General features: G+C 55.2%; 1 protein-coding gene across 1 annotated transcript; it reads left to right on the forward strand.

Annotated features, from left to right (window-relative positions):
- Positions 1 to 15737: 15737 nt before the first annotated feature.
- Positions 15738 to 58835, forward strand: LOC144298900 (uncharacterized). Its single transcript, XM_077874098.1, has 6 exons — positions 15738 to 15812; positions 16941 to 17156; positions 33864 to 33965; positions 34699 to 34769; positions 41121 to 41229; positions 58353 to 58835. The coding sequence occupies exons 1-6, from the start codon at positions 15738 to 15740 to the stop codon at positions 58458 to 58460; spliced, it is 681 nt and encodes a 226-aa protein (XP_077730224.1). The 3' UTR covers positions 58461 to 58835.
- The last annotated feature ends 10921 nt before the right edge of the window (positions 58836 to 69756 follow it).

Consider the following 69756-nt stretch of genomic DNA (forward strand, 5'->3'; position numbering starts at 1 on the left):
GGTCTTACAGGGTGGAAGCTGCTTCCCGCCGAGATTGCGGGGCTCTGGGCCAAGGCAGCTCCCGAGCTCTGGGTGAGATGGGCCCCAGGCAGTGAGTCAAGGAGCTGGGGCTCGAGGGGGAGGAGGGGGGGGAGGAGGGGGAGGGGGAGGCACTCCCGCCGAGGAGGGGCTGCGGGGGCCCGTGGGGCGGAGGCTGGCCTGACGCAGGGCGTGGGGAGGGCACTTGCTGGAGGGAGGGTCTGCAGGGGCGTCCGCAGGGTGTGCCTGGGGCCGGTGGCCTCGCGTGGCCTAGACCCAGAGCCCAGGGCCCACGACTAGAGATGTGCTGTGGGATCAAGGCACGAGGCCCAAGATCTTAAAGACAAAACCAAAAGAACCCCAAGAAATTAGCTGATCTGAGAGGCGGATGAGTAGTTCCCACCGGCTGTGCCTCGGCCGGCGTAACCTGGCCCGGAGCTAGACGCGTTTTAGGTGAAGCCGCAGACACAGGCCAAAGGACCCGGATCCCTGCAGAGCCTCACGGGCACTTGGGAGTGACTGAAACCTCAAGCGTGTCCGTGAAGTCGCATCACTGATCCGGTTGTTTCACACTGAGAACGCAGAGCCTCCGGGGTCCTGGGTGCGTCCCTGCAGCCACAGGGGACAGCGGCCCCAGGTGACCCCCCTGACCCACACCCCTGTGGCCAGACCCGGGCAGGATCCCAGGCACCCCGCCCCCCGAATCACACCCCTGCACCCAGACCCGGGCAGGATCCCGGGTGACCTGCCCCCTGAATCACACCCCTGCAGCCGCCCTTACACACTGGCTTGGCCCCCAGGACCCTCGGGCCCCGGGCGACTCGGGACAGGACCAGCCCAAAAGCCACCTGTGCCTGCAATGTTTCAGGCGACTCGTGATCCGTTCCGGGGAGTCCCTGCGAGCAGGCGCCCAGTCTAGTTGCACGGGATTATCGTGCGGTTTCGTGTTGAAGTCATGATACTGTGCCAGAGGCCTCCCGAGGAGAGTCGGAAGGCTCCAGGCGTGACACCCCGGAGCCTGCTGTCCTTGGGACTCCTTTGGAGCCGTGGGGGCACACGGGGGTCGCCCTAGGCCCTGGGTGCCCGCCGGGCGACAAAGCGGCCGTGGGCATGTGGTTCTCTGAACCCTTCCTCCTGAGGGCAAAGCCAGCCGTGTGCTCCCGGCCCTGTGGCTGCGAACTCGTGGATTCCAAGCTTGTCGGCGGCTGTGGCCCGGCAGAGGTGCCGGCCTTGTTCCCGCTTGGTCCAGGGGAAGCCCCTCCTCACGGACCCTGCAGGAGCCCCGGCCCGGGGGGCACGTGGGAGGCCATGGGAGGCCGTGGGCACAGCCTCGCACCACAGGCTCCGGAGGGGCGTCCTTAGACGCCCGTCAGCTCTCCTGGTGCCGGGGACACAGGGCCGCTGATCGCGGTCCTGCGAGAGCTGAGCTTCCCGTCCCCTGGGTCGTCCGCCAGCGGGGGACTCATCATGGGTGGGCACGGACGCCGGATTTTTGGGAATGTCTGCACAACGGTCTCAACGAAAACAGGGCGGGAGCTCAGAGGGAAAGGCCGTGGGCGCCTGCGGTTCGGGCTCAGAGTCTCAGGAAGCCTCAAATACACGCGTCCCTGGTTGTGGGCGCTTGGAGGTGCTCGCCCCCCCCCAGCCCTCCCCTACCCTCCACCGCCCACCTGGGGCTCCCGTCGGCCTGGGAAAGGAGGCGCCCCTACCCATTCCTGTCCCCAGTGCTTGGGTGGGTGTTTTCTTGTGGGTTTTGGTTTGGGGTTTGGTTTGGGGCTGTTTTGCACTCCAGAAACGCGGCCGCTCCTGCCGCTGGGGCAGCGTCCAGAAGGTGAGGCCGGGACCGGGGAGCGGGGAGGAGGGACCCTCTAATTAGCCAGCTTCAGCCTACCAGCCAGGTCCTTGGGACTAAAATAAACCGGCCACGGAAGACAAACAGAACGGGGCGGCCCTCCGGCCGACGGAGACGTTTGGGGGGGGTGGCGACCCTGCAGGCTGAGGGGGCCGCCTGCCGGGGAAGCTGCGAGAACAGCTTCGCGCTTGACCCTGAGGACAGGGTCCTCCCTCTGATCGCCGAATTTGTTTTTTAACAAGGACGTTGGGACACTATTTCCAAATTCTTCCGGACGGTGAAGACTCCACTTAGGGCCCCTGGAGGAAGCCTGGGCCCAGGCGGCGCCCCGGTGACCGCTGCCGACCCCGGGGACGCAGGGCTGGGGCGCGGGGATCCCAACCACTTCCTGTTACCCTCGAAATGCCCGCCCAGCCCACGAGCATGGCTGGCCTAGAGGGAGGACCCGAGTCGCAGCAGCCATCCTGCGTCCTCCCGCCCGGCCAATGTGCACCCTGCCCCCACACTGCTCCTTCCAGGAGAGCTGCCAAAGCCAAGAGGATTAATTCTGTTCGCAGGGTCCCGCATTCCAGAGGAGGCTCGGGTTACGGGGGCTGGGCTCAGGGCTGGGCTCCTCCATGGGGTGGGGCACTGGGCCCGGCCGGTGGCCTGTGCTGCGTGGGGGGAACCCCGGACCGGGCCGCCCACAGGGACAGGGCGACGGCAGCACGGGGTCCCCAGGGCTCCTCCACTGCCGAGCAGCCCCCTGAGCCACACCTCGTGGCCATTCACGTCTCTGCTAGTGTCCTTAGAGCCGCGTGGGGCTGCAGCACATCCCAGCCCTGCCCTTCCCCAGACCTCGCGGCATCGCAGCGTCCCTCGAGCACGCGGCCCATGTTCACGGGCGGCCCATCTCCGGGAGCCCACGCTCCGCAAGTCACAGGGAGGACGAGCTGCGGTCAGACGCAGGCCCCCCACATGCGGAGCCTGCGTGCAGCACCTCGCAGCCGGGTGGCTCCTCCGCGGCGCCCCCAGCGGCTGCCCCCGCTCAGCTCCCGCGGCCTAGCACAGGGCCCCTCGCAGCCCGGGGTCAGCCAGCCTCCCGGCCCTTGCTGCCCCTGCCAGAGGCTGCGGCACAGGCGCGGGCACCACCACAGCCACCCTCCTCCGTCCACGCCGGGCCTCCCGGCACCTTCAGACCTCCACCATCAGACACCCCGACCTCCCCCGTCCATACCCCGACCTCCTCCATCACGCACCCCGGCCTCCACCGTCAGACTCCCCGGCGGCCTGAAGCGTGCTTCTGCTGGATGGACGGGCTGCAGGGACCCAATGGCACCATCCTGGGGCTGAGGGAACCGAGCCGGATGGAAGCAACAGGCTGTTTTTTGCTTTAAAATACTTTGGCGGGGGATCCCTGGGTGGCGCAGCGGTTTAGCGCCTGCCTTTGGCCCAGGGCGCGATCCTGGAGACCCGGGATCAAATCCCACATCGGGCTCCTGGTGCATGGAGCCTGCTTCTCCCTCTGCCTGTGTCTCTGCCTCTCTCTCTCTCTCTCTCTCTCTCTGATGACTATCATAAATAAATAAATTAAAAAAAAAATAAATAAAATAAAATACTTTGGCCTCGGGCAGCCTGGGTGGTACAGCGGTTTAGCGCCGCCTTCAGCCCAGGGCGTGACCCTGGGGTCCCGGGTTCGAGTCCCCATCGGGCTCCCTGCATGGAGTCTGCTTCTCCCTCTGCCTGGGTGTCTGCCTCTCTCTCTGGGTCTCTCATTAATAAATATTAAAAAAAAAACCCACACACACAGCAGATCTTGGCTCTGACTCTCCATGTGAGCGAGAGGCACGTCCTGGAGGATCCCCTCTTGCAGGACAACGGGAGCCACGGCCAAGTCGAGCCTGCCAGGAGCTCACAGAAAGCCCGGGTGAGTGACCCGGCTCTGTCCCCACAAGCCCCGGGCGCTCGGCAAAGTCACACACGCAGCTGCCGCGCAGGGACCAGGGCCTCAAACAGGGGCCTGGGATTCCGCCATTCCTGAGGATCGAGCAGCTGGTTTCGATTTGAGGGCATTCCCACGCCCGGCTGTGACCACACGGAGCAGAGTTATTTTCGAAGGTGAAGCCGTGCTGCGTCCTTTCGAGCAGCTAAGCCACCGACTGTGGCCACAGGGCGCCCGCCCCACCTTCTGTGTCCTGCAGAAGCGCAGTCGGAGGGGCCATCAGCAGGCTTCTGTCCTCGGGCACCTGCAGACGCCCGCTCTGTCCTGCGGGTCCCGCCCCGTGTGCCCGCGACCACCGCCCTCCAGAAGAGGAGGCCCTGGGGTGCAGGGGACGCGCTGCCAACGCGCTGTCCCGGGAAAGCAGCCTGGCCCTAGGCAACGGTGCTCCTGGGGTGTGGTGTCCTGGCGAGTCTGCAGGTGAGGCCGGGGGGCGCACGGAGGCTCGTGCTAGAGCCGAACCCCGTGCAGGCGACGGACCCTGCCTCGCTCTGGTCCCTGAGGAGCAACCTCCTCCTGAGCCCGGGGCGTTTCCGACTACCCGTCACCCCTGGTGTCCCGCTCACCAGACGTGGGCGCCCCGTCCAGGGTCTGGCGATGGGAACGCGCTTCCCAAACACTCCCTGGCCCCTGACTTTGGGAGAAAGGAGGCGCCACAGCTGATTTTCATTCAGAGAGAAAGCTCAGCAAAAAAAAGCTAAAGAAATATTTCCAAATCTCCGAGTATTACGAGTTTTGGCAATATCATTAATCGGCCTTTTTTTTTTTTCTTTTTCCTCTTCCACCTATTGGTTTCCCGACTACTCACAAGCACTGAAGCCCTCCGACCGGGCGCCTGGCAAACGGGATCATGCAAGGGCCGGCTTGGTTTGTAGCCCGCTACAGACCTGAACAGGACGCGCAGCAGAGCAGCCCTGAGCTGGATGGGCGCAGCGTGCCGTGTAGACTGGTGACACTCTCATGCGGCTGCAGCGGACCTACCAGTTAGTGACTGCAGACCAAGGAGGAGCCGCAAGACTCGGGATTGACACTGGTCCCTGGAACGGGCTTCTGGACCCGCTCACCTGTCAGGGAGCTGTTTCGTGACCAATTCCGCAGTCGGGGGAGAGAAACGTTTGCCCCACCCCCCGCCCCAGGCCACACCAGCCTTTGCTCCCCGGATGTTATTGTTCTGAGGGTGATAGTCTTCGGACCAGGGTGAGGGCCGCACGGTACCTCAGGGAGTGAGCGGGCCGTCCCACGCAGGCCAGAGGTCAGGGAGCTGGAATCGAGCTCTCCGAGGAGCCCCAGCTGTAGGATTCTGGTTCGACCACGGGCGACACCCAACCCGAGGCTGCAGGGTCAGCAAACACGCCATGCGAGGCACGTTCCTTGAGGACATGGGTGCAGCAGGTTGCAAAGGAGCTCAGTGCGACCCCAAGACAAGCGCCCCTGATCCTCAGATGCTTAGGATTGCACACACGAAATCACACGTGTGGGTCTCCTAGCACCAGCCCACCGGCGGGGAAATCACTGCAGTAGGACTCAGGGTGCACAAAGCAAGGAAATTACCCCCCAAAAAGAAAAAGCTTCATGCTTATATCAATCAGCTCAGCCCAACATAACCGAGTGCACAGCCTGGGCGTCTGAAAACAAGAGATTTATTGTCTCTCGGTGCTAGAGGCCAGACGTCCGAGACCCAGGGGTGGGGGGGCTGGTCCACCCGGGGCCTCTCCTGGGCGTCCTCACGGGGTTGTCCCTCTGTACATGTGTGTGTCTCCTTCTAAGGACGCCGGTCATATTACAAAGCCCCCAGCGACATTTTACCTTAAGTATCCCTTTAATGGCTGAGTAATATTCCATTGTATACATAAACCACATCTTCTTTATCCATCATCTTTCGATGGACACCGAGGCTCCTTCCACAGTTTGGCTATTGAGGACACGACAAATACCCACCCTTTGCTTCAAGGTGGATGGAACTGGAGGGTATTATGCTGAGTGAAGTAAGTCAATTGGAAAAGGACAAACATTGTATGTTCTCATTCATTTGGGGAATATAAATAATAGTGAAAGGGAATAGAAGGGAAGGGAGAAGAAATGTGTGGGAAATATCAGAAAGGGAGACAGAACATAAAGACTCCTAACTCTGGGAAACGAACTAGGGGTGGTGGAAGGGGAGGAGGGCAGGGGGTGGGGGTGAATGGGTGATGGGCACTGAGGGGAGCACTTGACGGGATGAGCACTGGGTGTTATTCTGTATGTTGGTAAATTGAACACCAATAAAAAATAAATTTATTTTAAAAAAAAGCATCCCTTTAAAGGCCCTGTGTCCAAATATGGTCACATCCTGTGGTCCTGGTGGAGGTAGGGCCTCAAAATATGGATTTTGAGGGGACACAACTCAGCCCATAGCAATGTCCCAGGCTTCTTCCCTTTTTATTTTATTTTTATAAGATTTTATTTATTTATTTAAGAGAGAGAGAGTGAGAGCACAAGCAGAGAGAAGGGTAGAGGGAGAAGCAGACTTCCTGCTGAGCAGGGAGCCCAACACGGGGCTCGATCTCAGGACCCTGGAGTCAGGACCTGAGCCAAAAGCAGGCGGTTAGGGCAGCCCCGGTGGCTCAGCGGTTTAGCGCCGCCTGCAGCCCAGGGCGTGATCCTGGTGAGCCTGGATCAAGTCCCACATCGGGCTCCCTGCATGGAGCTTGCCTCTCCCTCTGCCTGAGTCTCTGTCTCTCTCTCTCTCTGCATCTCTATGAATAAATAAATAAAATCTTTAAAAAAAAAAAAAGCAGGCGGTTAACCAACTGAGCCCCCCAGGTGCCCCTTAGTCTTCTTAATAAAATACCATTTATAAGTATTTATAAGTGCAAAAGGTTAGTAAGCACATGGAAGGCAATAGGGATCTATAATAGGAACCCGAACACATCTGTCTACACCTTGACCAGAGAGAGACACGACATGGCCTTGGATGGTGAAGGTCATCACTGTGGTCACCCCCCCACCCTCACCCCATGGGTCAGGATCACCCTGATTCAGCAATAAGGCTGAAGTCCAGCAGAAAACGAGGCTCCCCGGCTGGTCACCGAGCTGCCCTGATGTGTCTCTTGCCGGCTTCTGGTCTCCCCCACCCCGCAGCCCATCCCTTTGGCAAGCCCACCCCCACCCCCCGGATCCCCTGCTGATACCCCAGGCTCCACTGGGCCGTGCCAGCCCCCTCTGCTCTCAGCAAATCAGCCAGCGAGTGGGCTGCGCCAGCAGGCCTCTGGTCTCCCCACTGTGGGATGCTGTTTCAGCCGAATGTTGGAGAGAGGAGGCTCCTTCTTCAAAGACTGACTCGTCACCAGGAATGCTCAGACTCTCGATCCAGCACAACGCCCACGGCCGATGATGGGGAGCCCCTCCACGGGCGCAGCCAGGGCTGGGTGCGCATCGACCCTTTGACTCCCACCCACACACGTGTGGCAACACAACCAGGGATGAGGATGACGTTCCCACCCAAGTGAACTTGATTCTGCTGTTTCGTCCCTTGCTGGGGAAATCCCCCTTATCTCAGCCACCCCACAGTGGGGGGCTCAAACTCCGAGCCCCTCACTGACACAGCCGGGAGGCACCGTGCCTGCGGCAGGGCTGCACAGGGCGGAGAGACTGAGCGGCGCATACAGGCAGGAAGATTCGCCCCAGAAAGGAATGTTGGCAAGTAAAATTATTTACTTAGAAGTGCACGTCTATGTTGGCCACTGGGGCCTTCCTAGGCTGTTTGGAAGAATGTTGGCATCCCAAGTATGTGGCAAGAGCTGGCCGGGGTGAAAAGGCTGCTTTGGGTCATTTTGTTTGGAGACGTGAAATCTGCTTTACTGGGAAACAGTATCCGCGCTGACAACACGCAGGGGTTGTGGGCGTGGGAAGTACAGAGTGGTCCCACTCTCTGTGTTGCACGGTCTCTGGAGCTACGGATGGGGCCGGCGTTACTAGGATACGTCATGTTATTTTATTTTATTATTTTATTTTATTTTATTTTATTTTATTTTATTTTATTTTATTTTATTTTAGATTTTAGATTTTGGTTATTTATTCACAAGAGACCCACAGAGAGAGAGGCAGAGACACAGGCAGAAGTAGAAGCAGGCTCCATGCGGGGAGCCCAACGTGGGACTCGATCCCGGGACCCTGGGGTCATACCCAAGGCCGAAAGCAGGTGCGAAACCGCTGAGCCCCCCAGGGATCCCCCCAGGATACATCATTTTCAAAAACTGCCCAATGTGGTTTTACTCCACATCATGAGAGCGATGCTAGCCCATGGCGGAAACTGGGAAACCGGAACGGTGCCAGCTGAGCTCATCAGCGAGCCCACACCGCACGGTGTCCGACTCCTGGTTTCAGCTCAGGTCGTGGGATCCGCGCTGAGTGGGGAGTCAGTCCCAGTTTCTCTCCCCGCCCCCCTTTCAAATCAATCAATCGATCTTTAAAAGGCTCGTACACACAGCACATGTGCGCATAGTGAGGTGCACAGACGCTCCCTGCCCACGGGGTGTCTGCAGGAAGCCTTCACCTGCTGCTGGGCTTCTCCAGGTTGTAAAGGGGATGGTGCGCACCCCCATACCTGAGGGGTGTCGCAGACCGCTTCCCGGGGGCCGTGTCCCACCGCAGGATGATCCACGTCCCTCAGAGGGTCCAAAGTGGGAAATGAGGTCCCTGTTTGGGGGGTCAAGGGAGACCACAGAGAGTGGCTTGATGCCAGGGGCCGGACCCGGGTTCCTGGAGGTCACCTGCTCTTGCGAGCGGCCCCTCGGGGCCACACTGGTTGCAGCGATCACTAAATCACTTGTCACACTTCAGTGAAATCCCCCTCATTTTTTGCCCTTGACTTTGAGGATAAAAACCAAAATCAAGAGGGCCGGCCTGGCTGGCTCAATGGGAAGTGTCCCTCCCTCGCTCGGGAGGTGCCTCAGAGTCGGACACTCGGGATTTGGGGGTCAGCTGCCCCCCCCCCCCAGCCCCAGGGTGTGAGCGGGACTGGGTAGGAAAGAGTGTGCTTCCAACCTTGAGAAAGAGACCCGCCGGCCGTGCCATCCTGTGACCCCAGCTTTCGCACCCATGGATCATGCTGCAGAACCTCGGAGCAGAGGTTGGCAGACGTTTTTTTCAAATTCAATTTATTTATTTGAGAAAGAGAGACAGAGAGCACAAGCAGGGGCAGCAGCAGGCAGGGGCGGAGGGAGAAGCAGGCTGCCCGCTGCGCAAGGAGCCCATGGGACTGGGCAAGATCCCAGGACCCCGACATCATGCCCTGAGCCAAAGGCTCAACCTACTCAACCTACTGAGCCCCCAGGTGCCTTGGCATACATTCTTTTTTTTTTTTTTTTTAAGATTTTATTTATTTACTCACGAGAGACACAGAGAGAGGCAGAGACACAGGCAGAGGGAGAAGCGGGATTCCTGCGGGGAGCCCGACGCAGGACTTCATCCCGGGACCCCGGGGTCAAGCCCCAGGCCGAAGGCGGCACTGAACCCCTGAGCCCCCGGGCGCCCTTAATGGAACCTGTTATTGAACCGAACTGATGCTACACAAAAAGCCCTGACGTTGGATGAAGCCATCACGTTGTGCACGGGTTTACAGGTTCCAGTGCAAGGCGTGTGCGTGTGCAGAGCCCGTGAGGCCACCCAGCACCTGGCTGAGCACACGAGGGGCTGGGGCCCCAGGAGACCCCCCCCCCGCGCCCCGGGTCTGCTGCTGACCGAGGCCCTGGGGGTGGCGGGCAGAGCGAGGGGCCTGGCTGTGTGCTCTGCTGCCCTCGGGGCGTCTGGCTGAGCCCCAGAGCCTGCGGGACACCACCTGCAGGTCTCTCCCCACAGTGTTGGGCTTCTCGGGGTGGCAGCCTAGACGGCCTCATGGGTCATAGCCTTGGCCTTTGCCCGCTCCCCTCTGCAAGGCCGGGCCTCGTCGTTCTATGTGGTGCTGGGCGCCTGTCAGGGACCCAATTTGGAAGAACTCGCTTGTGGCTCTTGACCCCGGATGGGGCGGAGAAGGGGGACCCGTGACCGCATGGACCCTGGGGAGTCCATGAGGTAGGAAAGCAGCAGCCTTCCCGCCACTCGTCATTTAGAGAGAAACGCAGATGTGGCTGCAAACCAGAGCGGCCCCAGGCCCTGGGCTCCCGCCCACCAGGAAGGGCCAGCAGTCAGCAGCTCCTACCCGGAGACACGCGGGGAGCCCCACAGCAATCTGTCACCTGACGGCCGCAGAGCAGGGACTGGGAGGGGACCCAAGGACCGTGAGGCTGTGCTTTCTCGTGGGAATAAAGATATCATTCACAAAATAGTTGGAAGCAATCCTGGGGGCTCAGGGGGCTCTTGGGGTGCAGCCCTGAAGGGAGTGCGGGTCCTGGGTTTTCATGGAGTGCAGCCTGGGGGGCCCAGAGTTTCTTAGGGTGCCGTCTGAGGGGGCTTGGGGTTTCTTGGGGTGCAAACGGACGGCCTCTGGGTCTCGGGATAGAATTCTGGAGGGCCTTCGAGTCTTGGGGTACAATGTGGGGACTGCAGCGCTCCTTGGGGTGCAGCCCCGGGGGCAGTCTCTGTGCAAGCCAGCCTCACTTGTCCCCATCGCAGGCTGGGGGGCCCTGCAGCAGAGACCCCCAGGGAGCAGCGGGAGGCATGGGGCAGTGGGAACCTTGGTGGGGGCAGCAGGGAAGGCCTGGAGGCCTGGGGGAGGGGACACAGGCTGCAGACACTCCTCTGCCCTTGTGGGGAGGTGGCCGCGCCCCAGGAGCTCCTGCACACCTCTCCCAGGAGAACCTTCCCACCCGGGTGCTCAGGTGCTCGCAGACCATCAGGAGCTTCCAAAGGTTTGCTTCCCAACCCCTTGGGGCCGATCCACCTGATCCCGTGGGGAGCCCGGATGGGATTGCAGGGTGGGCACCACCCCCTGGACCCAGGCGGGGGCAGGGGCGAGCTGCCAGGGACACACCCACCTGCATCTTGGTCTATCTAGCATCTCCAGGCCCCCCTCCCCCAGAAGACAGCACTTAGCAAAAGGAGGCCCCGGTTAAAGCGCTTCGGGATAACAGAGCTCTCCTCCCCGATGTACACGTACCCCCTTCTTAGGCAGTAAGGACGAAAACAAGGGATTTTTTTTTTTTTTTTGAAGCACATTCCTGGACCCAGCCCTGGAATTCGGGCTCAGGGGCTCAGGAATCCGCCTGCTTGTCCACCCCTCCCGGGGGGGGGGGGGGGGGGGGGGGGGGGGGGAGGATTTTGGCGCCCTGCTGGTTGGGAAGCCACACCCCAGGCGGGAGCTGCCCCTGGCTTGAGGGTAGAGGACCCGAGGCGACAGCGGGAGGCTCAGCTGGCGAGGGCTCTGCTACCCTCCCTGGGTGCCAGGCCTGCAGGCCGTCTGGGCGGCGGCCCGGGTGGCCGACATCTGCCCTGGGAGCCGGACACCCTCCAAACGGAGCTCAGAGCCTGCACCCCTGAGGGGCAGGTTCTGGTATCATCCCCGTGTCCCCCACGGAAGAGGACGCCGGGGCACAGAGAGGTCACTTGACCTTACAAGGTCATAGGGCAGATGGCCAGTCATGCAGTCATTGCAGATTCAGGCGTCCTGGATGTGCCCCCAGGGGCTCCCAGGTGGAGAGGACATGCCCCCCCCCGGCCCCTCCCCGAGCATGAACACGTGCCACCTGGAGGCACCGGCCCCCACCTCTGCAGACAGACACCGGAGCCACGGGGGCCCACATCAGGTGGCTTCTGTCCTACTCACGGTCGTGCTCACCTGTCCGGTATCCGGAGGCTGGCAAACTCCAGAACCCGCCTGAGGTCAGGGAGCCGCCCGGCGCCGCCGGCACCTCTACTCACTGCCGCTGTCCTGTGGCTGGGCCCGGCCCTGGCTGCAGCGACACAGGCCGTCGTCGGTGGCCGCACGTGGGTGGGGTCTCCTTAAGGTCTTATTTATTTATTTAGCATGAGCAGCGGGGAGGGGGAACCGGAGAGGGAGCCCGACGGACGCGGGACTCGATCCCAGGACCCTGAGGTCCTGACCTGAGCTGGAGGCGGGCGACCCTCCTGTGGGGTTTTTATAAATGAATCATATGTTGCATTTTCAAAGGGATACGTCTAGAAAAAGTATCCAACTCTCGGTTAACTAGTACCATGATGGCCCCCCCCCCCACCGGGCTGTGCGGGAGGTCCCAGCGGGGTCTGGAGATCTGTGGGATGCTGGCCTCACAGTGTCGCCTGCGGGCAGGTCTGCCAGCAGGGCTCCTTCTCAGTGGAGAGCCGCTGAGCCAAGGAAAAATAGCCCAGTAACTGCTTCAAAGCAAAACCACAAAGCACCAGGCCGTGGGCGCAGCTACTGTTACCTCTGTGTTTGCACCAGGAAGAGGAGCCGGTCGGGCCCGCTGCCCTGCGCCCTGTAGGAGCCCCCCTCCCGAGACGCTTGCCCGACCTGAGCCCCCTCCCCAGCTTCCCAGCACTCGGCTCCCCCTCCGGCCGCCCCCAGGCCCCACCACGGAGCTGGGTGGCCACTTGCACCTGCTGCTGGACTCACAGCCTGGCCCAGCGCGGAGGGCCAAGGGAGCCACGTGGGGTCCTTGTGGGCCCTGGCGCCGCATCTGTCGCGGCCTCGGGTCACCGACTGGAAACCGAGGCTTGCAGGGGTGCAGGGTGTGGGTCTGATTCTCCCCCAGAACTGACAGGGCCCAAGCTCTCTTCGGCCCAGGCAGGAACCCTCCAGCTGTCCCTCCCTGGGGGCCGCCTCCTCGGGTGCCCCCCAGTTGGCTGCCCCCTGCTTCCTGCTCTCCCTGCGGGGGCACCTGCCCTGCGCCCCCCGGGGTGGGGGGCGGCTTCCCGGTGAGGCCTTCCTACCAGCAGAGCTGCTGTGCCATGCAGGCCTCGGGAGAGGGGGCTGGTGTCCCCGAGACTGGGAGCTCCCCTTCACCGGGAGCGTTCAAGCGGAGGCTGGTGAGTGTGCAAGGACGGCGAAGGGGACACCCTGGCGTGGAAGGCGGACATCAGGGACTTTGCAGCTGGAGCATTCTGGAATCCTCAGATCTGCCTGACGGGGCCCACTGCCACCAGGCTGCCGCCCCCCCCGGAGTCCCGGCTCACGTTCAGTGCAGGTTCATAGAGCCCAGGGTGCAGTGACCTTGCGTGTGGCACGGATGCGCACCTCCAAAGGCCTGGGGATGGACGTCCAGCAAAGCATGCAGCAGCATCCGGCTGCCCCGTGCTGCCACAGCCGGGTGTCCAGCGGACCTTTGCTGCCGCGGGAAGGCAGGGGGCGTGAGCAGTGGAGCCCGCGTCCCCGATCCCGGGCTTGGGCTGTGAGCCCGCGGTAGGCGCCTCTGTCTCCTTCCACTCGGGCCCCCGAGACTGGGCTCCAAGGCCAGCAGCTGGAACAGCATCCGTCCTCCCCTGGCGCTGGAGGCCGGACGTCCGAGATCCAGGCAGGGCGGGGGTGGGGGTGCGGTCCCTCCCGAGGCCTCCCATGGGCGAGCGGACGGCCGTATCCTCCCTGGGTCCTCCCAGGGTCGTCCCTCGGTGCGGGTCTGCGTCCTGACGTCCTCTTCTGATGAGGACTCAGGTACACTGGAGCAGGGCCCACCCTAGTGACCTCGTTTACCTCGTCACCTCCTTAAAGACCCCTCTCCACGTACAGACCCATTCTGAGGTCCTGGGAGCCAGGACTCCAGCTCGTGAAACTGGAGGGGGGGTGGTTCCCAGTTGAAGGACCAGGTGGCTGGGGGTGCAGGGCTGCCCCTCGAGCTCCTTGCAGCTGAGCTTCTGCCTGCCTGCAGTCCCAGTCCTAGTCTTTTTAAAGACTATTTATTTATTAGACAGAGAGAGAGCGCGCAGGAGCAGAGGCTGAGGGAGAAGCAGGCCCCCTGAGCAGGGAGCCCAATGCAGGACTCGCTCCCAGGCCCCTGAGATCATGACCTGGGCCGAAGGCAGGCAGGCGGGCGCTCACCCGCCGAGCCCCCCAGGGCCCCCCTCCAGCGGTGTTTTAAATTAAAGACCGAGTCCATCCCACAGGGAGGTAGGCCAGAGCCGGTCCACCCGTGTGTGACCCCAGAGCGTCACGGGGCCAGCGGACCTCAGCTCTCTGGACTGGGGCCCGGGGCTGAGACACCTGTGCCCTCTCTCGCTTTGGGACCCTCTCCTGAGCATGGAGGTGGAATCCATACCTTCTCGAAGGCACAGCGAGCATGTTCCACCCTTTCTGGGCCTGGACTAAGTAAGTGTCCCTTAGCTCCCCTGGACTCTCGGGACCCATCAGAGTCGTTCATTCTTGCGGGACCACCCATGTACTCCCCGCACAGCCTCGCCGAAGAGCTGCCGAGGTCCGTGTGCGTGCACCCAGCTCAGCACCAGGGAGCCAGACAGAAGGCAGGATGCTGTCCAGGGTCCCCAGCCGACCAGATGCGTGAGCTCAGGACACAAGGGCCCTGCACCTGCCCGGCTGCTGCTCCAAGCAGAGGCCCAGTGGCTGTTCCACACCCGGCAGGAAGCTCCTCTTAGGGGGCAGGTACGTGCCTGGGCTCCGATACCTCGGGAACCGGCACCGGGGTTTGGTCAAGCCAATCCCGTTAGGAAGGCGTCTGGCCGGGCCATCGGGGCTCAGTGTCCGGCCCCAGGAGTCCTGGCCGGTCTGCCCTGGGTGTCCTTCCTTCCTCTCTGCCGCACTCTGTGCCCCGGGTCTCCCAGGCTCCTGCTCTACGTGCCACCAGGGGGTACGTCGGGCGGTAGAGCACAGCGGTCCTCATGGGGACGGGGCTCTGCCTCCGCCGCCTGCAGGATGGCGCACAGCTGGGTTTGAGCTGGGCGCTCGTAGGGCAGGGGCAGCTCCCCTTCCTTTCTACGCATGGCAGGACAACTGAGAGCCCGTGCAGACGATGCCCTCTGGAGAGGGTGGCAGCTCTGGGACAAAGCAGCCCAGTGGGACCTCGAGGTTCCTGCAGAGAACCGTGAAGATCCCTCAGTGAACGCGTGCGGCTGGGCGGCTGGGAGCTGGCCCTCGGCCTCCTCTGGGGTGGCCCGTGGCCAACACTGACCCCTGGGCCCCAGGGCGGCTCCCACAGCGCCGGCACCCACTGGGCCTGCCTCCCTCTCCCCACCTGCAGTGTGAGCCTACTCGGATCTATCTCAGAGCCCGCGTCCGCCGCTCCAGCAGTGGCCCAGACGGGCTCCCAGGGCTGTGGCCGCAGATGGCGTGTGCGTGCATTTTGGCAGAGAGGCGGCCGAGGTTTCACGGGTTTTCACGTAGCTGCATCTCCTGCCCTGTTTCCGCTGCCCCTTCCAGGGACCGGCTCTCTGGATTGCCAGTGCGAGGACGTCAGAAACCTGTCCAAGTCCTGGCCCATGGGCCGCGTCGACCGGGGACGCTGAGCTATCAGGCTTGGGCCGTGGCCAAGACCACGTTCACGGCGACGACAAGCTTTCAGAGCCGCGGTGGGCAGGAGCCAGAGGGGCTCTGGGCACTGGAGATGGGCCGCGCCCCCCACCCCGGGCCCGCCTCTGCCATCGGCAGTGCTGGGAAGGGAGTGGCTGCTCTCGGTGTCGGTGTCGGTGTAGGGCTGTTTGTCCTACCCCAGCTTGTCCTCAGCTACACTGGTTTGAGGCTTTTGTTTTCAGATTTGAGGTATTTTTGGGTGGGGAAGGATGGGAAAAGCATGTGGCCCTTTTCCAGATCGTTGTAGCCTGCCCCGCTCAAGTTCTCGGAGACTCAGAGCTGTGGGCTGTGACGTGGGAGGCCCTTCACCTGGGAGCCCCCGGGGCAGGTGTGGGTGTCTGCCCCTCGGGGGATCTGGGAGCCGGCTGCACAGGCGAGCGCATGGAGGAGGCACCAGGTCCAGAGCGCCTCCTCCCTCCCCGGGGCTCCCAGTGGGGATGCACGGGACAGACGCTGTGTGAATGGGCCCCAAGTTCCCGCAGCCCCAGAAGCAAGGTGGAGGCTGGGGCCGGCCAGCCGGCAAGTGGCAGCAGCCGGTGAGGCCGTCTGGCTCTGGGAGAGCAATGGGAGGGCAGAGGTTTTATGAGGCCGTGCAACCTTGGGCTTAGGGACCTTGAAGCTGCAAGTGGACGTTCTCACACCTCACGAAGCTCAAGTTTGCGTAGTCATTCATTTGGCCAGCGGGGACCTGGACCTTGGAACAGACTCCGAGAGGCAGAGTGGATAGATGTGGCCGGCTCTGGGGTGTTCCAGCAAAGAGACGGGTGGACGCACCCGCGGGGGGTGAATGGAGGCGTTGAGATCGCTGTTGGCCTGAAGGTTTTGGATCTTTATCATGTTCTGTTGCCGAACAGCTGGGTGACCTTGGGCGGTTGGTTACCTGGATCGTGATAATGCCAGCCTCGGCCCCACTCCGGGGTCAGCTGGCTGTGACCTCCGCCACTGCGGCGCCTCTCCTGGTGCCCCCTGCCCTGTCCTGCGGGCTGTGGGGCTGGGGTCTGGTAGAGGGCAGGCCTCGGGGAACGAATGCCCGCTCAGTCTGCAGATGAGAGTCATGGCTTGTGACCTCTTGAGAAATCGTGGTCCCTCTCCACCCTCCCCAGCCTCTCCAGCCTTTCCACCCTCTCCAGCAATGCAGGGGTTGCTCGTCTTTCAAAGAGGCATGGTGGAGTAGGGGTAGGGTGGGAGCAGGGGACTGAGGGAGGTCCCCTGGAGGTGGGACAGGCAGGGCCGGGCCCTGAGCACCCGGGGAGGTGCTGGTGTTGCATCCCCGATCCATGCATCGGGCATTTCCTGGTGCCGGCGCCTTAGGACGTGGGCAGCCCTCTCCAGGTGGGACTCTGATAGGAGATTTGCTCCTGGTGGCAGATATGACCCCCGCCCCCCCTTCTGTAGGATGTGGGGTGGATATGTTTGTGGGTGCACTTTCCTTGGATGAGGGGCTTCCCACGCACTCGTTGTCCCCAGGATAAGGTGCGGTTGGCGCCTTTCTTGCACGTGCCAGCGACGTTGCTTCTAATTCTGCAGACACCTGTGTGTTTGGGGGTGCTGCCCATTTCTCGGATTTCACTGATGGGAAAACAGAGGCAGAGATACCGACTGAGGGGGGATGTGGGTCCGGGGCGGGGTGGGGGATGCTGGACTCTCTCTGCCTGTCCCCCAAGCATCCCTCTGGCCCGAGGCTGGCTCTCCTGAAGGCTCCTGGCCGCCCAAACCCTGCTGATTGCTTCTGGCTCACTTTAGCAAGTCACGTGACTTCCCAAGTCTTCTGGGAGCCTCCCTCCTTCTCCTTTGGCCTGACCTTCCAGGGACTCCTGAAAAGTCTTGAACTTTGCCTGCCATGGCTGCGGGGCGCTCTGTGTGCACCACCCCGCCGGACTGTAAGCCGCGGGCGCGCGGGCGGGGAGCCCTGGGTCCGGGGGGCGGGCTGAGGTGGTGGAAACGAACCAACCAGTTTTGCAGGGATCCGGGCCTGAGCCGCCCTCCGCCCCCACCTGCGGCGCGTGGACCCTCGGAGCGGGGGATGGGGGTCCTGGGGGCGCGCGGGGGCAGGTCCCTGAGGCGCGCACGGGGATCCCGGGGGCGCGCGGGGCACGGTCCCGGGAGCGCACGGGGGCGGGTCCCGGGGGCGCGCACGGGGTGTCCCCGGGGCGTGCTGGGGAGGTCCCTGGGGCGCACGGGGAGGGGGTTGTGTCCCGGGGGCTCGCCGGAGGTCTCCCGGGTGTGCACGGGGATGCGCGGGGACGTCCCGGGAGCGCGCTGGGTGGGGGTCCCGAGGGCGCACGCGGGGGGGGTCCCGGGGGCGCATGGGGGCGCACGGGGGGGGTGTCCCGTGGGTGCCCAGGGAGGTCCCAGAGGCACGCGGGGGGGGTCCCAGGGGCGCACGGGGAGGTCCTGGGGACGCACGGGGGTGCGCGGGGGGGGTCTCGGGGGCTCACGGGGAGGTCCCGGGGGTGCACGGGGGCGCGCAGGGTGTCCCAGGGGTGCACGGGGGCGCGCGGAGAGGTGGGGGGTGCACGGGGGCTCGCGGGAGTCCCGGGAGCGCACGGGTAGGTCCCGGGGGTGCACGGGGGCGCGCGGGGAGGTCCCAGGGGTGCACGGGGCGGTCCCGACGGTGCACGGGGGCGCGCGGGGTGTCCCGGGGGCGCACGGGGAGGTCCCAGGGGTGCACGGGGCGGTCCCGGAGGTGCACGGGGGCGCGCGGGGGGAATCCCGGGGGCGCCCGAGAGGTCCCGGGGGTCCTGAGCGCGCACGGGGAGGTCCCGGGGGTGCACGGGGGTCCCGGGGGTGCACGGGGACGCGCGGGGGGGGTCCCGGGGGTGCACGGGGGCGCGCGGGGCCGGGGCGGCCGCGGGGCCTGACGCCGAGGCCAGGCGACTGGTGGCGCTCGCCCGCGCCGCCTGGAGGGGGCCCTGCGGCGGGCGCGGCTGCAAGCGGGGAGGACGGCCGCCCGGCCTGCTGCGCCCATCGCCCCGGGAGCGCCGGCCCAGGTATGGGGAGCGCGGCCGCCCGCTTTGTCTCGGGCCGGGCCCGCCTGCGGGGGGCTTGGGGGGCGGCCTCCGCTCCCTGGGGGCCCGAGCCTGCGGGGCGGGGGCGCCGGGGCCTCTCCCAGCGCGGACCGCGGGCCTGTGGGTCCCCGCGGAGGAGCAGGGCGCCCGGCCCGGCCCCGCCACCTGTGGCACGCGCCCCCGGGCCGGCACCACGCGGGGAGGGAGCCCGGGGAGCGGCCTGCGCCCTGGGGCCTGGGCCTGCCTCCCGGAGGCCGCAACCTGGAGGGCGCCCCGCGCCTCACACCGGCCTCGGGGGCGCAGGCCCTGGGCGGCGAGCGCGGGGGCCCCGGAACTCGGGAGGCCGCTCGGGGTGGGGGGGGGGGGGGCTGAAGGCCTCGCGGCGCTCGTCGCGTTGATGTGCATTGATACCGTATTGATACCGTATTGATAACGTATTGATACCGTATTGATACCGTATTGATACCGGTTGATATCTCCTTGCATCCTGAGAACGGCCTCTGGATCAGGCCTTTTGACGTTGGGTGGATTTGATGCGTGCCCACTGCGGTCCCTGAAGCCCCGTGACCCTTGGCTCCCCAAAGAGACTCTTGTCCGTGACCCTTGGCTCCCCAAAGAGACTCTTGTCCTTGGATCCCCGCGCTCCAGGGCGCTCTGGGGCGCTCCAGGGTCCGGGAGGTTATATTTGCAAATCAATCAACAAGTATTAAGAAAGGCCTTTGTGTGGAGAGGCCTGCACGGGGCCGCCGGCAGCTGGAGGGTGGAGGGGAGGCCCGGGCTGCCGGAATGAGGGGACCTTTGTGCCCGGGGAACTGGCAGGAGGCCAGACTCCTGACCTCGCAGACCAAGTAATAGTATCTTACTTTGCAATATCGCGCAGTGGCCGGGACCTCAGACGCGAGCCGCGGCCCAAGGACAGGTACTTTCCGAGAGTTTGCTCGCTCTGAATGCTCTGCGTGTGTTGCCTTTGCCTTCCATCCCTCGGAGGGAGCTGGGCTGGGTCATTGCCCCATTTTACGGGCGTGCAAAGGGAGGCAGAGGAAAGACCAGGTATCTCGTCGCAGTTGGTGGAACGGGGTGGTGCAGCCTGGGGGTCCTCGCCCTGACCGAGTGGGTGCGTGTGCTGACCTTCCTCCCCGGGGTGCCGGGGCTAGCCGCCGCCGATGGATTCTTTGCAACCTTCTGAGAAGGTGGAAAAAGTAGGAGCTGCCTGGAACCCCGAGCTCCTGGCTGCAAACCGAGGAGCTTTTACAAAGTGTCGCTCTGGCTTCTAATGGTTTCAAAAGGAGCAACTTGCAAATGTGACCCTGGGAGCTAAAGGTCGCGGGGTCAAATATGTTCCTGCAGAGGATGTTGCTGACTGGGATGGGGGGGGGTGTTAAAAAAAAAAGACCTGGGAAGAAGGCAAAAAGGCTAGAAAAATGAGGGGAGAGAGTCCTCATGTCTGACCCACCTGCTGGCCCGTTTTACAGATGAGTAAACTGACAAAGAGGGATCTGGGTCAGAGCTCTGGCCAGCGCCCGGGCTCCCGGGCTCCTTCGCCGGGATCAGCCTGGCATAAACAGCCGCATCTTGGGGGAAAGCTTCTGTTCCCTCCCGACACCCGCCCCAGCCCCGGGAGTGCCCGGAGTGGGGACGCGTGGACGGACGTCCCTGCCGGACAACCTGCCAGCTCCGGGCGGGGCTGTTGTGGGTGCCGGCCACCCAGCGGCCACCCAGCGGGCCCATCCGTCGCAGCAGGAGGCTTCCTCAGGGTGGCTCCCAGCCACAGGCCGGGCTCTGGAGAGGCCCTGCTTGGTGGCGGGGCCCCCGAGCGTGCCCCCGGCCGTGGGGCCCAGAAGGTGTGCCCAGCCTGGACTGCGGGCCCCTTCCGGAGGCGCTCTACGCCGGGGTCCCCGTGCACTCGGGGGCCTGAGCCGACATCCCCGGGGAGCCGGCAGGAGCAGCCCGGGTTAGCTGGTCGGTGCAGAAGGTATCTGGTGAAGTCAGAGCTGCGTGGGTCGCCGTCCTCGCCCTCGGGTGTTCTGGGGCCTCTGCATCGCGCTGCGGTGATGGGGGTCCTGGCCCAGCAGGGGATGGTGCCCACGTGCAGCTGGAGCCGGGCCTTGTCACGCTGCCTCCCTGCTTGGAAACACCCGCTCCTCCTAGAGCGTGTCCATCGAGGGCTGCTGCCTCGACTTCCCTTCAGCACAGGAGATGCTGTGACTGCGATACCCCATCCGTCGGGTTCTGAGGGCGAAGGGCCCGGTCCCTCCACCCCACAGCCGTCCAGGGTAGGAAGTCCCTTCTTGGTGTCTCTTCCCTTTCCTATAAAGGCAGGAAACGCGAATCTGCAGGTCCCTACACCTTCCTGTTGCCCCTGCCTGCGAGGACAGGGTTTGCTGAACACCCAGGGCCCCGTGCAGCCCGAGGGGCTCTGCTGCTCCCCTGCGTCTCGCCGCCCCGTCCTCGTGCGCGGTGTCGCCCGTGGGCCTGCTGGTGCCGCCCGGTAGAGTGTTCTGGAACCCCCTCCCCCAGCTGGGGGCTGCCTCTGCTGAATTGGCTGGAGGAGGCCCGGGTGCCCCCCACTGGGGCTGGGACCCTGTGTCACTGTGTCACCCAGTCCTCAGCAGTGGCCCCTACGTGTTTTATAAGAGTTGTTACTTTTTTTTTTAATTAAAAAAATTTTTTTTATGTTACTTTTTTTTTTTTTAACAACAATCTACTGACTAGCATCAAAGAATTTTGTCCCGGGTGGGCTAAACTAGGACAAATTAGTTTACGCCCCGGGGAGTCACGGGAACACGCCCTCCACTGAGGTCCCTCCTCCGGCCAGCAGTCCCAGGGTGGGGGGGGTGGGGGGGGTGGGGAGCCTTTGCTCCTGGCCTTTCCGAGGCATTCCGGGCCTTTCCGAGGCATTCCGGGGCTGGGCAGGAAGCCTGGGAGGGCCTGGGAGCGTCCCGGAGCCCAGCCTGGTGACCTTGCACAGTCGACGTGTCCCTTTGACTGCACAGCTGTGCTCACTGCCGCGGCGCTGCTGGACGGCAGCTGACTCGTGCCACCACCACCCCCGCCCCGCGTGGTTTCTGTCTGTATTTCCCCCAAGGTGGGCCCTGCTGCCCCGCGTGCTTCACCGGCTCACCCCTCACCCGTCACGGGGCCGGCAGGTCTGGAGACACACGGGGCCCGGAGCCTGGGGCTGGGTTGGGAACCAGCCCGTCTATGATCCCGAGGCTCCTTCTCGGGGTCGCCACGGTTCCTGCGGGGGGCGGGCGAGGTGCCCCCAGCTGGCAGGGTTCCCCCAGCAGCTGCTTCCTCGGACACAGAGCCTGTGTCTGTCCTTGCTTCTCCCTTCCTTCCTCCCCTTGCTCTCCGGGGGTGGGGGTGGGGCTCCCGCCTTCCTCTTCCCTGCTCAGGGGAGATGCTCGAGCTCCCCGTGCCCGGGCAGCCCTGGCTTTGTTCTCCGGACGCATCTGTGGGACCTTGTTCCAGCCTCCTAGCGGGGAGCAGCTGGCGCCCCGGGGCCGGGCTGCCCCGCCCGCACTGCCCTCACCGTTCCCTCACTGCACCCGTGGGCCCCGTCCAGCCACGAGCAGTTGGCCCTGGCCTGGAGCGAAAGCACCCTGAGGGGTGGGAGGCTCAAGACTCGGGCCGCGGCCAGCCAGGGGAGCAGGCAAGTGCTCCAGGCCCCCGGCTCACAGCTGCGGGGCCGCGGGTCGCTATGGGGGGGTGCAGGCCCGCATCTGGCCGGCGAGGTGCCCAGGGCCGGCGGGCCTTTAGCTGGCGGCTGCGTTCTGTGCACATTCCTCCCGGAGCTGGAGCAGCGGCCTGGCTCCTGGGACAAAAGGGCTCCATTGACTCGGTGCCACCCTCCTCCCTCCCCACGGGTGATTCTGGATGCAGATCAAAGGCGAGGTTCGGGCAGCCCACTGGGAGGAAAGAGTGGACTCTGGTGGCCCGAGACCTGGGGTGGAGCCGCCCTTCTGGGCCGTGAGCATCCTGGGGCTCCCTGCCTCTGCCCCTGCCCCGGGGCTCACGGGGGTTCGCCCCACCCGCAGCGCTGTGTCGTGTGACCTGGGGGGCTTGCTGGCGGCTTGGGTGACCCTCCCTGCGTGTGTAGCCCGGGGTCCCCGTCGGAACCGCACTTCCTCATTCTCCGAGGCGCTATCTGATCCCCCACGGGGCGGGGCGCGTCTGCCCTGTGATCTGGGACAGGTGTGTTTCCAGTTCATCACTAAAAAGATCTGAGTCGCTGGCGGGCGGGGGTGAGGGCAGGGGGCCTCCTCTCTGCTTAGACTCCGGGGGCGGGGGTGCTGAGCGGGCGGGAGGGCCCTTGGACGCCAGTGAGGCTGCGTCTTGTGTCCCAGCCCAGGAAGGGATGGGCCATTGGTCATCTGCCTGGCTCAGGGGTCGGAGAAGCTTCCTGGGTAAAGGAGGTCTGAGCCTTGTTTTTTTATTTAATTTTTTTGTGAGAGACACAGAGAGGGAGGCAGAGACCCAGGCAGAGGGAGGAGCAGGCTCCATGCAGGGAGCCCGATGCGGGACTCCATCCTGGGACCCTGGGGTCACGCCCTGGGCCCAAGGCAGGCGCTCCACCGCTGAGCCTCCCAGGCGCTCCAGCTCTGAGCTTCTTCCACTGATTTTTGACTCTCTTGCTCCAAAATAGTTTTCCCATGCTCCCCGCTGGCTGTAGACTTGGAGGAAACAGAAGCTGTTGACCAAGACCCTGGCTGGGCATGTTCACGACTTTCAAGCCTGGGCCAAGAGGTCAAAGAGCACAAACTTTTTTTTTTTTTTAATTGTGCTAAAACACACAGAACATAAAAAAAATTTCCCATTTTAATGTTTTTTGAAGCTTTTTTTGAAGTTGCACTGCAGCCGGGGAGGGAGGAAGTCCCGGGGGCTTTGGGGTGCAGGGCCTGTGGGCAGAGGCCCCGGGCCGTCCAGCAGTACCAAGCACAGTCATGTCCTGCTAGCGCCGTCGAGATGCATCCCTAAGTCTGTGTCCATCTCGTGAAACTAAAGCACCGAGTCCCCCCCTGCCCCCTCCTTGCTGCACAATTTCCGGCTCTAGGAGAGCGAGACCTCCAGGGACCCGGGTGCGAGTCCTCCAGCGGCCTCGTCGGGGTCGGGTCACACAGTATTTGGCTCCTTCACTGAGCATCACGCTTCCAGGGTCGGTGCCCCGTGGCCGGTGTCGGTGGCCCCCATGTCAAGGCCGAGTATCCTTGTGTATCTGTTGTTGGACTTGGGCTGCTGGGACTAGGATGTGGGGGCTGTCCGTCCTTCCGGGCGCCCGGACCTCTGGAAGCTCCCCCGAGCTGGCCCTCGAGAAGCCACGCACGCCTTGTGACCTCCCTGCGTCCGCTCTGCGTCCCCGGGCCCTGGTGCCCACGGGGCGAAAACCAGGCCCGCAGGCCAAGGAGGAGGGAGGCTTCTTACTGAGCTGTTCTGACAGATCCTGTAAACTCTGTGATTAATGGAACGAGAAAGCAGGAAGACTGTCTCTCATTAAAAAAAAAAAAGTCTTCAGGGTTGCTGGGTTTTATTTTCAATTAAAAGGGTCTGATTTTGTTTCTGGAGAATGGTTCTAATTTGGATAAATGGTTCGGTCTGGGAACTGCATGCCGGCGCCCGTGATCTGGGAGCGCAGTTACCGGGTCCCCGTGGCTGCTTTGCGCAGGGATGGGGCGGGAAGGGGGTTGAGTTGAGAAAAAGGAGGCACAGGCCGAGCCGGGGCTTCCCACTTGTCTAACTGGGACCGGTGTCAAAGCCTTCGCTCTCCGTGCTGTTTAACCGGTGGGGTGAGGTCTGCTGCTCATCACTGAACACGGGGCTGGGGGGTGGGGAGGCGCTGAGGACGCCCCTTGGTGACAGCGTGCACTGGGGTCTTCCGGGGACCTGCCAGCCGTCCTTCCCCTGGTCTCTTACCCTTGGAAGGAGCTCAATCCCCAGGAGGCACTTCCTTCCGGGGGACACACACCTGGGGACGGGGACACACACCCGCCACTGCCCCCTGTGCCCTTCCTGACACCCCTGGGCGGCGGGAGTCCCGCCCTCCTCAAGTCCGGGCTTCTCCAAGGACAAGAAGCAAGGCTGCTGCTTTCATTTTTGTGCGATAAGAGCTCGGGGAGGAGCGTGGGGTTAGCTGGGTGCCCGTGGGCGAGGCGCTTGGTCCCCGGGAGTCTCTGTGCCGCCCCCGAGGCTGTGGTTCCAGGCCCACCCAGGGACGTTCTAGAAGCTTCCTCGCCGGAGGGAGGGGCGTGCACACACGTGTCCCCAGGGCTTCCACAGGCTTCCCGAGGCCACCACGTCCTGTTTTTGGAATTTTGGAAGGTTCGCCTTGCATTCGACTGCGTAGTCGGACGAGGCCGCTGACGCGTCCACGGGACTGGAGGGTCTCGTCCACTGTGATGCTCTTGGAAAGCAGCCACACTCCAAGCTGTCGTTTTACTGAAAGCCGTCAGTCAGTGCCCGCTAGGGATCCACGCAGGCCCCCGGACAAGGGCGCAGACGCTTTCCTCTGCTCGGAGCACAGAGGAATGTTCTTTCTGGACAGAGGCAGAGGTGGGCCTTCCAGCAGCCCACACCGTGCGGGCGGCCACAATCCTTTCCTTTGTCTGACGCTCAGAATGGATCCAGTGTCGACGCACAGTCACCAGGACGTGAGAGCTCATGTCTCATAGTTAAACGGGGGTTTGTTCTCGGAAAAGTGCCAGGCACCCGGCAAAGCCCTGTGGGGATGAGAGCGGCCCGTCCTGCGAACGGGCGTTGTGTCCAGCCGGCCCAAGGTCACGTTCACAGCATCCTTTCTCTGGGACTGTGCATGTGAAAAAAAAAAACAAAACAAACAACCAAAAAACCCAAACCGTCCAGATTCTGGAGAGATACTAACCTTCGCGGTGCGGTACACGTGGTGCCACAGCCTCCGCCTGCCATCGTGAGGGGGATGCAGCAGGTGAGGTGACGGCAAGGGGCTGGCCTTGCTCGCAGGCCACACGGCATCCACCCGGCCCAGCCCGGCCCGTCTGCCCCAGAAATGGACATCAGGCGCCTGGAGGGCCGAGGTGTGACTCCACCCCCTGCCTGTTTCCTTAATGCGCTCTTCTGGCCCCGGCCTGATGCATGACAGGTGTGGCCGAGGACGCGCCAGAAGGGCTCTGGGAGGACCGCCGGGTCCCCGGGTGCTCTTCACCGTCGCCGTGCTGCAGGAAGGGGGCAGCTTGGGGCCGGGTCAGCCTGGAGGCGGCAGGGCAGGGCTTGCAGGCCCCGGCGCCAGGAGGGAGGGTCAGAGGCAGAGGGAGGAGCTGCTGAGCAGGGAGCCTGAGTTGGGCTCAGGACCTGAGCCGAGGACAGATGCTCAGCCCACGGAGCCACCCGGGTGCCCTTCCCGTCTGTATTCCTAACGAGGTGCATGCACTGACCCCCTGACAGGTGTCGAACCATCCTTGCATTCAAGGCACGAGTCTCACTCCATCATGGTAAAGATTCTTTTATTTATTTATTTATTTATTTATTTATTTATTTATTTATAAAGATTATATTTATTTATTCAGAGAGAGAGAGAGGCAGAGACACAGGCAGAGATCCAAGAAGCAGGATCCATGAAGGGAGCCCGATGTGGGACTTGATCTCAGGACCCCAGGATCATGCCCTGGGCTGGAAGGGAGACGCTTAACTGCTGAGCCACCCAGGCGTCCCTATTTTATTTTTTTTTAAAGATTTTATCTATCATGAGAGACACAGAGAGAGGCAGAGACACAGGCAGAGGGAGAAGCAGGCTTTACGCAGGGAGCCTGACGTGGGACTCGATCCCAGGACCCCAGGGTCATGGTCTGAGCCCAAGGCAGACGCTCAGCCGCTGAGCCCCTGGGTGTCCCTCCTGTTGCATGTATATCCGCTCTCATCTTTATTATTTCTTTCCTTCTACGAACTGTGTCTGCGCGCGTCCCTGTGCGTGCGTCTGCATGCTGCAGATCCCCAAAATGGAAGCCTGGGGCCTGGGCTTTGGTCGGCGCGCCCCTATTCCTTTTCCCCGTTGTCACGCTCACCGTGCAGAGGGCTTCGGGGTGACAGGCCAGGGCGGGGGTGGGGGCGGGGGGCCGAGGGGGGCCGAGGGGAAGGGGCGCCCGCCCGCACCCTGCCCACCTGAAAGGCCGCCTGCGTGGCCCTGAGTGCGCCCTCCCCTCGACGGGCGAGCAGAGGCCTCCTGTTGCTGCGTCGCCCTGCAGCCAGGCGCTTGGTGTTCACGTCGTATTTCCACCTGTGGACTTGTCCTTGGGCTCACCCTTCCTTGTCCGTGGGATGCACCCCTGCACGGGGGGGCTGGGGACACGGTGCCACCCATTGGCCCCGTGGGCTCCGGGTCCTTCCAGCCGTCGTGGAACACAGTGGGGTCACCCCTTCGTGCCGGGTGCTCCCCCCGGACCCCCCCAACTGTGCTGGCGGGGCTGGAGGGCCAGGAATGTGGACACGTTTGTGGTTCTCCATGCAGGTGGACATAGGGCCGCATCACGTTCCCAGTGGGACCCCAGCTAGGCGCTGGCTGTCCCCGGGAGGTCCTGGCTGTGCCCCGAACGGAGGGCCCGTCTGTCCCCGTGCCTGCCGCCCCGGCTGTCCCCGTGCCCACCACCCCGGCTGTCCCCATGCCCACCGCCCCGGCTCCCACACCCTCTGACCCCCGAGCGCCGTGTCGATGCCCCATCCCGGCCTGTGTCTTGCCCTGGGCACCGTCCCCACCGGTGCGGCACCAACTTCGTTGTCTCTGGCCAGCGCACGCGCACAACCGTCCCCGTCCGTCCTCTGGGTCTTTGTCCCGGGGCAGCCGGAGAAACCTTTTTGGGCATCTTGAGCCACATCTCAGCGCTCCTTTGCTCAGAACCTTCCAAGGGTCCCGTTTCTTTTCTTTTCTTTTCTTTTTTTTTTTTTTTAAAGATTTATTCATTCATTCAGAGAGAGCGAGGAGAGAGGCAGAGACACAGGCAGAGGGAGAAGCAGGCTCCATGCAGGGAGCCCGACATGGGACTCCATCCCGGGTCCCCAGGATCACACCCCGTGCTACAGGCGGCGCTAAACCGCTGAGCCACCGGGGCTGCCCAAGGGTCCCGTTTCTGTCTGGGGCCGAGTCTGAGCGAGCTCTGCTGGGCATTTGGGGGGTGAAGTGTCCCCTGAAATGGAACGGAGACTGAGGCACGGGGGTGCCCTGCGGGGGGAGCTGTGCCCCTAGACTGAGGCGTGTGTGGGGCGCCGGCCCATCCCACGCAATGACCCCGGGTGGGATGTGAGGCAGTCGTAAGGACCTGAGGGAGGTCCAGGAGGCTCGAGGAGGAGTGGGCTCAGGAGGGGGGCGGTTTTCCACCAGGCGTCGGGTGAGGCCTTGGTGAGGGTGCGGTACTGTGGCAGACATCTGAGGTCACAGGCGCGAGAAGAGCACGTGCAAATGTCCTGGGGCAGCAGCTGCCCGGCAGGCTACAGACGAGCAGGGAGGCAGACAGGCCCCAGTGGGCAGGGTCGGCCTCAGGGGGCCTGTGGGCCTGGGATCAGAGGTCTCGGGTGCCGAGTGTCGTCACGGCCTGGTCCCTGGCGGCCTGCAGATGCCAGGATGGTCAGCTGGGGACGGGGGCCAGGCCTCCTCTGCAGTTTTGTAGGCGTGGGACGGGGGTGGGGTGGGGTGGAGGTTGGCTCTGGGTGAGCCGTGGAGACGGGTGGGAGGAGCGTGTCCGCGGAGGTCATCCCCAGTTCTGGCCCGGAGGGTGGAGGGTCACGTCGCCTTGGGGCACAGCCCGGGGAGGTGAGCAGCGGGGACTCCCAGAGCTCAGGGGTTCAGGAAGAGGGGGCGAGAAGGGGCTGGAGGAGGCTGGGGTGGGGGGGCTGGGTGGGGGAGGCCGGGTTGGGCGCTGCAGCTGGGCCGAGCATGCGCAGGACGGCCCAGGACGGGCTTGGGGCCAGGGCCAGGGGCCTCCACGGGTGGCGAGGGCCTGTCTGGCAAGAGGGCAGGAGGCCGCAGGCAGGTGCTGGTGGGGCTGTGGCTGTGGCCGGGGTGGCCCGGGACCGCTGGGCACTTGCTGGGGATGGTTACCAGGGGTCGCGGGCCAACGACACAATGGGGGAGACAGCAACTGCGGCCTCAAGGGGATCAGGCAGTGGGCTGTTGGGAGCCCCTGGGCTGAGGAGGGCGTCCGGGTGCGGGGTGGCCTGCAGCGGGAGATGGGAGACAGTGGCTCTGCACGCAGGGTGCCGACCAACCATGTGGGTGCCAGGCTGTCAGAGGAGTGGGGGGGGAATGCAGCACCCTCCTGGGGAGGGTCCCTGAGGGCTACACCCGGTGCTCCTTGCAGGTGGTGACCTGGGCTTGTGCCTCTGTCCCTCCCCTTCCTGACCTGGTGCGGAGCAGGTGCAGGTGTGGACCCGGCCAGAAGGGGTCCCTGTGGCCCTGGGCTCCTCGGAGGGGGGGGGGGCGGGGACAGCCCCCGGGTGTCCTCCTGGCCGTGTGCTCCCGCCCCCAAGGTGAGAGCCTGCCGCCCAGAGGGCCCTGGAGCCAGTGCTCCCAGCAGCGCCAGAGGTGGCCTAGTGCCGCCGCCCCGAGTGGCTCCATCCCTGCCCAGCGAGGGCCCCTCTGGCCCCGGGACGTGGCCTCCCCTCCTCCCGCGGCGTCACCGCAGGCCCCTGTCTCCCCTGCCCCGGCCCCGACCCTCCGCCACGAGCCCCCACTGCCCCGTTTCCAGCAGGGTCAAGCCTCACCCTGAGCCGGGCACACGGCGCCACCGGGACCACATCCCCGTGGGTGCCACCGTCCCTGCGTCCCTCCCACACTGTAAACCGGGGTATGATGGTGGGCGGGGAACGGTGGCCGTGAATCAGTGTCGCTCGGCTAATTGGATCTCAAAGGGCAGCAGATAGGAGGCCGCAGGCCCCAAGGCTCGGCCCGGGTGTGACCGCAGGGAGTGGCCTCCGTCGCCGCCGCCACCTTCAGACCTGGCGTCTGTCTGTGTTGACTCACTCCCCCCACCCCGGGCTGCTGCGCACAGGGTGCCCCAGCTACAGGGTGACGAGGGCGGGCAGTGCCGCCTGTGCGGGGCCGGGGGATGCCCAGGACACCTGCGGTGCTGCTCCTGCGGGATGGGCATGGACCGAGACGCTGCAGAAGCCCTGAGCTGACTTGGAAGGAGGGTGAAGACGATGGCGGATCTAGCGCAACAACATACTCTCTAACTTCTGAGTTTGTATGTTTGGAAGCTCAAGCCCAGAACGTATATGGCCTCTTTCATTTTTAATTTAAAAAAAAAATATTTTTTTTAAGAGAGAGAATGGAGGGGGTGCAGCAGCAGGAGGGGGGGAATCTTAGCCAGACACCACACTGACTGTGGAGCCCCAGGTGGGATTCGATCTCAGGACTCTGAGATCGTGACTTGAGCCGAAATCAAGAGCCAGTGGAACCACCCGGGCGCCCCCGCCCGTGTTCAGCCTTCAGGGGAGGTCAGCGAGGCCACTTGTTCTGAGGCTGGACCGGACAAGAACTCTCCTGACCTTCACTTTTGCTTTTCTGAGATCGAGGTATAATCGGGGTACGACACTGTGCCAGTTTCAGGCGTGCAACACGGCGCTCCGCAGGCGTGCACAGGCAGTGGGGTCAACGTCGGCCGCCACTGGGGCGTCGCCCCGTCACCCACCCCTGGCCGCCCTCGGCTCTACGTCGGTTGCCGTGCGTCCGGCGGGCCGGGCAGCGTGTGGGGCGCTTGGGGGTCGCGGCCTGCGCTCAGAGTCCCCGTCCCGGGGCCCGAGGCACGAGGTCCTGCCAGGTGTGTGGCCGAGGGCGGCGCCGGCCTGCTGGTCCCACGGACGTCCCGTCCCTGGACAGAGAATTTGCTGTTTCCCTTTTCTGGGTTGCAGCGGCCGTGACCGTGGGTGGCAGCGGCTCAGCGGGGGAAGCAGGCGCGTTCGGGGGCCGCGCCTTCCGGGGCCAACCTCACAGGGACTTTCGGGGGCTGGTGGTGTTGATGAAACCGGTTACTAAGAAACCTGTAGCCGCACAGCGCAGAGCAGGGCGGCCCCCGCCTGCGGGGCTGGTGCATTTGCTCAGGAAAGGGGTGGCGCAGCTGCTGGCCTGTCCTCGTGGACACGGCGTGGACCGGAGGCCAGGGCACTCGGCCTCGGGCTGCCGGGCTCCTCCTTCTCAGTGGGGCTCCCCGGGGATCCCGCCCCTGGACCGTCTTGGTGCAGGGGAAGGGAAACCTGCGTGTGTGGTCTGGGCCTGCGCCTGCGCCCCTCCTGCAGCTGGTCTCCTGGGGGGGCACCCCACTGCTGGGGTCGGGGTTCACGCTCGCCGGGTGAAGGAAGTGCCGGGTGCCAGCTGGGGCTGCAGGCAGGTAAGATGCACCCCATGGGGTTAGCCTGTGGCTTTGAGGTTTGCACTTGGGGCCGTGGGGCCCACTTGGCAGGAACCTCTCGAGGCTCTGCCCCCGACCCCGGCGGCCGTCTTCTCTGTCCACACGCCCTGGTGCTGCCCCCGGCTCCCTGGCTCGGGCAGGTGGAGCAGCAAAGACCCCTCCTCTGTGGTCCTGTGCCGACCCTGCTGTGCCCCAGGAGCACAGTCCATCCTCTGCGGGACGGGCCTCACTTTTTTCCTGGGGTCTCGTGCAGCCAGAAGCCAGGGGTGGGCGGCTGCGGCCTCATGCGGGGCAGGTGGGCTGTGGTGAGAGCCCGTCCCGGCCTCGGGGTTCCCCAGGGAGCCCCAGACCCCGCTGCGAGGGGGCCAGAGGGTGAGCGGAGGCAGGCTGACAGCATGGGTAAGCAGCAAAGCGGATTTTTTTCATTCCTGCCCAGTGTTTATTACCCGCACTCCGTTTGTGTGCGGAAAACCCCAGACAAAGGTTCGATCCTGCAGACTGAGGCCCAGACGCACGGCCACGCTGCGGGGTCGGGCCCCGGGATGAGGCGGCTTGGATGTGGGCTGGCGAGCCGCAGAGGGGCGTCACTCAGCAGGGGCAGGGAGGTGTAGGGGAAACAGGACCCCGAAGTGTCTGCAAAGCCAAAGCCTGAATCCGCCTTGGAAAGACGAACAGCAGTGAAGGAACCTCAGAAATGCGAGTGTGGGGAGCAAGGTGCCCGGCGACGGGAGTGGGACTCGGGGTGTCACCCCCCGATGGGTTGGCCGGTTGGCGTTCCTGCGGCTGGAGGCCAACGGGCCCCTGCTGCTCCCTGCAGACGCAGGGGGATGGATGCTGCGCGCCAGACCCGGAGAGGTTAATTCTGGCCTGGAAGCCGCTGGAATTTGCACATGTGTTAGCCATAAAGGCTTTGCTGTCGCCCACCCGGCGGCTCCCGGGCTAAGGCATTGGAGTTTCGCGTGGAATCAGGGATGGGAAGCCCGAGCAAGGGCCGGGGTGGCCAGGTCATGGGGGCTCCCCGCCTTCCGCTCCCCCTCCTGGTGGCCCCGCGCGGTCAGGCCGCCCTTCCTCGCCCCAGGAGGAGAGCCGCGTCCCCTTGGTCCTGTGGGGCTCTGGCCGTGGGCGTCCCCGCACCCCCGCCCGGCTTCCTTCGGGCTAAGTGACCCGTCCTCCGCCGTCTCGCTGGCACCCTGGCTCCCACCCTGCGGGGTTTCCCCTTCCCTGCAAGAACCCAGGGCCACAGCACAGAACGGGACAGGATTTTCCAGCAGCTGGAAGGCCCTGAGGATGGGGCGGGGTGCAGAGAGCCCCCAGGCTGTGCAAGGGCCCTAACCCTTTGCTCCCGGCCTGCCGGGACCCTCACCCCTCTCCGGCAAGGAGGGCTCCCCGGTTTCCTTGGTTGAAGGGGCAAACTGGAGAAAAAGACTTTCCACTTTGGGATTTTCCTTTTTTTTTTTTTAAGATTTTATTTATTTATTCATGAGAGAGACAGAGAGAGGCAGAGGCGTAGGCAGAGGGAGAAGCAGGCTCCATGCAGGGACCGGATACGGGACTTGATCCCGGGACCCTGGGGTCATGGCCTGAGCTCGCTCCACTGCCGAGTGCCACCCCCTGGCCCCGAGGCCTCAGCTGCAGGCACGCAGACCCCCCAGCAGAGGCGAGGGGAGCACATGGAAGCAGGGGCCCGGCCTGCCCTGCCCGCGTGCCCGGAGGCCGCTGTCTCCACTTCCCAGCTGCTGAGAAGCCTGAGCCTCCTCCGGGCTGCGGGCGGGTGGGCGGGCGGGGGAGGGAAGCTAATTCGTGTCAGATGGAGGGGCGCCGGGGGGGCCGTGCTCGCTCGCCTGGCTTTTGTTTCCGGCCTCTGACTCCTGACGGTGCCGTGGCCATGGGAGGCCACGGGGAGGCTGCTGCGCCCCTGCCCCCTGCCCGTCTCTGGTCGCGCTTGGCGGGAACTCCTGCAGAGGGAGAGGGGCTCAGCGCCCACCAACTGGGGGGCTCCTGCCGGGCCGGCCATGCGGCTGCGCGCCCTGACCTCGGGGCCGCCTGGAGGCTGCGCTCACCGGGCCCGGCCGCGCCGGCACCCGCGCCGGGTGAGTGGGTGCGAGCCGTGGGTGTGCGGGGGGGGGGGGGGTGGGGGGGGCGGGAGCTGGGGAGCCGGGTCTCTGGGAGCCAAGAGCTTTTGGGCCAGGGCGCCTGCGAGTGTGCCCTTGTCGGTGCACATTGGCGTGTTTCTGTGCACGTGGGCGCCTTGCATGGCCCTCAGGGGGTCGAGGCGGGAGGCCGGCGCCCTGGGGAGCGCACATGGGGGACAGTCGGGGGGCCAGCTGTCCGATGCAAGTGCCATTTGAACACTCTCCCTGGACTCCTTTCCTGGGGTGGGAGTGGGACGCTGGCCGCAGCCCAGATTCCCCCCAAGGGAGGGGGCCCCCAGCCTGCTGGTGCTGGGGCTGTGCCGACTGCCTCACCAGGGCCACGCCGCCCTCCTGGTCCAGGAGACGCCCCGGGCCCCGCTGGCTCCAGCAGCCGTCCATCTGAGCCTGGTAATTAGGCATTTATTACATTTTTTCTCCTGGAAACTTGTAAGGTTCTGAGAAATGAAAAGTCGCAGCAGCGGCTACTTCCCGTCACTGTGGCCGCCCCGCGCTCGCGGGTGTTCGGCGTCAGGGCCCGACACTATTGCCGGGAGCCTGGGGACAGTGTGTGGTGGTGGAGGGCGTCCACGCCTGTGTCCTCCGCTGCCGGCGGCCGGACGGCCCAGTGGGCATCGTCCCGGAGGCGCGGGGGCCCCTGTGTCCGTGCATGGAGGTTGGTCTGTGTTTTTGGCCGGGGTCCGCCCCTGGGAATGACACCTGCGGTTTCCCGGCCCCGGAGGTCACGCCTAAATCCTCTCTCCCAGGCCCGGATTCTGCTGATTTGGCCTTTGTGGGGGTCGCTGTTGTGCGCCGTGACTGCACCCGGGGGACCCACGGAGAGTTCTGTGGAGAGTTCTGTGCAGCTTCGCATTCCGCAGCGCACAGCAGAGCCTTACCCGCGGGCGCACGGGGAGCTTTCCCTTTGCTCCATTTTGCAGAGACTTTTTTTTCCTTCTATAAAGGGACCTCACGGTCAAGACGGGCGCTGATGACTGGGTGCCCCTCGGGGAGTCCCCGGGGAATGGGCAGCCCCGCGCGCTGCCCTTCCAACTGTCTGCTGCTAACAATTAAATGCAATTTAGATTCCTGAACTGAGCCTGCCCAAGGCCCCGCCTCGCAGCTCCCGCCCCTGGCACGCTGCGGCCCCACCTCCCCGGAGCAAGGAGCAAGGAGCGCGGCATCAGGTGAGAACAAAGGCCGGCTAATCCCGCCGGCTCACCTCACACCGGGGATGTTCTGTGCGGGTGACGCGGGAGCAGAGGCCGGGGCTCAGGGATGGGCCCGCCCGGCTCAGCGCCTCGCTGGGGAGCCTGCAGCCTTCTAGCTGCGGCCCAGCGGGTAGGAAAGCCGCGGAACACAGTGCCTCTTTCTCCCTGGGTGCAATAAAGGTATTTGGAAGGAATAAAAGATCCCAGTGTCCCCCAGTTGGCCCACTGACTGGGGCTGATTCATGCCTCGTTAACAAACGGTAATTGAGGGTCCAAGGCCCACTGTCTGCAGGCGCTGTGCAGGGGCTGGGGACGCGGGGGAGAGCCCTGTGCCCCGCGATGGAGCCCGCACGGGAGAGAAGGCACAGAAGCCACCCTGACACGCGGGGGAAGGGATGTGCCAGCTGGGGCACAGCCACGAGGACTGTATTTTGAGATGTCTGAATGCCTGCTCCTGTCTGAGCGCAAGCCGGGGGGAGACAGGGCCCGAGCCCACAGCCTTGGACTTCGGCCGTGTGGTTTCGGTTTTGCGTCCTCCCGTCCGTGTTTGTGGGACTGGGGTGGTCATGGTTACGCACACAAGGGCCCTGCCGAGGTCCCGGGTTTCACAGTGGGAGCACCGAGGTCCCTGTCTTGCAGGCACTGGGGGGCTCTCAAAGAGTTCAGTCTCCGTAATGAGCAGGTGATTGGGTGCCTTCTGTTTACGCAGGGTGGGTCCTTCTGGTGTGGTCCACGACGTAGTGGTGGCACCCAGTCCTGGCTGCAGGTTGGCATCATGGGGTGAGTTTGGAAAAAAAAATGTGTACTCTGGCCCCATCTCCAGATGGTCTGTCTTAACTGGGTGGGGTGGGGTTTACACAGAGTGGTTTCAAAAGCTGAGCAAGTGGGCAGCCCGGGGGGCTCCTTCAGCCCAGGGCGTGACCCAAGGGTCCCAGGATCGAGTCCTACATCCAGCTCCCTGCATGGAGCCTGCTTCTCCCTCTGCCTGTGTCTCTGCCTGTCATGAGTAAATAAATAAATAAAATGTTTAAAAAAAAAAAAAGCTGACCTGGTGATTCCTGCGGCTGTTGGTGCGCACGACTGGTACCTGGTATCTATAGTATTTGGTCATTTACAGTAGCTCTGTTCCTAGGCGGGATGGGAAGTATCCTTTGGGTCCCCAAGTCCCTAGGCACGTGCCCGGGGCCCCGGAGCGTGCACTGCAAGCAGCAGAACCTGCATCCTGCTTGGTGCACGACACTGCCCCCTTAGGCTTGACAAGATCAGCAAAAACACCACAAGATGCCTGAGGATTCGACAAGCCTGCAGAGGAACTGGGAGTGGTCAGGTGGAATGTGGGGACCTGTAAGCTGCCTGCACTCCAGACAGCTGGAATAGCAGGGAAGACTGGAGCAGCCAGAGCAGCTGCCCACATGGGAATCCCCCCTCGGCCGGTTCCAGGCCCTTATAAGGCCAACCGGGGGATGGTAGCTGTGAGCGGTTAGGCTGTGGGTCAGGGAGTAAGGGGTCGTGGTCTGAAACCATCGAGTTGTGCATGTAAGCACGTGCAATTTTCAAAGTTGTTTTGGCTGTTCTTAGTGCTTTGAATGTAAACATGAATTTTAGAACCCATTTGCCGATTTATTTATTATTTAAAAAAAAATCCTGCTGGGATCTCCATTGGGATGGTGTGGAATCTGTAGGTTGTACGGAAGAACTGCATCTTGACTCGAGCGAGGCTTACCATCCATGAACATGGTATATCCCTCCGTTCTGTCTCCAGGTCTTCCTCACTTTCTTTCTGAAATGGCTTGTGTTTTTTTTTTTTTTTTTTTTTTAATATATGGTTAGGTGAGAATGTTTTTTTTTATTTTTATGTATTTTTAAAGAATTTTTAAAGATTTTTATTTATTTATTAGAGACAGAAATAGAGAGAGAGACAGGCAGAGGGAGAAGCAGGCTCTGTGCAGGGAGCCCGACGTGGGACTCGATCCTGGGTCTCCAGGATCACGCCCTGGGCCGAAGGCAGGCGCTGAACCGCTAAGCCACCTGGGCTGCCCTGGTTTGTGGTTTGTTTTCTTTTTTTTTTATCTTTTAGGTGTTTCACGTCTTTTGTTAGATTTACTCCTAAGACTTAATGTTTTTGATGATACTATAAATGGTAATATTCTTTGAGTTTCAGTTTCTGAATGTGCATTGCTAGGAAGTAGTTTGTACATCCAGTGAACTCCTGTCCTTCAACTTGGCTAAACTTCTTTGTTAGTTCTAGAGGGTTTTTTGTACATTTCATAACTTTTTTTTGTTTGTTTTTATAGACAGTGGTGTCTGTGACCAAGGACAGTTTCACTTCTTCCTTTGCAAACTGGATACTTTTTATTTATTTTTCTTGCCCAGATGCACTGGTTAGTGTTAAATAGAAATGTTCATTGCAGACATCTGTGCCTCATTCCAGAGCTTAAAGGGAAAGCATTCAGTCTGTTGTTGTTAATTTGGGGTTTGCTATAGGTTTTATCGAGTTGAGGAACCCTTTCTCTATTTTGATTTGAGAGTGTTTATCAGAAAGTGTATGTTGGATTTTGTCAGACTTTTTTTTTTTCTTTTTCCTGATTAATTGAAAGATTGTGTAGGTTTCTTTTTTAGTTTATTGTTTGGTATTTGAATGTTAAACCAACTTTGCCCCCCTGGGATAAATCCTGTTTGCTATGATGTATTATTTAGAAGTGTGTTGTTGGGGGCACTTGGGAGGCTCAGTGGTTGAGTGTTTGCCCTCGGCTCAGGTTGTGATCCTGGGGTCCTGGGATCCAGTCCCCCAGTGGGCTCCCCGCAGGGAGCCTGCTTCTCCCTCTGCCTGTGTCTCTGCCTTTCTCTTCTCTCATGAATAAATAATAATAAAAAAATTATAAATGTGTTTAGTTTCCAAAAACTTGGGAATTTTATGGAGATCTTTTATTTATGGTTTCTAATATAATCCCGTTGTGATTGGAGAATATATTTAGTATGGTTTGAATGCTTTTAAATTTATTTAGACTTAAAAAATTATTTAGACATGTTTTATGTCCTAGACTGTGGTCTGCCTCATTAAACATTCCATGTGTGCTTGAAAAGGACGTGTATTCTGTTGCTGTTGGGTCAGATAGTCTATCAGTGTCAATTAGGTCAGGTCTTTTGAGAATGTTATGTATCTTTGGTTATTTCCTGCAATAACTATCAATTGTTATTATTGATAAAAATAATTATTAGTGATTGAGAACGGGTCTATTAGCTTGTTGGGGCTGCTGTAACAAAATACTGTGGACTGCAGGACTTAAGTGCAGTAATTTATTTTCTTACAGTTCTGAAGGCTGGGAGTCCAGGATCAAGGTGCTGACAGCCTTGGTTTTTCTGAGGCCTTTTTCCTTGGTTTTTAGATGACTGTCTTCTCACTGACTCCTCAAATGGACTTTTCTCAGTGTGCAAGCCTCCCCACCTCCCCGCCCGTATCTCTTCCTCTTCTTGTAAGGGCAGCAGTCCTACTGGAGTAGGATCCCACCCTTATGACCATGTTTGACCTTATTCACCAGTTTAAAATGTCCCATCTCTACATACAGTCATATTCAGGGTTAAGGCTTTTTTAACGTATGAATTTCATGAGAGCACAGTTCAGTCTAAAAGAGAGAGAAACAGTTTCCTTTTTTTTTTTTGTATTTTTTTATTGGAGTTTGATTTGCCAACATATAGTATAACACCCAGTGCTCATCCAGTCAAGTGCTGCTGTCAGTGCCCGTCACCAAAGAAATAAGATTCTGACAATATTTACACATTTGTCTATTTATGTCTTTGCAATTCTATCATTTCTTGCTTTATGGATTTTGAAAGTATTGTTAATAGGTGCATAAATGTTTAGGATTATATGTTCTCTTAATGCATATACCCTCTTATTGTGAAATCCCTTTCTTTATCAATAGTAACATTCTTTAACCTGGAATTGACTCTGTTTGATATTAATATAGCCACTCCAGCTTTCATTTAACATTACCCTTGTATGTTTTCTCTGTCTTGTCTTTATTTTATTTTATTTTTTTTAAAGAGAGACACACAGAGAGAGGCAGAGACACAGGCAGAGGGAGAAGCAGGCTCCCTGCAGGGAGCCCGATACAGAACTCGATCCCAGGACCTCAGGATCATGACCTGAGCCAAAGGCAGATGTTCAACTGCTGAGCCACCCAGGCATCCCTGTCTTTTCACTTTTTAAAAGAATATAATCTGACAACCATTGCCTTTGAGTTAAGGCATCTAAACTATGTACATAATGTGACTACTAATACAGTTAGATTTAAATCATCAATTTGCTGTTTGTTTTGTTTCTTTTACCTAACCTTTACTCTGCTTTCTCTTTTCTGCCATGTTTAGATTAGTTGAACTTTTATTTACTTTAATTTTTTATTTTAAAAACTTTTATTTTTAAGTGATCTCTACACCCAATGTGGGGCTTGAACTCAGGGCCGGAGATCAAGGGTCTTGTGCTCCACTGACTAAATTAGTTGAAATTTTAAAAAATAATTTCATTTTCTCTCCTTTGTTGGATTATTACCTATCACTCATTATTTTAGTAGTTGCTTTGAGATTTATAGTACATATCCCTAGTTTCTCACAGTCTGCTTCACATGAGAGTGTATGACTTCATGAATAGTATGAGAGCCTTGCAGTAGAACCTACATTTCTTTTTTCCTGAGCTTTGTACTGCTTTTCTTTGTTTTTTAATATTTTATTTTATTTGAGAAAGAGAGAGAGAGAGAGAAAGCAAGCACGAATGGCGGACAGAGGCAGAGGGAAAGGGAGAAGCAGATTCCTCGCTGAGCAGGGAGCTCAACACGGGGCTTGATTCCAGGACCCTGAGATCATGATCCATCCCGAAGGCAGACGTTTAACTGACTGAGCTACCCAGGTGCCCCTGTGCTGTTTTATCAGAAATTTTAGTTTTACGTCTGTTGAAGCTCACATTACATCACTATTAGTTTTTTTTTTATTAAACAGTTAATTATCTTGTAGTGAGTTTTCAATATAAAAGAAAGTATTACGTATTTATCCACATACTTAACATTTCTGGTGCTGTTCCTTCTGTGTAAAGCGGTCTTTCCACTTGTGATCACTTTCCTTGCACTCAGACTATGTTTAACTTGTAGTAGGTGTCATCTGGGGATGGATGTGTTTCAGCTTTTGCGTATCATAAGAATTTTAAAATTCACTTTACTTTTTGAATGCTGTTTTTGCTGGGTCCAGAATTTTAGGTCAGAATTTCTCTGGGCGCTCTCTGTCTCTCTGCCGTTTTCTCACTGGCTTTGTTCTCTGTGGGAAATCTGCTCTTGTGCTAATGGTTGGTCCCTTGTCGCATTGTGTCCTTTCCTTCCCTCTGGGGGGCATTTACGATTTTCTGTATATCACTGGGTTGGAGCAGTGTGATTATCATGTGCCTTGGTGTTGTTTCGGCCACACTTCTTGTGCTTGGGATTTGTTGAGTTTCTTCAGTTTTTGGGTTGATAATTTTGCTTAAATTTTGGGAAAGTTTTAGGCTTTATTTTTTCATATCCCCCCCCCCAACTTTACAGAGACTCCAATTACACGTGTGTTAGGCTGCTTGAACTTTCCCACAGCTCACTGATGCTCTGTCTGTTTATCTGTGTTTAATTAGGTGGTCTCTCCTTTCTGTACTTTATTCCGGGCAGTTTGTACTGTAATGTGTGCACACACTGCACACATGTACTCATCAGAGGGCCCTGTGCGCATCTTAGGGGTTCCACGCGGCTCTGTTTCAAGGTGCTGTGGCAAGTGAACTCTTGCTGCCCTGTTTTGCATGAATGCTTAGTACCGTCTCCTCAGTCCCAGGTAGTTAGTTCCCTGGTCCCCTCCTTCTCTGCATCCTGGGGCCTTCCTTGATGCAGGAATCTGGAGCAGTCATGGAGCTCACCTCACTGTTTTCCTGCCTCTGGGGAACTGGAGAGATTTGTTTGCCTGTTCATGAACGTCCGATAAATAGTCATCACTGTGTGCTTTCCTCTCAGAGTTCTTTCGCTCGGCACAATAATTCATGCATGAGTTATCAATGAGCTTTCGATGCTCATCCATGGTTAGTAGCATATAACGGTAGTAAGCTCTTCCATGCTCCTGAACAGTGTTCCACCGTAGGACTGTATTGCAGTTTGTGTACCCAGTCTCCTTTGGATGGGTGTTTGAGTTACTTTCTGTTTGGAAATCTTGCACTGTTAAGTAAGGCAGATCTGCCCATTCTTGCACAAAACTTTTGTGGGCATATGCATTCGTTCCAGTTCGTGACTCTAGGAGTGGATTGCTGAGTCACCAGATTGTTGTAGATCTAAAAACATGTGTAAGAAGCTGTAGTTGTACCATTTGTTTCCCATTCTGGCTAACATTTAATCTTCCGGTGCTAAGTACCGGCTTCAGTGAATCTGTGCACTCAGAGGAGACGCTCAAACGTATCACCAATCGGGTAGACTGACTGGCGTTTGGTTTCTCAGGCAAATTGAATTTTTGTAAGATCATCAGATATGGCCATGAGCCCTGACCCTGCAAAGAGGGGTCTGGTGGGCAAGTGGTTTGTGTAGTCCCCGAGCCGGCGTGTGTCGTGGATTCAGTGCCGGGCCGGGTGTAGGGAGGAACCACATATCTTAGCACACTGGCCTCACGCGAATGCTTCTCCATCCTCGTGAGCCCAGCTGCATCCGGAGAGGCCCAGGGGCCAGGAGACTCAGTCACTAGCTTCCTCTGTTGGCTGAGCATCTTCTGGCAGTGCCTGTGGATGACTTTGTCATAGCAGTAGCCATTGGCCTGCAGCGTGGACGCTAGTACATGGTCCTATAAGCAGTGCTGATGAGCGCGGCGCCCTGACGGCCTTGGCCCAGTCTCAGGGGATCGGCAAGCGGGGCAGCTGTGGGCTTCCGGCTGGGCCCTGGCACTGGGAATGCTGACGGGGTATCCGCGGCCCCCGGGGGAATCCCGGCCTTGGCGGCATGGCTGCTTGTTCTTCCCTGTTTAACTGTAAGGTTCCTGTTTTAGCTTTTCCCGGACTCCGCTAGACGTCCCACTTCCTGAAAGAGAAGAGAGAAAAGCAAACAAACTGGTTCGTGGAGCTGACAGTTTCTCCCTTTGCTCTTTCAGCTGGAGGAGTTCACGAGCCTGCACAGCTTTAAGAACAAAGTCTTTAAAAAGCCCAAGGTCTGTGGGGTTTGCAAGCAGATTATCGACAGCCACGGGATTTTATGCCGAGGTGAGTGCACGTCTGTCGTTCACCCGCCGAGGAAACGGAACCGCAGCAAACACTGGAGCAAAACCCAAATGAAAAGCTGCTTTCGGGGCGGGGTGGGGGGGGGTGGGCGGTTCCCAAATGTTCAGTGGTGGCGCCCCTTCCTGGCGGGTGTTCCCCCACCGCTGCCGGCCGGTCCACTGAGCTTACCCCCTTGCAGCTGGGGAGGAGCGTGGCTAGAAGGAGCGAGGCTGCTGGCCGTGCTGGGGGCGCCGTGGTCCTCGTGGCTCGGCCTCACAGTCGCGCACGCCGACCCTCGGCACAGTTGGCAGGCGGGCGCTCTGCGCGTCGGTGCTGGGCCTTCGGCCTGTCGTCAGGCTCTGTGGCTGCCGGTGCTCCAAAGCTCACACCCAGGCGGCCCGCTGCTTGTGCAGTCGGAGACCTGCGCAGCGGGCCTGTGGGGGCGGTGGTTCTGGTCCTGAGAGCCCCAGGGTCCCCGTGGGGCGTGGGCCTGTGTCACAGCGTGGGGCGGGCTGGGCCCGGAGGAGGCGCGGGCTGCCGGGTGGTGCCCTGTGGTTGGCGGGTGTCGCTGGCGGCCTTCGTTTGCGTCGGGCTTGCCTCTTGGTCCCCGTCCCCCCTGAGGACCCGCGGTGCTGTCTGCAGGGCTGCCCTGCGCTGGGCTGCGGGGACGAGGGTCGGGCATCCGCAGTGAGGGGGCGACACGGGCCTCTCGGGGCCCCTCTTGCCGGGAAGGGGCCGGAGGGTGGGGGCAGCTGGTGTGGCTGCTCCTCCGGAGGACCCGCGCCCTCCCTCCCTGATCCCCGGTGTCTCTGTCTCCTTTTCTGGGCACGCGGGCCCCCTCCCTTCTCCCAGAACGGGCCGGGGGCCTCCCCCTCCCCTGGCCCCCGAGAGCTGCCACCGGGGCCGGAGGGGTCGTGCATTCGGGACTCGGTGCTCCTGCTGGAGGGATCACTGTGCTGGCTCCAGCCTCGAATGGGCACCCGGTGACGGCGTCAGGCGAAGAGGGCCTGTGAGGGACGCGTCTCCTGGGGACTGACTCGTCAGCGTGGAGGTGTCTCCCTGTGGATGTGCGGGGGCAGGGTGTGCGCATGCTGCTCCCAGGGCCGGGTTTGGGAGCCGGGCAGGGTCATGCGGGTGTAGACAGGGCCCGGAAGGGTCGTGCGGGTATCCGTGATTGGCTGCTCAGGGGAGCGGTGGCCTTTCCGTGGTTCTCTTCAGTGCCCCTGACAGCGCGTTGTCAGGTCTGTTCCTTCTGTCACGGCAGCGTGAAGACTGCGAAGGAGAGCCCGGGGAGCTTTGTCTCCTGCGAGTCATACGCGTCACGTGCCTCTGTGTGTGGAGCCTGTGTGTGGGCTCCGGAGACCAGGAGGCCCGCCCGGTACACACGGCGTCTAAGCAGTCACGCCCGCCCGTGTCGTGAGGCTGTGGGGGAAGGGGGAAGGCTGGAGAAGCAGGAGGGATGCTGGCGTCGCGTGGGGACCGTGGAGCCAGGCTGCCAGGCTTCCCACTCTGCCTGTCTGTGCTCGAATTTTCCTCTAGCGAATAATGGCTTACACGGAGCACACCGAGTGGTGACTGGCTCAAGGTGTGCAGTAGGGATGCCGGGGCGGCTCAGCAGTGGAGCATCTGCCCTCAGACCAAGGCGTGACCCCGGGGGTCCCGGGATCGAGTCCCGCGTCGGGCTCCTTGCAGGGAGCCTGCTTCTCCCTCTGCTTGGGTCCCTGCTTCTCTCTTCTCTGTGTGTCTCATGGGGAAATAAATCTTAAAAAAAAAAAAAAAGTGTCTAGTAGTGTTGGTGATGGTGATGAAGGTGATGCAGGCAATGATGCTGCTGATTGTGGTGCTGATGGTAGTGATATGATGGTGATGGTGGAGGTGGTGATGATGGTGGTGGTGGTGGAGAGGATGATGCTGAGGTTGGCGGTAAGGTGCGTGTAATGATGATCATGGTGACGGTGATGCTGGTGGTCAAGCCGATTATGGTGGTGATGACAGTTACGATGATGGTGGTGACATCAGTGATGACAGTAATAATAATGCTGGTGTTGATGATGATGATGATGGTGGTGACCTTGATGGCATCGGTGATAATGCTGATCGTAAAAATGATCATTGCGATGATGGTGGTGATGATGGTGATGATGAAGATGTTGATGATGGTGAGAATGATGATGGTGGTGGTATTGATGGTGATGATGGTGGTGATGGTAGCGTTGGTGGTGACGATGATGGTGAGGATGACAGTGGTGGCCCCGGGGGTGGTGTTGGTGATAATGGTGACTGTGGTGGTCCTGTTGGTGATACGGTGACGGTAGGGAAGGGCAGGCATGTATTCTGGGACTCAGGTTCCTATTTTTACTGTTCCCTTTCTGGCTCATTCTTTTTTTTTTTTTAATTTTTATTTATTTATGATAGTCACACAGAGAGAGAGAGAGAGAGAGAGAGAGGCAGAGACATAGGCAGAGGGAGAAGCAGGCCCAATGCACTGGGAGCCCGACGCGGGACCCGATCCCGGGTCTCCAGGATCACGCCCTGGGCCAAAGGCAGGCGCTAAACCGCTGCGCCACCCAGGGATCCCTTTCTGGCTCATTCTTGACCTTCAAGTCCCTTACTTGACGTTCCACCTCCTGTCTTACCTCGTGTTCTGTATGTGGTGACAGTAGAAGAAAAAGCTTCATTTTCACGAAGCTGGGACACTTGCACATAGAGGCTTTTTTTTTTTTTTTTAATTTATGATAGTCACAGAGAGAGAGAGAGAGAGAGAGAGACACAGGCAGAGGGAGAAGCAGGCTCCAGGCACCGGGAGCCCGACGTGGGATTCGATCCCGGGTCTCCAGGATCGCGCCCTGGGCCAAAGGCAGGCGCCAAACCACTGCGCCACCCAGGGATCCCACATAGTGGCTTTCTTATCTCTGATTCTGGAACCTCCCAGGAAAAGGCACAGATGGCAGTGGGGTGGGGATGGGGTTTCGTGTCTGGCTGTGGCTCCCTCAGCTCCCCCGAGCCCCACTGATGCCACCTCAGCTCTGCGCCCTCGCCACTGCTTATGGCTCTGGTACACGTCGCTCCGCCAGGAACCCTCAGGTGGTCGCAAATGGTTCGGCTGTCACTGGTGGTGCTTTCGTGAGCCCGACCTGGTCATACTTTGCATGAGGCAGCGGGAAGGCTGCGGCGCAGCGACCTTGGAGTTCTGGTCCTGATGGGTGTAGACAAATGTGAGTTCTGGGGATTTTGCCCCGAGAGGGAGATGAATCCAAAAGGGGCAGGGTCAGACCCAGCAGAAGTGCTCCCTGGAAAGGCTTTGCCCCAATCGCATTGCGGACTAGGAGAGAACAGCCTGGAAGGGAAGCGTGCCAGGGAATGAGGGCAGGAGGCCGAGGAGGGGGAGGAGGCCGGAGGGAGGAGGCACCGGGGCTTTGCCAAGGCTGCTTGGGTGACGGCTCTTCCCGGGTAGAAAACAAATGTACGTTAGGCACCGGCTAGAGTGAGACGACAAGACAGCTCTGCGCTGCGTGTAAGGACGTCATGCCGTGAGGGGGCACCCTGTCCCCGGGGCCGTCAGGGCCACAGTCTGAGGGGTGCCCTGTCCCGGGGCCTTCAGGGCCGTGGTGGCCTCAGCGACGGCTCATGGAGGCCGGGGCCATGGGCCTGCCCGCGAGGCCCGGTCCCGAGGCTCCGCAGACGTTGGCCGCCCAGCGCCCCGAGACAGCAGGAAGCAACGTCGGAGCATCAGGCCGGTGCTTGGGCCGTGCTGGGGCCCCAGGCTCAGACACCCGTGACCAGGGGCCCGGCGCGTGGCGTGCAGACGGCGCTGCCGCGGCCTGCACGTGTGTGTCTTCGAGGCTGGGAGACGCCCGCGGGGCTTCGTTGAGCCTGAGGCGGGACCGGTGCCCACCCCGCACCCACGGCCCGGGTGCCTCGCCCCCTCCCGGAGCTCGGCAGCGTTGGTCTTTGCGAGCCGTCGATGGCTGAGAAGCGGCACGTGCTTTGACTGTAGGCTCCCATTCCGCGGTGGTTAGCAGAGGGCGGGCCTGCGAGCGGACACTGAGGCTCCGGTGCTGCCCCCGTCCTGAGCTGGACCTTCAGGTCTTCGCTCGCTCAGAAGCTCAGGGTACCGGAGCACCGGGGGCGCAGTGAGCGGAGCGCCTGGCCTGCTCCCCACCGGGTCACGACCTTGGGGCCGTGAGGTCGAGCTCTGCGTTGGGCTGCGTGCTCCGCACGGAGTCCGCTCAGGATTCGGCTTCCTGTGTCTCTGCTCAGCGTGTGGGCACTCTCTCTTCTCTTCAGATAAATAAATACATCTTTAAGAAAATCAGATTATTCATTATCTTTTCTTCTTGAGTTCTCATTCTGTCTTACAAGCACTTGGCATCTCACCGTTACATCCGGCCGCATACTTGCCAGCCTTTGATGGACTCTGGCCCGCAGGTGTCGGGGGGCAGTTTCTTACCGTTCCGCATTCTGCACTGCAAGCCTTCCGGTTGTTTGTCTGATTCTTTCGTCTGTGAAGTATTTTCATTTATTTATTTATTCATTTATTTATCTGAGACGAAGAGAGAGCACAAGTGGGGGGACAGCAGAGGCAGAGGGAGCAGCAGGCTCCCCGCTGAGCAGGGAGCTCGACTCGGGACTCGATCCCAGGACCCTGAGGTCATGACCTGAGCCAGAGGCAGACGCTCACCCGCTGACCCCCAGGCGCCCTGTGGAGTGTTTGTCTCGGCAAAGTTCTCAGGTGCGGCTTGTTCAAATCTACCATCATCTCATTTAATCTCTGTGTTGGCTTGTCATTTGAGGCCCCTTCCCGTTTTCTGCGGCCGTAAGGATGTCCTGCGTATTTTATTCTAATATTTCTTCTGCTTTTCCAGTTCCGACCCAGTTTCATGGTTGATTCGTTCTGGAGTTGGTGCTATTTCTGTTACTTTTCATGACTTAGCTGGTTTTCCCCGCGAGATGTACTGCGCGGTCCACCCTTGCTGAACCGAGTTGGGGTGACTCCATCCTGCCCGGCGTTCTCACATGGGGATGAGCCCGTTGGTCACATCTGTTTTGACAGAGTTGTTTTGTTCTGTACAGAGCTTCACGTCTCTTCGCTTGCCTACTGCAAGTGTTATCCCGTAGTAGATTTTTAGAAATCACAGTGTTTCCTTAGCTACCCAGTATTTTATGTACGGACACACACTTTTTAAGAATTGCTTTCACAGGTTCTTTTCTTCATGGCAGAATGGAATCTTTGGTATCACGCTGTTCCGCTTCTCATTCTGTACAACGAGAAGCGTGAGGCTGCCGTGTGTGTACCTGCGTGTATGTTTTGTGCTTTTGTTAGTTGTGACTTAGTGGAGGGGCTGGATTCTCCCATCTGCTTCTGTATTCAGCCTGTTTCCGCCTTATATTAGGCCGGGTTCTCCAGAGAAACAGAACCCATGGGATTTGTCATAAGGGGTTGGGCTCATGTGGTTAAGGAGGTTGTGGGTGCTCCAGATCGGCTGGTGGTAAGCTGGAGAAGTGGTGTAAATTCCAGCCCAAGTCTGAGTCCAGAAGCAGGAGAGCACTGATGTCCTAGGTCAAGGGCAGTCGGGCGGAGAGAATTCTTCCTCTGCACTTCATTTTGTTTAGGTCCTCACCTGATTAGACAAGGCCCACCCTGGCCAGGGAAGACAATCTGCTTCCTGATGAGTGACTGAGCTGTGAAGAAAGAGATGAGAAACCCTCATCCCTCTGAATTACTTGTGTCAGAATATTTTAACCATAGTACCACGGATAGTAAATTGTCCTTATTAACAGGAAATACGTCTCAGATTGGAATCTGAGCAATTAGATACGCAGAGAAAAAAAGCTTTGACTCGCTCCTCATCTTTTAAAGACAAAGGAGAGCTTTTCTATGTACAAAGTCAGTTGTCAAAATAGCCTTAGGGAATAAGAGTCTGCAGCATGGAATCCCGCTGCACAGCTGGGAAGCCCGCGTCCCAGGTCTTCCTGATCCCAAATCCCTGGGCCTGTCCCCCAACACAGGCTGCCAAGCTGAGGTCATTTGCAATTACTCTCTTAGGAGCTCTGGGGAAGGGGGAAGGAGCTAGATAGGATGGGACTGGAAGGGTGGAGGCCAAGAAAATTAAGGCCATTCCAATTTAAATTCAGCTTTAGCACAAGTCCACCCATCCCAGGTCCCTGTGAAGAAGAGCTGAAATTTACATTCTTTCAGTTACAGGAAAAAAACAAAAGTTTACAGCTTAATGACCTAGAAAGCCCCACAATAGAATCAAAACTGAGCCCAGGCCAAGGACAGGAAGCCTCTATTAGAATGAGAACAGAGCTCAATGCCCTTGAATGTCCCATATCAAAATGTAAACAGAACTTGAGGAATTGCTCCAGCCCTTCTGGAGGTCCCCGAGACCAGCCCTTAAAACTAAGCTAAAACCCTCCTCGGGGTCCAAGTCCCTGCTCCACTCTGTCGGGTATACTTGGACACAAGCTCGAGCTTGTAAATAAACCCTCGTGTGTTTGCATCATTGTCGGCTTCTCGGTGGTTTCTCGGATTTGCAATCTTGGGCACAACACTCTGAGATAAAAAAACAAAACCAAAAGAAGCTCGGACACAGGTAGAGTAAACGCAGGGTTCTGAGAGAATCGGCGGAGACCCGGGGCCTTGGGAGCTCTTCTGTGGAAGCCCATGCATACTGGGGGGCAGGATGCTCAGCCCCAGAGCCAGAGGACCCAGAGACCCCACCCGCATCCTGCCCATCAGGGGGGGGGTCTCAGGGAGCAGCACTGCACCGCCCACTGGAGGCCAGAGGTGCTGGTTTCAGGTCTCATATTTAGGTCTTTCATCCATTTTGAATTTATTTTTTATATATATGGTGTAAGAAAGTGGTCCAGTTTGATTCTTCTGCATGGGGCTGCCTGGTTTTCCGAAAACCATTTGTTCTTATCCTGTGATCAGGGTTAGGGTTTGTTGAAGAGACTGTCTTTGTGCCATTGGATATTCCGTCCTGCCTTGTTGTCGATTAATGGATCATAGAGTTACAGGTTTGTATCTTGTTTCGGCTTTGCATTCTGTTCTATTGATCTAAGCGTCTCCTGTTGGGAGATTCTTGAGTGCTGATTCAATTTCTTTGCTGGTTATCTGTTCAAGTTTTTTATTTCTTCCTTTTTCATTTTTGCTATGTTATATATTTCCAGGAATTGATCAATTTCTTCCAGGTTCTAGGTTGCTGGCATATAATTTTTCATAATGTTCTCTTATAATTGTTTGTATTTCTCTAGTGTTGGTTGTTATTTCTCTTTTCCCATTTGTGATTTTATTTGGGTCCTTTCTCATTTTTTATCTTTTTTCTTTTTTTAAATATTTTATTTATGTATTCATGTGAGACACAGAAAGGCAGAGGTAAAGGCAGAAGGAAAATAAGGCTCCACTGGGCCCTGATGTTGGACATGATTCCCCAGGACCCCGGGATCATGATCTGAGCGAAAGCAGATGCTCAACCCCTGATGCACCCAGGTTCCTTGCTGATTCAATTCCTTTGCTCATTATGGGTCTCCTCACATTTTCTATTTCTTCCTATTTCAGATTTGCTCGTTTGCACATTTCTAGGAATTTTTCCATTTCTTCCAGGTCCCCCAGTTTGTTAGCGTATAATCTTTCATAGTATTCCCTTATAATTGTCTAATTTTTCTGGTGTTGATTGTGATCTCTCCTCTCTCATTTGTGATTTTATTTATTAAGTCTTTTCTCTTTTCTCGTTGATAAGGCTGGCTAGGGCTTGATCCATTTTCTTAATTATTTTGAAGAACCATGTCTTTGTTTCATTATTCCATTCTACTGCTTTGTTGTTTCTGTATTGTTTATTTCTGCTCTCACCTTTTTTTTCCCTTCTTCTGTAGTCTTTAGGCTTTTCTTGCTATTCCTTTTCCAGCCTATTTAGGTGGAGCGTTAGGTTGTGGATTGGAGACTTCTTATTTCTTGAGGTAGGCCTGTATTGCTATTCTACTTCCCCCTTAGGACTGCCTTTTCTACATCCTAGAAGTTTGGAGAAACATGTTTTCATTTTCATTTGTTTTAAATTTCCTCTTTAATTTCCTGGTTGCTCCATTCATTCTCTAGTAGGATGTTCATAATCTCCACGTATTTTTGGTCTGTCCAAATTTTTTCTAACTGTCGACTTCGAGTTTTATAGCATCGTGGTCCGAAAATGTACAGGGTGTTATATCAACCTTCTTGTACCTGTTGTACCTGTTGAGGGCTGATTTGTGGCCCATGATATGATCCTTTCTGGAGAATGTCCCATGTGCACTTGAAAGGAATGTGTATTCTGCTTTAGGAAGAAATGTTCAGACTATATCTGTTGAGTCCTTGTGGTCCAGTGTGTCAAGGCTATTGTTCCCCTGTTGATTTAATGCATAGATGATCGGTCCATTGCCATAAGTGGGTGTTAAAATCCCCTGTTATTGTATTATTATCAGTGAGTTCCTGTATGTTTGTTGTTAATTGGTTTGTATATTTAGGTACTCCCATGTTGGCAGCATAAATATTTAGTTGTTGGAACTTTTTTTAAAAATAAATTTATTTTTTATTGGTGTTCAATTGACCAACATACAGAATAACACCCAGTGCTCATCCCGTCAAGTGTTCCACTCAGTGCCGTCATCCATTCACCCTCTCTTCCTGCCCTCCTCCCCTTCCAGCACACCTAGTTCATTTCCCAGAGTTAGGAGTCTTTATGTTCTATCTCCCTTTCTGATATTTCCCACACGTTTCTTCTCCATTCCCTTATATTCCCTTTCACTATTATTTATATTCCCCAAATGAATGAGAACATACACTGTTTGTCCTTCTCCGATTGACTCACTTCACTCAGCATAATACCCTCCAGTTCCATCCACGTTGAAGCAAATGGTGGGTATTTGTCATTTCTAATGGCTGAGGAATATTCCATTGTATACATAAACCACATCTTCTTTATCCATTCATGTTTCAATGGACACCAGGCTCCTTCCACGGTTTGGCTATTGTGGACATTCCTGCTATAAACATCGGGGTGCAGGTGACCCAGCGTTTCGTTGCATCTGAATCTTTGGGTAAATCCCCACCAGTGCAATTACTGGATTGTAGGGAAGGTCTATTTTTTTCTTTTTTAAATTTATTTATGATAGCCACACTGATAGAGAGATATATATATGGGGGGGGGGGGAGGCAGAGACATAGGCAGAGGGAGAAACAGACTCCATGCACTGGGAGCCCGACATGGGATTCGATCCCGGGTCTCCAGGATCATGCCCTGGGCCAGAGACAGGCACCAAACTGCTGCACCACCCAGGATACCTTTGTTCTAATTTCAAGGCATTATGGTCTGAGAATATGCAGGGGACAATCCCAATCATTTGGTATCTATTAGGACCCGATTTGTGACCCAGTATGTGGTCTATTCTGGAGAAAGTTCCATGTGCACTTGAGAAGAATGTGTATTCAGTTGAGTTTGGATGTAAAGTTCTGTAGATTTCTGTGAAATCCATCTGGTCCAGTGTATGATTTAAAGCTCTCGTTTCTTTGGAGATGTTTTGCTTAGAAGACCTATAGAGTGTAGAAAGAGCTAGATTGAAGTCACCAAGTGTAAGTGTATTATTATCTAAGTATTTCTTCACTTTGGTTATTAATTGGTTTAAATATTTGGCAGCTCCCACATTCGGGGCATATATGTAGAGGATTGTTAAGTCCTCTTGTTGGATAGATCCCTTAAGTATGATTTAGTGTCCCTCTTCATCTCTCACTACAGTTTGGGGTAAATTTTAGTTTATCTGATATAAGGATGGCTACCCCTGCTTTCTTTTGAGGACCATTTGAATGGTAAATGGTTCTCCAACCTTTTATTTTCAGGCTGTAGGTGTCCTTCTGTCTAATATGAGTCTCTTGTAGACAGCAAATAGATGGGTCCTGCTTTTTTATCCAGTCTGAAACCCTGCGCCTTTTGAAGGCGTCAATAAGCCCGTTCACGTTCAGAGTTACTATCGACAGATATGAGTTTAGTGTCATCATGATATCTATTCAGTCCTTGTTTTTGTGGATTGTTCCACTGAACTTCTTCTTAAAGGGGAATTTTAAGAGTCCCCCTTAAAATTTCTTGCAGAGCTGGTTTGGAGGTCACATATTCTTTCATTTACTGTCTGTCTTGGAAGCTCTTTATCTCTCCTTCCATTTTGAATGAGAGCCTTGCTGGATAAAGTATTCTTGGTTGCATGTTCTTCTCATTGAGGACCCTGAATACATCCTGCCAGCCCTTTCTGTCCTGCCAGGTCGCTGTGAAGACGTCTGCTGTTACCCTAATGCTCCTCCCCATAAAGGTCAGGGATTTCTTGTCTCTTGCTGCTTTAAGGATCTTCTCTTTATCTTTGGAATTTGCAAGCTTCACTATTAAATGTCGAGGTGTTGGATGCTTATTATTGATTTTAGGGGGGGATCTCTCTATTTCCTGGATCTGAATGCCTGTTTCCCTTCCCAGATTAGGAAAGTTTTCAGCTATGATATGTTCAAATACATATTCTGGCCCTCTGTCCATTTTGGCGCCCTTGGGAACCCCAATTACAAGTAGGTTTTTCTTCCTCAGGGTGTCGTTTATTTCCCTTAATCTGTCTTCCTGGTCTTTTAATTGTGTGTCTCCTTTTTCCTCAGTTTCCCTCTTTGCCATCAACTTGTCTTCTATGTCACTCACTCGTTCTTCTACCTCGTTAACCCTCATCCTTAGGACTTCTAGTTTGGATTGCATCTCATTCAATTGATTTTTAATTTCAGCCTGATTGGATCAAAATTCTGCAGTCATGAAGTCTCTTGAGTCCTTTATGCTTTTTTCTAGAGCCACCAGTAGCTGTATAATAGTGCTTCTGAATTTGCTTTCTGACTATGAATTGTTATCCAGATTTTGTAACTCTGTGGGAGAGATGACTGTTTCTGATTCTTTCTTTTGAGGTTAGGTTTTCCTTCTAGTCATTTTCCTGAGTGCAGAGTGGACAAAAAGAAATTGTATTGGGAAAAGGAGAAAAAGAGAGGAGAGAAAGAAAGAAAGAAAAGAGAAAAACGAAAAAGAATAAAGGAAGAAAGAAGAAAATAGAGAATAAAAAGAAAGAAAAAGAAAGAAAGGGGGGAAAAGGGGAGGGCGAAGCAATCAGAAATAAAAATAAAAAAACATGGGGGAGTATCTTCTGATTCTGTATACTTTAAGTCCCTTGACTTCCCCTGTCTAGCCGGTCTTCTGGGGGAGGGGCCTGTTGTGCTGATTTTCAGGTGTTAGCACTTGGGGGAGTCGCTCTGTCCCCTGCCTGGTGCAGGGCTCAGTGGGATTAGTTTCCCCCATGAGGCCGCAGGAGGATCAACCCCAGTGGTAGCGGCCAGCTCTGGAAACCTGTATTCAGCCCCCGCAGTAACTCAGGAGCAGTCCCTCTGTAGGTCCTGGAGGCTCTGGGGCGGGTCCGCTGATCTGCTTAGCTCTGGACAGGAGCATCCTTGCTGTCCTGGGCCTTGCGGGCCTCTGCCTGTCCCGGGGGAGGCCGAAAACTGGGCTGTGTCCCAGTGCCCTGTGCTCCGGGGCCTGTGCTGTTGGATTCTCGCTCCCGGCTGCACAGCCACCTCACTGCAGAGCCACCGCCCGAGCCCCTCCGAGTTGCTCCCGGAGCTCCGCATCCCCCTCCGAATGGAGCCTCTTCTTCTGCAGGAGGCGCCGCTGCCAAGCTGCTCCCAGGGCCGTGCAAACCCCTCTGTGCAGAGCCGCCACCCGAGCCCATCAGCTGCTCCCTGGTCAATGCATGTGCCCTGCAGCCCTTAGGGAGCTCGCTGCACTCTCCTGGGAGTGCAGGTGTCTATTAGTGTCCCAGGGAGCCCTAGGGCATCCCCGCCCTCCTGGGGTCCTGCTCTGACTCCTTGAAGGTGCCATTCTGCCCTGGAAGATTGGTGCAGCTCCTCCTTCTCCCAGGACAGAGCTCTTCTGTCCTGTGGGCACTCGCCCTGGCCTTAGCCAGGCTCCTCACAGGGCCCCTCACCCTTGTATGCCTTTTATTTCTTTATTTCTTTTTCCCGTCTTCCTACCTTGATAGAATCACGAACTTTTCCACTGTAGCATTCGGTCTGGTCTCTGTTTAAATCTCAGGCCGAATTCATAGATTTTCAAGATGATTTGAAGGTTATCTAGGTAATTTCGTGGGGACAGGTGATTTGGGGACCCTACACTTCCGCCATCTTGCCCCTCCTCCTGTATGTTGCATTTTAGCTTTGGTTGTTTTCTTCATTTTGCGGAAGCTTTACAATTTGATGAAGTCCCAATAGTATTTTTGCTTTTGTTTGCCTCACCTCAGAGGCATATCTAGAAAGAAGATCCAATGGACAATGTCAAAGACTTTGCTGCCTATCTTTTCTTCTTTGTATTGTTTCAGGTCTCACATTTAGGTGTTTCATCCATTTTGAATTTATTTTATATATATATGGTATAAGAAAGTGGTCCAGTTTCATTCTTCTGTATGTGGCTGCCTGGTTTTCCCAACACCATTTGTTCTTATCCTGGGGTCAGGGTTAGGGTTTGTTGAAGAGACTGTCTTTGTGCCTTTGGATATTCCTTGCTGCCTTGTTGTGGATTAATGGATCATAGAGTTACAGGTTTGTATCTTGTTTCGGATTTCCATTCTGTTCTGTTGATCTAAGCGTCTCCTGTTGGGAAATTCTTGATTGCTGATTCTATGTCTTTGCTGGTTATCTGTCTGTTTTAGTTTCTTATTTCTTCCTTTATCATTTTTGTTATGTTGTATATTTCCAGGAATTCATCTATTTCTTCCAGGTTCTAGGTTGCTGGCATATAATTTTTCATAATGTTCTCTTATACTCATTTGTATTTCTGTAGTGTTGGTTGTTATTTCTCTTTTCTCATTTGTGATTTTATTTGGGTCCTTTCTCATCTTTTTATCTTTAAAGATTTTATTTATGGATTCATGCGAGACATAGGGAGACAGAGGGATAGGCAGAGGGAAAATGAGGCTCCATGCGGGGACCCTTAATCCCCCAGTTCCCCGGGATCATGACCTGAGCCAAAGCAGATGATCAACCACTGAGGTACCCAGGTGCCTTCCTGATTCAATTCTTTTGCTAGTTATGGCGCTGATTATCAGGTGCACATCTGCGTGGCAGATGCACCTGCGGGGTCAGAGGCGGGGTGGGCATCAGCACCTCTGGCCTCCAGTGTGCGGTGCAGTGCTGCTCCCTGAGACCCCCCCTGATGGGCAGGATGCGGGTGGGGTCTCTGGGTCCTCTGGCTCTGGGGCTGAGCATCCTGCCCCCCAGTATGCATGGGCTTCCACAGAAGAGCTCCCAAGGCCCCGGGTCTCCGCCGATTCTCTCAGAACCCTGCGTTTACTCTACCTGTGTCCGAGCTTCTTTTGGTTTTGTTTTTTTATCTCAGAGTGTTGTGCCCAAGATTGCAAATCCGAGAAACCACCGAGAAGCCGACAATGATGCAAACACACGAGGGTTTATTTACAAGCTCGAGCTTGTGTCCAAGTATACCCGACAGAGTGGAGCAGGGACTTGGACCCCGAGGAGGGTTTTAGCTTAGTTTTAAGGGCTGGTCTCGGGGACCTCCAGAAGGGCTGGAGCAATTCCTCAAGTTCTGTTTACATTTTGATATGGGACATTCAAGGGCATTGAGCTCTGTTCTCATTCTAATAGAGGCTTCCTGTCCTTGGCCTGGGCTCAGTTTTGATTCTATTGTGGGGCTTTCTAGGTCATTAAGCTGTAAACTTTTGTTTTTTTCCTGTAACTGAAAGAATGTAAATTTCAGCTCTTCTTCACAGGGACCTGGGATGGGTGGACTTGTGCTAAAGCTGAATTTAAATTGGAATGGCCTTAATTTTCTTGGCCTCCACCCTTCCAGTCCCATCCTATCTAGCTCCTTCCCCCTTCCCCAGAGCTCCTAAGAGAGTAATTGCAAATGACCTCAGCTTGGCAGCCTGTGTTGGGGGACAGGCCCAGGGATTTGGGATCAGGAAGACCTGGGACGCGGGCTTCCCAGCTGTGCAGCGGGATTCCATGCTGCAGACTCTTATTCCCTAAGGCTATCTTGACAACTGACTTTGTACATAGAAAAGCTCTCCTTTGTCTTTAAAAGATGAGGAGCGAGTCAAAGCTTTTTTTCTCTGCGTATCTAATTGCTCAGATTCCAATCTGAGACGTATTTCCTGTTAATAAGGATAATTTACTATCCGTGGTACTATGGTTAAAATATTCTGACACAAGTAATTCAGAGGGATGAGGGTTTCTCATCTCTTTCTTCACAGCTCAGTCACTCATCAGGAAATGCATCTTTATGGATTTAGAAAGAACTGAGAGACATTATTATCAATGGTCGTATTATTTATGTGAAGGACCCTTCCATGAGATTCTTCCCCTGTTTCAACTGACACTGAAACACTGTGAACTCTTTGGAAGACAAATGTCAAGGAAATAAATGTTATGCATTGCTAATTTTAAATGCACTTGCAATATGGTGTCTATTATACTAGACGTATTTTTATCTGATTTTTGCTATTTATTATCTGTTCCTGCTTTTCAGGTTGAGGAGGCATTATACATGTTCATAAGTGTTTTTCTTTCCTTCTGATCTAAAATTCTTACTTTGTTTCCATCAAAGGAACTCTTTAAGAATAAGGCAAAAGTTAATTCAACTATTCTTAAAATGTCTTACACTTGGAGCCTGATTCATTTAAGTCAATTTTCAAAATAAATCTTATTTATTAGGAAAAAAACAAAGATTTATAGGGAAATTGAGAAGATAGTACAGAGCATTCTCATGTACTTGCACTCAATTTCTCCAATTATTGATACCTTATATTAGTACGGTACAAATATTAGCTAATGAATCAATATGAAAAACTTCGCATTAAACAAAGACAAGAAACAAAACAAAACAAAACAAAGGCCATAGTTTATTCAGATTTCCTTAGTTTTTGCTAAGTTACCATCCCTCATATCACATTCCATTTGTCCTCCTGTTTCCTTAGGCTCCTCTGGATTGTGACAGTCTTTCTGCCTTTCCTTGTTGTTGTTGAACTGGAACGCTTTGAGAAGTAGAGTATTTTGTAAAATTTCCCTCAGTTGGGACATGTCTGTTGTTTATCTCATGACTGAACTGTTTTTGTGGATTATATACAGAGATATACTGCCATTTTCATTATATCATATAAAGGATAGATACTATCAACATGATTTATCAGTCTTGGTATCGATCTGATCATCTTGCTGAGGTAGTGTTTGTCAGCTTTCTCAGTAGTAAACTCATTCTTTATTATTATTAATTATTATTATATTATCAATATTATTTTAAGCTTTTCATATTATATTTTGTAGAAGAAGTTACTATGTGTATTCCACACGTACGAGTGGGAAGCTATGCTCATGAACTTGAGGGTGGAATGTCTTCACAAATTGTTTGAAATTCTTCTATATGGGTGATTTCTCTTCCTTGTGGGTTTGTTTGTTTGTTTCTCTTTCAAAGATGTTTTTTATTTATTTGAGAGAGTGAGGAGAGATAAAGCGTGAGCGAGAGGGGCAGAGGGCGAGGGAGAAGCAGGTTCCCTGCTGAACAGGGAGCCTTCCTTGGGACCTGGATCATGATCTGACCCTAAGGCAGAAGCTTAACAGACTGAGCCACACAGGTGCCACTCTTTCTTTCTTTCTTTCTTTCTTTCTTTCTTTCTTTCTTTCTTTCTTTCTTTCCTTCTCTCTCTCTCTCTCTCTCTCTCTCTCTCTCTCTTCCTTCCTTCCTTCCTTCCTTCCTTCCTTCCTTCCTTCTCAAGCCAGCAACTTCTGAGGAATTCCTCCCTCAGATGGGAGCTACATACTAACTTCCAAACCTGAGTACCTAGCTGAAAGCTCTATCTCTGGGGAATTTCCTTCTGAGAGATGAGATGACACGCGGTCCTTCCCAGTTCCACACTGCCTGCAGATGCAGTTACAAACATCCTCACTAGACATGTTTTACAGAAGCTCATGGGACGCAAGGGCCAGCTGCAGGCTTCAATGGTTGTGTCTCCAGGTGCAGTAGAGTGGTATTCATGAACGTCCTGCCTTACAATGCTGCTACGTTCTCACGGCCATCAGAACAAACTACTAGAAAGCTGACTTCCAGACATGCTTTCTTTTGAGAGCTTAGCTCAAGGCAGGACCCTCCCACATCCTGCCTGCCCATAGACGTAACTGCTAATATCCTTATGTTAGGTGCTGGGAGAGGGCGGCGAAATGCATGTGGAAGTGTCAGAACTGTACTCACTATTATCTGAGTTGAATACAGCAATCTCAAACGGCCTTCTTCCAAGAGGGTAGCTAGTTTCTAACTCCCATGTACGAGTGGGTAGCAGACATCTGCCTCCCAGGCGTACACACTTTTGAGAGTTGAGCTTATGGCCTGTACTTCCCACATCCTGCCTGCAGGTACACTTCGCTGCTAACAGGCCTAGGCTCGATGCGTGACGGAAGTGTTGTGAGAGGTAAGTGGAAAGTCCCGGCACACAAGACTAGTGCCTCTAAGCTCAATCCAGCGATTTCCAGTAATTCCTGTCTTAGACAGATGCTACATACTAAGTTCCATACGTGAGAAGCTAGCTGAACCCTGAGTCCAAAAGCATCTCTCTTCCGAGAGTTGAGCTCACACCCAGTCCCTCACAGTTCCACACTGCCTGCAGAATGAGTTTTGAACATCTTCACCAGAGACGTTTGTCAGAAGCTTGTGAGATGCAGTGGAATAATGCAGACCTGAAAGATGTCTCCAGCTGCAGTAGAGTGGTATTCTTCGAACCTCCTGAGTTAGAAGACTGCTAAAGTTCCACGGCCATTAGATCACAGCTAGTTGAAAGCTGGCTTCTAGGCATGCTGTCTTGTGAGAGCTGAGCTCAGGGCAGGACCTTCCCGCATCCTGCCTGCACATAGTCATAGCTGCTAACATCCTTAAGTGAGGTGCAGGGAGAGGTTGGAGAAATGCAAGTGTATACCTAGCCTCGATAAGTGTCTAGCAGACATCGGCCTGGAAAGCATACACAATTATGAGAGTTGAGCTTATAGCCTGTACCTCCCCCATCTTGACTGCCTGTATGTTCCCCTTCCACAGCATTTCGTTGTATTCGGGACGAAGCGGAGTGAAAACCAAGTGTCTGCCTTGTCAATTTCGTGCCTAGCGGACACCTGCCTGCAAAGCATGCACTCTCCTTTGGATTGAGCTTAGGACTTGAACCCCCCACATGCTGAGCACCTGTACGCTTCGGTTCCAAAGGATTTTGTTCGATACGGAACGCAAGTTTTGCGAGAGGCAAATGTGTCTTAGTTTAATCCAGCAACTTCTGAGGAATTCCTCCCTCAGATGGGAGCTACATACTAACTTCCAAACCTGAGAACCTAGCTGTAAGCTCTCTCTCTGGGGAATTTCCCTCTTGGAGATAAGCTGAAACGTGGTCCTTCCCAGTTTGACACTGCCTGCAGATACAGTTACGAACATCCTCATTAGACATGTTTGTCAGAAGCTCATGGGACGCAAGGGGTAACCTGTAGGCTTCAAGGTTTTGTCTTTAGGTGCAGTAAAGCGGTATTCATGGAACATTCTGAATTACAATGCTGCCACGTTCTCATGGCCAAGAAACCCAGTTAGTAGACAGCTGGCTTCGAGGCATACCTCGTTTTGAAAGCCGAGTTCAGGGCAGGACCCTCCCGCATCCTGCCTGCCCATAGTCATAGCTGCTAACATCCTTATGTTAGGTGCTGGGAAAGGTTGGAGAACTGCAAGTGGAAGTGTCAGGACTGTACTGACGTGTATCTGAGTTCAATACAGCGATTGCCAATGTCCTTGTTCAATTAGAGTGTAGCTCGGGTATACCTCGCCTCGATAAGTGTCTAGCAGACATTGGCCTGCAAAGCATACACAATTATGAGAGTTGAGCTTATAGCCTATACCTCCCCCATCTTGACTGCCTTTATGTTCTGCTTCCACAGCATTTCGTTGTATGCGGGACAGAAACAGAGTGAGAACCAAGTGTCTGTCTTGTCAATTTCGCGCCTAGCCAACAGCTGCCTCCAAGACATGCACACTCCTTTGCATTGAGCTTAGGACTCTAACCTCCCACATGCTGACCACCTGTACACTTCGCTTCCAAAGGATTTCTTTCGATTCGGGACAGAAGTTTTGCGAGAGGCAACTGTGTCTTAGTTCAATCCGGCAACATATCAGAAATTCCTCCCTCACTCCACTCCTGAGTACCTAGCTGAAAGCTCTCTCTCTGGGGAACTTCCCTCTCGGAGATGAGCTGAAACCTGGTCCTTCCCAGTTCCACACTGCCTGCAGATACAGTTACGAATATCCTCACTAGACATGTTTTACAGAAGCTCATTGGACACAAGGGGCAAACTGCAGGCTCAAGTTTGTGTGTCCTGGTGCAGTAAAGCGGTATTCATGGAACATCCTGAATAACAATGCTGCCATGTTCTCATGGCCACCAGAACGCAGTTAGTAGAAAGCTGGCTTCGAGGCATGCCTCCTTTTGAAAGCTGAGCTCAGGGCAGGACCCTCCCGCATCCTGACTGCCCGTAGTTGGAGCTGCTAACATCCTTATTTTAGGTGTTGGGAGAGGTTGGAGAAATGCAAGTGGAAGTGTCAGGACTGTACTGACGTGTATCTGAGTTCAATACAGCGATTGCCAACATCCTTGTTTAATTAGAGTGTAGCTTGGGTATACCTCGCCTTGATAAGTGTCTAGCAGACATCGGCCTGCAAAGCATACACACTTCTGAGAGTTGAATTTATGCCTTGTACCTCGCACATGCTGACTGCAGGTACACTTTGCTCCTATCAGGCCTAGGCTCAATGCATGACAGAAGTTTTGTCAGAGGTTATTGGAAGGTGCCGGCCCACATGACTAGTGTCTCCAAGCCCAATCCAGAGATATGTGAGGAACTGCTCTCTAGGATTGGTGCTACACACTAAGTTCCATACATGAGAAGCTAGTTGAACACAGTGTCCAAAGGGTACTTGCTTCTGAGACTTGAGCTCACCTCCAGTCCCTCAGTTCCACACGGCCTTCAGATGAAATTTTGAACATCCTCACATGACGTGTTGGTCAGAAGCTCATAGGACAAAAGGAGCTAGCTGCAGGCTTCAATGCTTGTGTCTCTAGGTGCAGTAGAGCGGTATACATGGAACCTCCTGACTTACAATGTAGCTACATTCTCATGGCCATAAGAACGCAGCTAGTGGAAAGGTGCATTCGAGGCATGCTGCTGAGGATCAGAGTCACCAGTTCCAGGTGAGGGACAGGTGGGGCCAGAGTCACCTGGTACAGAAGAGGCCAAAGTGAGGACCAGAGTTACCAGGTCCAGTTGAGTCCCGATGGGGAATAGAGGAACCATGTCCTGATGATTCCCAGGTAGGGACCAGAGTCACCAGGTCCAGATGAGGCCCAGGTGGGGAGCATATTCACTAAGTTCAGGTGAGGCCCAGTTGAGGACCAGAGTCACCAGGTCTGGTTAAGGCCTAGAGGGGTACCAGAATCACCTGGTCCAGGTGACATCCAGATGGGGATCAGAGTCACCAGGTCAGGGTGAGGCCCAGAGGGGTTCCAGAGTCATCATGTTCAGGCGAGGCTCAGGTGTGGAACAGAGTAACCAGGTCCCAATGATGCCCAGGTGAGGACCAGAGTCACCAGATCTGGGTGACGCCTAGATAGGATCAGAGTCACCAGTTCCAGGTGAGGCCAAGAAGGAGTCCACAGCAATAAGGTCCAGGTGGGGAACAAAGTCACCAGGAGTGGGTGAGGCCCAGATGGGGACCAGATTCACCAGGTCCAGGTGAGGCCCAGGTGGTGACCAGAGTCACCGGGTCTGGGTGAGGACCAGGTAAGGACCAGGTTCACCAGGTCCAAGAGGCCCACGTGGGGACCTGAGTCACCAGGTATGGGTGAGGCCCAGGTGGCAACCCCACTCACCATGTCCAGGTGAGGCCAACCTGCAGGCCAGAGTCACCAGATCCAGGTGAGGCCCTGGTGGGGACCGGAGTCACCAGGTAAACGTGAGGCTAGAAGGACACCACAGTCACCAGGGCCAGGTGTGGTTCATGTGGGAACGAGAGTTACCAGGTCCAGGTGAGACCCAGGTGGGGACCACAGTCACTAGGTCCAGATTGAGGCCTAGGTGGGGGGCCCAGAGTCATCAGGGCCAGTTGAGGCCAAAGTGTGGAGCAAAGTTATCAGGTCCAGGTGAGTCCCAGGTGGGAACCAGTCACCTCGTCCAGGTGAGGCCCACAAGTGCAGCGCCTCCAAGCTCAGTCCCTCGATTTCCTAGTAGTTCCTGTCTTAGACTGGTGCTACATACTAAGTTCCATAGTAGCTAATAGAACCCTGCATCCACCGACAACTTACATCCGAGAGTTGGGCTCACACGCAGTCCCTCACAGTTCCACACTGCCTGCAGAATGTCTTTCCAACGTCTTCACCAGAGACCCTTGTCAGAAGCTTGTGAGACGCAAGTGGAATAATGCAGGCCTGGAAGGTGTCTCCAGGTGGAGTAGAGTGGTATTCTTGGAACCTCCTGAGTTAGAATACTGCTGCGTTCTGAGGGCCAGAAGAATGCAGCTAGTTGAAAGCTGGCTTCTAGACATGCTTCCTTGTGAGAGTTGAGGTGAGGGCAGGACCCTCCCGCAACCTGACTGCCTGTAGACATAGGTCCTAACATCCTTATGTTAGGTGCTGGAAGAGGTTGTGAAAAGCATGTAGACGTTTCGGGCTTGTAGTCACGTGTAACTGAGTTCAATACAGCGATTTCCAACAGCCTTGTTCAATTGAAGTGTAGCTGGGTTCTAACTCCCATAAAAGAGTGGGTAGCAGACAGCTGCCTGCAAAGCATACACGCTTCTCAGAGTTGAGCTTATGGGCTGTACCTCCCACAATGTGACGGCCTGTGCGGATCGCTTCCACAGCATTCCCTTCTATGCGGGACAGTAGCGGAGTGAGAACCAAGTGTCTGCATTGTCAATTCGCGACTACCGGACACCTGCCTCCAAGTGATGCACACTCCTTTGGATGAGCTTATGGCTTGTTCCTCCCACATGCTGACCGCCTGTACCTTTCACTTCGAAAGGACGTCGTTTGATACGGGACACAATTTTTGTGAGAGGCAAGTGTCTCCTAGCCCAATCCAACTTCTGAGTAATTCCTCCCTCAGAAGGGAGCTGCATACTAACTTCCAAACCCGAGTACCTAGTTGAAAGCTGTCTCTCTGGGGAACCTCCTCCTGTGAGGTGAGCTGACACGCGGTCCTTCCCAGTTCCATGCTGCCTGCACATGGAGCTACGAACATCCTCACTAGACATGTTTGTCAGAAGCTCATGGGATGCAAGGGCCAAGCTTCAGGCTTCAAGGTTGTGTCTCTAGGTGCAGTAGAGCTTTATTCATGGAACAACCTGACTTCCAATGCTGTAAAGTTTGGGTTAGGTTACGGGTTAGGGTTAGGGTTAGGGTCCTTTTTAAGCTTAGGGTTAGGGTTAGGGTTAGGGTTCAGGTTAGGTTAGGGGTAGGTTCAGGGTTAGGGGTAGGCTACGGGTTAGGGTTAGGTTATGGGTTAGGTTACGGGTTAGGGTCGGGTTAGGTTATGGATTAAGGTAAGGGTTAGTTTTAGGGTTAGGGTTAGGGTTAGGGTTAGGGTTAGGGTTAGCTTTAGTGTACAGCTTAGTGTTCAGTTTAGGCTTATGGTTAGGGTTAGGGTACGGGTTAGGGTTAAAGTTAGGGTACTGTTTAGGGTTAGGGTTAGGGTTAGGTTACAGGTTAGGGTTATGGATAGGGTAAGGGTTAAGGTTAGGATTAGGTTAGGGTTAGGATTAGGGATTGGGTTTCTTTAGGTTTAGGGTTGGGGTAAGGTTAGGGTTAGGGTACGGGTTAGAGTTTGGGTTAGGGTACGGGTGAGGGTTAGGGTAAGCGTTAGGGTACGGGTTAGGATTAGGGTACGGTTTAAGGTTAGGTTTAGGGTTAGGGTATGGGATAGGGTTAGGTTTAGGGTACTGTTTAGCGTTAGGGTTAGGGTTAGGTTACAGGTTAGGGTTACGGTTAGGGTTAGAGTACGGGTTAGGGTTAGAGTTAGAGTTTGCCTTATATTTAGGGTTCGGGTTAGGGTTAGGCTACAGGTTAGGGTTAGTGTTAGGGTTATGATTAGGGTTCGGTTTAGGCTTAGGTTTAGGGTACAGATTAGGGTTAAGGTATGGGTTAGGGTTAGGGTATGGTTTAGAGATATGGTATGGATTATGGTATGGGTTAAGGTATGGGTTAGGGTACTGGTAACGGTTAGGGTTTGGGTTAGGTTTAGGGTACGGGTTAAGGTTAGGTTTGGGTTAGGGTTAGGGTACAGGATAGGGTTAGGTTTAGGGTTAGTGTTAGGGTTTGGGTTAAGGTACGGGTTAGGGTTAGGTTTAGGGTACTGTTTAGGGTTAGGGTTAGGTTTAGGTTACGGGTTAGGGTTAGGGTTAGGGTAGGTTACGGTTAGGGTTAGTGTTAGGGTTAGGTTTCAGTTAGGGTTAGGGGTAGGGTTAGGGTTTAGGGTTAGGGTTAGGGTACTGTTTAGGGTTAGGTATAGTGTTAGGTTTAGTTTAGGGGTTAGGGTTAGGTTATGGGTTAGGGTTAGGGTTAGAGTTCGGGTTAGGGTATGGGATACATTTAGGGTTAGGGTTAGGGAATGGGTTAGGGTTAGGGTTGGGGTTAGGCTTAGGGTACGGGTTCAGGTTAGGTTTAGGGGTGGGGTATGGGTTTGTTTATGGGTTAGGGTACGGGTACGGTTACGGGTTAGTGTTAGGGTTCGGGTTAGGGAACGGGATAGGATTAGGGTTTGGGTACGGGTTAGGGTACAGGTTAGGGTACAGTTTAGGTTACGGTTTAGGTTTAGGGTCGGGTTAGAGTTAGGGTTCAGGTTAGGGTTGGGGTTAGGGTTAGGTTTAGGGTAGGGTTAGGTTTAGGGTTATGGTACAGGTTAGCGTATGCATTAGGGTTAGTGTTAGGGTATGTGTTAGGGTTAGGGTCTGGGAGAGTTAGTGTTAGAGTTAGGTTACGGGTTTGGGTTAGGGTTAGGGTTAGGGTACGGCTTAGGATTAGGTTTAGGTTTAGGATTAGGGTTAAGGTACACTTAGGTTTAGGGTTAGGGTACTGTTTAGGGTTAGGTTTAGTTTACGGGTTAGGGTTAGTGTTAGGGTTAGTTTACGTGTTAGGGATAGGGTTTGGGTGAGGTTTAGGGTTAGGTTAGGGTTAGGATTAGGTTTAGAGATAGGGTTAGGGTTATGATTAGTGTTAGGGTTAGGTTAGGGGTAGTTTTAGTGTGAGGGTACGGGTTATGGTTAGGGTTATGGTAGGGTACGTTTTAGGGTTGGGTACAGGTTAGGGTTAGTGTTAGGGTTAGGAGTTAGGGTTAGGGTTATTGTTAAGGGTTAGGGTTAGGGATTAGAGGTTAGGGTTAAGGTTAGGGTTACAGTTAGGGTTAGGAGTTAGGGTTAGGGTTAGAGTTAGGGTTTGGCTTAGGGTTGGTTTAGGGTTAGGGTTAAGGTACACGTTAGGGTTAGGGTACTGTTTAGGGTTAGGGTTAGGTTTAGTTTATGGGTTAAGGTTATTGTTAGGGTTAGGGTTTACGTGTTAGGGATACGATTAGGGTGAGGGTTAGGGTTAGGTTAGGGTTAGGGTTAAGTTTAGAGGTAGGTTTAGGGTTATGATTAGAGTTAGGGTTAGGTTTAGGGGTAGTTTAAGTGTTAGGGTACAGGTTAGGGTTAGGGTGGGGTACGGTATAGGGTTAGGGTACGGGTTAGGGTTAGTTTTAGGGTTAGGATTAGGGTACGGGTTAGGGTTAGTGTTAGGATACCATTTAGGGTTAGTGTACGGGTTAGCGTTAGGTTTGGGGTTAGCGTAAGGGTTAGGGCACGGGTTAGGATTAGGGTTAGGGTATTGTTTGGGTTAGGGTCAGGGTTAGATGTAGGTTACGGGTTAGGGTTAGGATACGGGTTAGGGTTAGTGTTCGGGTTAGGGTTGGGGTTAGGGTATGGTTTAGGGTTAGGGTACGGGTTAGGGTTAGGGTACGGGTTACAGTTAGGGTTCAGTTAGGGTTAGGGTACGGGTTAGGGTAAGGGTTAGGTTTAGGGTTAAGTGTTGAGGTTAAGGGTTACGGATAGCGTTAGGGGTCAGGGTTAGGGTTCGGGTACGGGTTAGGTTTAGGGTACAGTTTAGTGTTAGGGTGCGGGTAAGATTAGGGTTAAGGTACGGGTTAGGGTTAGGGTACTGGTTAGGGTATGGGTGTTAGTGTTAGGGTATGGGTTAGGGTTAGGGTTAGGTTTAGGGTATGGGTTAGGGTCAGGGTACGGGTTAGGGTACGGGTTAGGGTTAGGGTACGGGTTAGTGTTAGGGTTAGGTTACGGGTTAGTGTATGGGTTAGGTTTCGGGTTAGGTTTCGGGTTAAGGTTAGGGTTAGTGTTAGGGTTAGGGTTAGGGTGAGGGGTTAGGGTTAGTGTTAGGGTTAGGGGTCAGGGTTAGGTTTAGGGTTAGTGTTAGGGTACGGGTTACGGTTAGAGTACGGGTTACGGTTAGGGTTAGGGTTAGGGTACTGGTTAGCGTACAGGTTAGGGTAGGGGTTAGGTTTAGGGTATGGGTTAGGGTTAGGGTATGGTTTAGGGTTAGGGTACGGGTACGGGTATGGGTTAGGTTTAGTGTACGGGTTATGGTTAGTGTAAGGTTAGCGGTAGGGTTACTGTATGGGATAGGGTTAGGATATAGGTTAGGGTACGGGTTAGGGTTAGGTTTAGGGTACGGGTTAGAGTTACGGTATAGGTTAGGGTTAGGTTTAGGTTACGGGTGAGTGTTAGGGTTAGGGTACGTGTTAGTGAATGGGTTAGGTTTCAGGTTAGGTTTAGTGTTAGGTTTAGAGTTAGGGGATAGAGTTAGTGTTAGGGTTAGGGTGAGGGGTTAGGGTTAGGGTTAGGGGTTAGTGTTAGGTTTAGGGTTAGGGTTAAGTGTTAGGTTTAAGGGTTAGGGATACTGTTAGGGTTAGGGGTAGGGTTAGGCTTAAGGGTTAGTGTTAAGGGTTAGGGTTAGGGGTTAGGTGTTAGGGTTAGTGTTAGTGTTAGGGTTAAGGTTAGGGCTTAATGTTAGGGTTAGAGGTTAGGGTTAGGGTTTGGGTTAGTGTTAGGATTAGGGGGTGAGTGTTAGGGTTTAGGGTTAGTGTTAAGGGTTAGGGTTAGGTTTAGGGTTAGTGGTTAGGGGTTCAGGTTAGGGGTAGGGGTAGGGGTTAAGGCTAGGGTTAGGGCTTAGGGTTAGGTTTTGGTATAGGGTTAGGTTTATGGGTTAGGGTTAGGTGTTAGGGTTAGAGGTTAGGGTTATGGTTATGGTTAGGTACGTGTTAGGGTTAGGGTTAGGATACGGGTTGGGGTACGGGTTAGGGTACGGGTTAGTGTTAGAGTACTGGTTAGGGTTAGGGGATGGGTTAGTGTATGGGTTAGGGTACGGGCTTAGGGTTAGGGTACGGGTTAGGGTACGGGTTAGGGTAAGGGTTAGGGTACAGGTTAGCGTTGGGGTACAGTTTAATGTTAGGGTACGGTTAGGGTTAGGGTACGGGTTAGGGTTAGGGTACGGCTTAAGTTTAGGTTTAGTGTTCGGGTTAGGGTTAGGGTTTAGGGGTTAGGGTTAGGGTTAGTATTACGGTTAGGGTTAGGGTTAAGGGTTAGGGTTAAGGGTTAGGGTTAGGATAGGTTTAGTGTTAGGGGTTAGGGGTTAGGGTTAGGGTTGAATCAATTCGATTCAATTCTTTTCAATTCGATTCTTATCGATTCGATTCTTTTCGATTCTTAGATCTTTTCTTTTCGATTCGATTCGATTCGAGTCTTTTTTATTTGATTTGTTTCGATTCGATTCTTTTCAGTTCGATTCGATTCAAATCTTTTCGGTGCGATTCAATTCGATTCTTTACGATTCGATTCAATTCTTTTCAATTCGACCTAATTTTTTTCGATTGGATTCGATTCTTTTCAATTCGATTTGATTCGATTCTATTCTTTCGATTCGATTTGATTCCTTTTGATTCGATTCAATTTGATTCAAATCTTTCATTTCGATTCGATTCTTTTTGATTCGATTGAGTCCAGGATTGCGCCCTGCGCCAAAGGCAGGCGCTAAACCGCTGAGCCACCCAGGGATCCCCCGATTTGATTCTTTTCGAGTTGATCGATTGTTTTCAATTCATTTCCATTCGATTATTTTCGATTCGATGCAAATCGATTATTTTCAATTCGATTTGATTTGATTATTTTCTATTCGATTTGATTCGATTCGATTCTTTTCGATTGGATCATTTTCAATCGATTTGATTATATTCGATTTGATTCGATTACTTTCGATTCAATTCGATTGGATTATTTTCGATTTGATTCGATGCAAATCGATTATTTTCGATTCAATTTGATTCGATGCAAATATTTTCGATTCAATTCAAATCAATTTGATTATTTTTGATTCGATTTGATTGGATTCGATTTGATTCTTTTCTATTCGATTCAATTATTTTTTATATGATTCGATTCTTTTCTATTCGATTATTTTCAATTCAATTCGGTTCGATTCGAATCGATTGTTTTTGATTCAATTCGATTTGATTCGGTTCGATTATTTTCGATTCATTTGATTTGATTCGATTATTTTCGATTCAATTTGATTCTATTCGATTACTTTCGATTCGATTTGATTCGATTCGATTCTTTTCGATTTGATTCGATTATTTTCTATTCGAATTAATTCAATTCTTTCGATTGGATTATTTTCGATCGATTTGATTATTTTCGATTCGATTCGATTATTTTCGATTCGATTCGATTGGATTATTTTCGATTTGATTTCATGCGAATCGATTATTTTCGATTCAATTCGATTCGATGCAATTATTTTCAATTCAATTCAAATCAATTTGATTATTTTTTATTCGATTTGATTGGATTCGATTCGATTATTTTCGATTCGATTCAATTATTTTTGATTCGATTAGATTCTTTTCTATTCAATTTGATTATTTTCGATTCAATTCGGTTCGATTCGAATCGATTATTTTCGATTCAATTCAATTTGATTCGGTTCGATTATTTTCGATTCGATTCGATGTGAATCGATTATTTTCGAATCGATTCGTTTTGATTCGATTCAATTCGATTTGATCATTTTCGATTCGATTCGATTATTTTCAATTCAATTTGATTCTATTCGATTATTTTCGATTCGATTTGATTTTCGATTCGATTCGATTCTTTTCAATTCGTTTTGATTATTTTCCATTCGAATCGATTCGATTATTTTCGATTCGATTATTTTAAACTCGATTCGATTATTTTTGATTCGATTTGATTATTTTAGATTCAATTCAATTCGATTATTTTCGATTCGATTCGATTCGATTTCGAGTCGATATTTTGATTTGATTCGATTCGATTATTTTCGATTCGATTATTTTTGATTCAATTTGATTTGATTCGATTATTTTCAATTCAATTAGATTCTTTTCGATTCGATTCGATTGTTTTCATTTCCATTCTATTTCATTGTTTTCAATTAGATTGATTCAATTCGATTATTTTTGATTCGATTCGATTCTCTTCGTTTCCATTCTTTTCGATTCGAATAAATTCGAATTGAAAAGATTGATTCTAATCGAATAGAAAAGAATTGAATCAAATCAAATCAAAAAGAATCGAATCGAATCAAATCGAAAAGAATCGAATTGAAACAAAAAGAATCAAAACGAATTGAAAAAACTCGAATCGAATCGAAGTGAAAAGAATCAAATCGAATCAAATCGAAAAGAATCTAATCAAATCGATAAAAATCGAATTGAATTGAATCGAATCGAACAGAATCAAATCGAATGACATCGAAGAGAAGCGAATCGAAAAGAATCGATGTAGTTGAAAATAATCGAATCAAATTGAATCAAATCAAAAAGAATCGAATCAAATCAAGAAGAATCGAAACAAATTGAAAAAGATTCGATTCGATTCCATTCCATTAATTTCGATTCACTTCGATTATTTTTGATTCGATTCAATTCTTTTGGATTCAATTCGATTTTCGATTCGAATCGATTCGATTCTTTTCGATTCGATTATTTTAGATTCGATTCGATTATTTTCGATCGATTTGATTATTTTCGATTCAATTTGATTAGATTATTTTCAATTCGATTCGATTCGATTCGATTATTATCGATTCGACTTGATTCGATTCTTCGAATCGATTCGATTATTTTCGATTTGATTCGATTATTTTCGATTCGATTATTTTCTATTCAATTTGATTCGATTCTTTTTGATTCTATTTGATTCAATGCGAATCGATAATTTTTGATTCGATTCGATTCAATGATTCGATTCGATTATTATCGATTCAATTTGTTTTGATTCTTTTCGATTCGATTCGATTATTTTCGATTCGATTCGATTGCATTCAATTCGATTATTTTCAATTCAATTCGATTCG

Source organism: Canis aureus, chromosome 26 (assembly GCF_053574225.1).
Source record: "Canis aureus isolate CA01 chromosome 26, VMU_Caureus_v.1.0, whole genome shotgun sequence".
NCBI classification, from domain to species: domain Eukaryota; kingdom Metazoa; phylum Chordata; class Mammalia; order Carnivora; family Canidae; genus Canis; species Canis aureus.

What these genes read in the sequence shown, in the direction of transcription:
- LOC144298900 (XM_077874098.1), top strand. Translation starts at nt 15,738, where the DNA reads ATGGGCCCCAAGTTCCCGCAGCCCCAGAAGCAAGGTGGAGGCTGGGGC. An exon ending in CTGCAGGTTGGCATCATGGG is followed by an intron (nt 34,770 to 41,120) that starts GTGAGTTTGGAA and finishes TTGCTCTTTCAG; the next exon opens with CTGGAGGAGTTCACGAGCCT. An exon ending in CCACGGGATTTTATGCCGAG is followed by an intron (nt 41,230 to 58,352) that starts GTGAGTGCACGT and finishes CCCCTTCCACAG; the next exon opens with CATTTCGTTGTATTCGGGAC.